The sequence below is a fragment of the Neophocaena asiaeorientalis genome, unplaced genomic scaffold (genome assembly GCF_003031525.2).
Source record: "Neophocaena asiaeorientalis asiaeorientalis breed wild unplaced genomic scaffold, Neophocaena_asiaeorientalis_V1.1 scaffold43, whole genome shotgun sequence".
NCBI classification, from domain to species: domain Eukaryota; kingdom Metazoa; phylum Chordata; class Mammalia; order Artiodactyla; family Phocoenidae; genus Neophocaena; species Neophocaena asiaeorientalis.
The window spans coordinates 10033987-10103178 of NW_020173674.1; the positions used below are offsets into that span (position 1 = coordinate 10033987).

General features: G+C 52.5%; 2 protein-coding genes across 4 annotated transcripts; one reads left to right on the forward strand and one right to left on the reverse strand.

Annotated features, from left to right (window-relative positions):
- The first annotated feature begins 12798 nt into the window (after positions 1 to 12798).
- Positions 12799 to 41595, forward strand: VPS37C (VPS37C subunit of ESCRT-I). Of its 2 annotated transcripts, XM_024749301.1 has the most exons (6): positions 12834 to 12874; positions 14124 to 14217; positions 34144 to 34242; positions 37274 to 37445; positions 38181 to 38263; positions 39069 to 41595. In XM_024749301.1, exons 3-6 carry the CDS (start codon positions 34150 to 34152, stop codon positions 39756 to 39758), a joined length of 1038 nt encoding a protein of 345 aa, XP_024605069.1. In that variant the 5' UTR covers positions 12834 to 12874; positions 14124 to 14217; positions 34144 to 34149; the 3' UTR covers positions 39759 to 41595. The 2 variants fall into 2 exon arrangements, with proteins under 2 accessions (XP_024605068.1, XP_024605069.1); XM_024749300.1 differs by lacking the exon at positions 14124 to 14217 and having other exon boundaries at positions 12799 to 12874.
- A 4372-nt stretch (positions 41596 to 45967) lies between these two features.
- Positions 45968 to 66717, reverse strand: CD5 (CD5 molecule). 2 transcript variants are annotated; one of them, XM_024749189.1, is made up of 11 exons: positions 66568 to 66717; positions 55737 to 55784; positions 53684 to 53995; positions 53146 to 53208; positions 52567 to 52899; positions 50262 to 50555; positions 49498 to 49623; positions 48737 to 48790; positions 47698 to 47817; positions 47071 to 47162; positions 45968 to 46607 (listed from the first exon to the last, which is right to left on the reverse strand). In XM_024749189.1, the coding sequence occupies exons 1-10, from the start codon at positions 66617 to 66619 to the stop codon at positions 47074 to 47076; spliced, it is 1491 nt and encodes a 496-aa protein (XP_024604957.1). In that variant the 5' UTR covers positions 66620 to 66717; the 3' UTR covers positions 45968 to 46607; positions 47071 to 47073. The 2 variants fall into 2 exon arrangements, with proteins under 2 accessions (XP_024604957.1, XP_024604956.1); XM_024749188.1 differs by having other exon boundaries at positions 45969 to 46450.
- Positions 66718 to 69192: the final 2475 nt, after the last annotated feature.

Genomic DNA, 69192 nt, shown 5'->3' on the forward strand with positions numbered 1-69192 from the left:
AAATGTTAAAGTGAAGGTTTAGATAAAAAAAAAAGATTTGTGTAGTTGCTATGGATTGAATTGTGTCCACCCCCAAATTCATAAGTTGAATCCCTAACTCCCAATGTGATGGAATTAGAAGGTAGGGCCTTTGGGAGGTACTTAGGTTGTGATGGGGTATTGAGGGTTCGGTCCTCGTGATGGGATTAGTGCCTTTATAAGAAGAACGTAAGGTAGATAGCTAGTGGGAAGCAGCCACATAGCACAGGGAGATAGCTTCCTCTCTCTCTTTCTCTCTCTCATTCTTCCTCCCCCTCCCCTACCACATGTGAGGACACAGCAAGAAGAGAGCTGTCTGCTAGCCAAGAAGAGGATCCTCACCAGGAACCCAATTGGCTGGCACCTTGATCTGGACTTCTAGCCTCCAGTCTATGACAGTCTGGGCCGACTAAGACAGTAATGTAATTCTTCGTGCCGAGTGATGAAACACAGGGTTCATGATACTAGTCTTTTTAATTTTTGTTATGTTTGAAATCTTTTTGTAATAAGTTTAAAAAACTTCCATTTGGAAGTTTCTGTCTTTAGTGATACCCTGAGGGGCCCAAGAAAAGCAGACTTGGACGGGCTCCCACTGGCTGAGTGGTGGGAGTCCCACCTGCTCATTACTCCAGTTCTTCTTGTGTGATCTGACCATCACCAGCCCCCCACCCCACACTCTGGGTCATCCAGCTGGACACTTTGATGAGCCAGGTCAGGACCTGGAGGTAGAAGGAATGAAGACATTTTTAGAAAAAATGGACTGGTCATCTCCCTCCCTGGGGCGGGGGGTGCCATCTGCAGGTGAAGGATAGAGCTTAGGTAAGGAGGGAGACAAGGAGCGAGGCTGTGGGGATATTTGGAAGGGAAGGAAGGAGGGATTCACAACCAAGTAACCGAGAGGAAGACAGCTTGCTTAGGACCCAGGAAGGAAGAAGCACTGAGAAAAGAATGGTACCTACCAGAGGTCCAGATCCACCTGGGTCTTCCGGTAAAACTTGTTGGAGGTCACGATCTTCCTACTGGAATTCCTGCTGTGGACATGGAGGTGATAGAGCCATACTCCCTGCTGGTGAGCCCCGGAAAGAGGGACAGCCACACCCAGGGGCCCTTTGATTACACTCTAGCTGTTGGCATCATCCCAAGCTGGACAGCAAAACGGAAGCTCATCCAAAGCATTTAAAATAATGTCTAATTTATCTAACCTTCCTGGCATGTCTTGTACCCAGAGTTCCTTTAGGAGAGGCAATTCATCAGCCTGACTTGGGTTTCTACTGAAATCTACAACCTTCTCATCCCACAGAACCTGAGTGGCAGAGTGTTCCAGTGGGCATGGCCCCTAAGGTCCTCCGGCTCACAGCAGCTGTGTGCCAACTGGTCTGCCACTCCCCATTCTGAGTCCAGCATTGCCGGACATCGTCAGGCAATCACGGCACCCTGACTACCAGATGTGGCCTCAGCATCCTCGGCAATGGGCACCTCTCAGCCACTCGTCCACTAATTGGCACTGACCTTCAGCCTGGAACAACTGCTCTGGAGCAAGTCTAGTCTCCCCAATCCCAGAGATGGGGAAACTGAAGCCAGGGGTGTATGACTTACCCAAAGGCTGCAGGCAAGTTAGTGAATCGTTGGGACCCAGGGCCTCTGGTTCTCAGGCTGGGAGAGCTCCGAGCAGGGAAAGATCAGAGAAAACTCAGTTGCAATCCACTGCTGGGAAGCTCTCAGAAGTCTGCAGGTGCCAGAGAGGAAGTCCTCTCCCCTGCTTCCTCAAGTCTGGCTCCGCTTCTATCACCAGACCTGCCATTGTAGCAGGAGGAAAGCAATGCTGGGTGCCAGGCAGAGTGGGGGCACCCCCAGCTGGAGTGGCACCGGCACTCCAGCCCGGGCCCAGAGCTGGCTCTGCTGGGTGCCAGGCAGAGTGGGGGCACCCCCAGCTGGAGTGGCACCGGCAGGCAATCGTACAAAGAACGCCCAACTCACGCCCAGCTCAGCGGTCCTAGGGCTCCCGCTTCTTGTTCACACAACACAGACCCTCGTGAGATTGGATAATATTGAACTGCGTTCACAGTGAGGAACATTTTCTGCTCAGCCCTTTGGCAACTTAGATGCAATGTCTTACTCTTTCTTCAGGGAACACCTGGCTGAGCGAGGCTGGGCGTGCTCAGGCAAGCTTGGATTCAAGGGATTTGTTCCCTCTTTGATGCTCAGAAAGACCTTGGAGCTTCGAAGGCCTTGACAGGGGATGAAACCACTCCTGTTCTATGGGGACTTTGCTATATGGATCTGGTTGGAGAAAAAGGACAGATGCACAGGGCAAGGCTAGGCATCCCTGGGTACCAGCTGGCTGTGAGCTGAGTTCCAGCCCCCAGGCTTCAGGGTCAGGTGCTGGCTCTGGTCGCCGTGGCCACCTCTCAAGAAGGAATGGAGGAAACAGATTTTGCCCAGAGAGCAGTGTGGTCTGGGGACACTGTGATCACACAGGGGAAGGTTAGACAAGAGCGTTTACTTGCCTCTTGGCTCTCTCAGTGCCCTGGGGGTTCCACCAAGGAGGACGAGCAAACGGAGGGGGTCAGAGTCACTGCTGGCACCCCTGGCACCTGATGCCCCTGGTGATAACCGTCTCGTCTACACAGCCCCCGGGCCCAGAGCTGACTCAGCCCCACGACAGCTCTGGGGTTTCCCTTCTGGAGAGGAGGGAGAAGGCTCGCTGCTGGTAACTCACAAGTGAAGTGTGTGATGAGGTCATGGTTGGTGACCTGTGGCCTAGGTCCAACCGTGAAGGAAGATTGAAGGTGGAAAAGTAACCATTAATTAAGCTTGGTTACCTTGGGCCTTTTCAATGGCTATTTCCCCCATCTGGAATGTTCTTCTCCCAGCTCTTTTCATGGCTGGCTCCTTCTCAACATCTAGTGTCATTTCATATGCCCCCCCCCACCCCCTCCCGCAGGGAGGCCTTCCCTGGCCACTCCATTCTCCCAGGCACAGAGCCTGATCCATTCGAGGAGCCCATAGACACTGATTGCATTTCCCGTGTGCTTTATGTGGGCACCTGAGAGCTTGATAGTGACCCCAATTTACAGATGAGGAAACTGAGGTTGAAGGCGGTTAAGCATCTCCCTGGGGCACACAGGGCCTGTGAGTGGTAGAGCCAAGATTTGAATCCAGGTCTGTCTGACTGCAAATTCCAGCCGCTCTTTAGTCCTGGGCTTGGGGGACCAGGAATTGATGCAGAGGAGACGAGAGTGTTGGGGATGGAGGGGGTAACTGGGAAAGGATCTCATCTATTGGGAAATATTCATTCTTTCAGTGAACGCTTCTTCACAGTGCTCTAAGCCAAGTCCAGAAAATCCTTGCTGCGTAGGTGGAGCCTGGAGGGCAGGGACAGCGTGTGGACTGTGCCGAGAACACAGATGCTGGGCCCAGGGAGAAGGTAGCCTGAAGCCTAGGTCGTGGTCTTTTGCCACGAGCCAGTCCCCTTGGGAGCTTGTCCATCTGGAGGGCCAGCTTTTTCTGAATGGGCTAGCAGGGACCTTGTAGTTTAGGAAACAAAACTTCTGAAAAGAAATGTGACCAAGCTGTAATGGAGACATGCTCCTGGCGTCCTGGGAAGCGGATGCCTAATGTTGCCTTGGGTGGAAAGTTAGGAAGGCTTTCTGGTGGAGGTGGCAACTGAGCTGTGTCTCGATGGATAAAGGGACTTTGCTGAGTGGGTGTGGGGAGGAGGGAATGCCCATCAAAGAGGGCGGCACTGGCATTGTACTGGACTCCAGGGATTGTCAGTCACCTGGCAAGCTTAGCCCTAAGGGGTACATTATATTAGTCTGGGCAATATGGGCAGTAACAAGCAATGCCCAATTGAAAAATAATAACTTTTTTCTCTTACTCTCTCTGTCCATCATAAGTTGTCTGGGGCTCTGATTGGAGACATCTTCTCTCAGGGATGCAGACTGATGGAGACGTCACCGTCTGCCATGTCACTGTTTGCTGTGGCAGGAGGAAGGGCGTGTGCCAGTTCATGTGCTGACTATCGTGAATGAAAAGTGTTGCCTGCCATATCAGTAAACAAAGGATGCTGCAGCCATCAAGCCATCACATTACAGCTGCCCCCAGTGGTGAGTCTTGAGGGAACTCAGGATGGAAATAGGTTGCCACCATTGAGCCCTCAGCTACTGCAGCCAGCCCCCAGTGGTGCACCTAGAGGGGACTCAGGAGGTGAAAAAACAGCATACCTGCCCTAGATAGCTAAGATGCAGATCAAAGGAATGATTTCAATGAGTCCAGACTCTTGCATCTTCCCGGACATCAAAAAGCACAAAATTCCTTAACTTGAGATGTTTGGTTTCCTTTCATTAACGGTAATCCTTTGATGTTCCAACTACCTGGCTTTTGTTGCAAAAACTTCTGTATATCCTGGCTCTTCCTGTACCTCTCCGGAGTGGTCCCTCTGAGCCATCTGAGAGGCTGCCTCCTGGGTTTGAAGTCCTCAGAAAGTCTGCCAAATAAAACAGAATTCTCAACTTTTAGGCTGTGCTTTTTTTTTTTTTTTCAGTTGACACAAGCAAAGCATTTGCCAGGAGTGACCTGTGTCACTGCTACCTACATTTCACTGGTGTAAACAAGCCACATGGCCATACTGAATTTTGAGGGAGTATGGAAGTGTAATACAGCATGAGTTTAGGACAAAGACTTGAAAATCTGGACAATGGCACTAATAATGCACTAATAATGCACAGAAAAGGAGAACAAAGAGCAGGTCCCAGGGTCGGGTGGGGGCTTGAATACCATTGTCGAGAGCATGGGATTTATCCTGTGGACGATGGGGATCTTTGAGTAGGTGGGTGAAATGTTAGACTACAGAGAATGGAGGAGAAAAAAGGAAAGAGAGACTAAAACATCAGAGGGATACAAGAGATGAAAGACGTTAAGAGGAAGGAAGTACATTAAAAAAAACCCAGAAGCTGTAGAAATGGGGCAGGGAGAGCATTTGGACACTGAGTGAAGGTCATGGCTGCTAGCTTCCAACCCTCCATTTTGGTGGGAAGAAGGAGCATAGACAGATACTTTGGAGGGTTGTTTGTGCTGGAGAGTCAAGGCTTTGGTGGGGGCATAAGGAACCACCTCAAGACTCTTTAGTTTTTCATGAAAACAAAGGACTAGACTTACTCTATGGTGAACTTTCAGAGTAGAACAAGGACAAAGGTTAAATGGGAAGAAGGCAGATTTAACTTTAATTTGATAACAACTTCCGTCTTTAAGTTACCATTGTTATTCCAACGGTTTGCCAAGCACCTTGCAGAGATAGGGGTGTGTGTGTGATGTTTGGAAATGTTCATTTCCTTCCTGTTCTCACAGGGCAGGAAAGAAGGAATGGAAAGGTAATACTCTAGGCCAGGAGGAGGGTGGTAGTTAAAAGCAGAACATAGCACTTAAGAATGCAGTGCTGGGCTTCCCCGGTGGCGCAGCGGTTGAGAGTCCGCCTGCCGATGCAGGGGACGCGGGTTCGTGCCCCGGTCCGGGAAGATCCCACGTGCCGCGGAGCGGCTGGGCCCGTGAGCCGTGGCCGCTGAGCCTGCGCGTCCGGAGCCTGTGCTCCGCAATGGGAGAGGCCACAGCAGTGAGAGGCCCGTGTACCGAAAAAAAAAAAGAATGCAGTGCTGCAGCCCGATGGCCTGGGTTTAAACCCCAGCTTGGCCATCTACTAGCTGTGTGACCTTGACAAGTTACTTACTCTGTCTGTGCCTTACTTTCCCCATATTTAAATAGGGGATAATAACAGAACCAAATGAGTTAATATGTGTAGGGTGCTTCGATTCATGGTAAGTGCTATATGAGTTTTATATAAAGTTGTTGACTGAAGAAAAAAAGCATGATGTGAGAGTTGTGAGTTAAGTTTTATTGGGGGCAAAGTGAGGGCTACAGCCTGGGAGACAGCCTCTCAGAGAGCTCTGAGGAATTTTGCCGAAGACGCATGTGGGGGGAGGAGGTCAGCATATACGTGATTTTGGTGAAGGGGGTACGTGCAGTCAAGCACACATTTTGGCAGAGACTTGCTGCTTGTCACGAGGAGCAGGTGTCTCCGTGAATGATTTTAGTGCTTTTCTAGACATGGGAAGATGCAAGAAATAGGGCTCATACGATCTTTTCCGAAAAGTATTTATCTGAAGGCTTGTTCTGTCAATTTTCCCAGAGCACAGAGTGCCTCATTCCTGAGCTCCACCCTGAACTCCTTTCAGGGTGTGTTGAAGGTCAACGACTTCAGTGGCTAGTGACGCCATCCTTGTAGTGCCAGATGGCGAGTGACAATTTTTAGTTGGCAAAGGTAAGCATGTATTTTGGACTCAAATTCGTACCTGTTACACCTGCTTTATGTGGGGAGCTCGTCCGGGATTTAGCAGCTGCCTCAGTGTCATGTAATGATTTGAGGGAACATCTGGTTCCAGCTCTGGCTTTGCAGGTGAGGAATCAAGGCCTAGAGAGCAGAAGGAACTTGGCCAAAGTCACTCTAGGCCAAGGAATTTAGTGACAAAACAGGGACTGGAGCTCAGGCAAGTTGGAGTCGTGAGTCAGCCTCTTGCCGGCTGTGGGATCGCTGTGCGGGGCTGTCCAGCTATGGGATGAATGGGCTGCTTTGTGGGCCTCCAGGCCTGAGTGGGAGCCAGCGGAGGCTGTCTAACCTCCAGCTGGTCTGGAGGCTGCTTGGAGGAAAGGCCGTTTTTTCCTTCTGACATCTAGCTGGCCTGAGGGGTTGGGGAGCTTTGTCTGACCTCCTGGAGCCTTATCACAGCTGATGCCAAGGTCAATGGGGATGAAAGTGGGGGGCAGCTGTGGTGTGACACCAAAGGGGACCCAAACTAGAGATGGAGCCTGGCCTGTCTTGACTAAGCGCTTTATCAACAATCACACCAGTTCCTGCATCTTGCTCTTAAAAACCTTGTGCGTGTGTGTGTGTGTTGGGATGGGGTGGGGTGGGCAGGGATTTAAATGCCATGGTGAGATGCTCTCCACTGGGGTGAAATGCACCACTGCTCCAGCTGGTGGCTCACCCTGGTTCATCAGAAACGGTTTCCTCGAAACAGAAACAGATTCACAGTCTTCGAAAACAAATTTACGGTTACCAAAGAGGAAAGGTGGTGGTGGGGGGAGGATAAATAGAGAGTTTGGGATTAACATATACACACTACTATATATAAAATAGATAATCAACAATGACCTACTGTATAGCACAGGGAACTACACTCAATATTCTGTAATAACCTCTACGGGAAAAGAATCTAAAAAAGAATGGGTACATGTATATGTATAACTGAATCACTTTGCTGTACATCTGAAACTAACACAATATTGTAACTCAACTATACTCCAATATAAAATAAAAATTCAATTTAAGAAAAAGAAAAGGCTTCCCTGGTGGCGCAGTGGTTAAGAATCTGCCTGCCAATGCAGGGGACACGGGTTCAAGCCCTGGTCTGGGAAGATCCCACATGCTGCGGAGCAACTAACCCCGTGTGCCACAACTACTGAGCCTGCGCTCTGGAGCCCACGAGCCACAACTACTGAGCCCACGTGCCACAACTACTGAAGCCCGCGCGCCCTAGAGCCTGTGCTCTACAAGAGAAGCCACCGCAATGAGAAGCCCACGCACTGCAACGAAGAGTAGCCCCCGCTCACTGCAACTAGAGAAAGCCTGCGCGCAGCAACGAAGACCAAACGCAGCCAAAACTAAATAAAATTAATTAATTAATTAGAAAAATAAAAAAGTAAAGATTTCCTCTAGAGACCAGAAGGGGCTCTTTCCCCTCGAGGGATTCCTGATGTGATGCTGGAGAGGGCAGAGTGGGTGCAGAACACCTTGACGTTATCTGAGATTGCATTCTCCCCAGCTTTGGTGTGCTTTTGCTTCTAGTGGCCCCTTTGACTGCTCTTTGGGAGGCTGACCTAAGATGGTCCCTTCTTCAGGCAACCCACTGAGACCCCAGCTCATACAGGTTCCCCTCCCAAGTGTTCCTAGAGCATCTTGAAGCTGTCCCTACCGTGTGGCTTTGCCCTTGCTTGATTTTCTGAAACCCACACTGGACCACGTGTTTCAGAGGGCAGGAATCTCACCTGACTCACTTGTAAGTCCATGTAAGTAGATCTTGTCTCTATCCACCAGACTCCAATTGTCAAAACAAGGCTAACACACAGGTTAGTTATTAGGTTATGGGTATTAGGTTATAGGTTCAACTGCTGTAATCAAAGTTTAAATAACACTGTCTTAAATATAATTTCATTTCTCCTTCATGTAATAATAGTACAGGTCGCTCCACAGTGATGGGGACCGGTTCTTTCCTGTTGCTTTGCCATCTTCAACATGTGATGTTCACCTCTGGTCTAATATGGCTGCTCCGGCTCCTGTCATTACATCTGCATTCCAGCTAGCAGGACAGAGAAGGGGAAGCAGGATGTGCCCCTTTCCTTAAACGGCATAACCAGAGGTTATAAAATTACTTCCACTCATTTGTCATTGGCTACAATGAAGTCACAGTGGCACTTTTAGGTGAAAGAGAGGCTAGTAAATGGACTTTTTAGCTGGGTGGCCCTAGACTAGGGGTTTAATTACCAAATGAAGAAGGAGACAATTAGGAGTGCCTGTTATACCCTCCCGTTTCAGTGAAGATAAGCTGAGTTACACTATGAAGACATAAAACCCCCAAATCTCAATGGCTCAACATAACTAAGGTTTATTTCTCACTCACATCTCGGGTGGGTGGGCAGGGAACCCTGCTCATCGCAGTCTCTTGGGGAGGAAAGCAGATGGAGGCTCCCTCTGGATGCAGGGGAAGTGAGTGTGTGGCATATTGGACTCTGGTTCTTAAAGGCTTCCACTTGGAAGTGACGTATCACCTCTACTCACATTCCATTGGCCAAAGTAAATTCCATGGTCATGGTAAAGCTGGGGGTGGTGGGTACATGGAAGGGCAGGGGCAGTGTGATCAGAATATTTATGATAAGTAACAATGGCCACCACCTTTCATTCTTGTGCCTATATTTTGTTCTTCTTTGCTTCTCCCCACCCTGCTCCTCAGCCTCTTTTGGTCTGTAGATACGGATTTGGATGAGATTATATGAGAGGACATATACTAGGCTGTTAATTAGTGGGGAAACCAAGCCAAGAAAGAAAGAAAAAAAAAAGTCCAAAAACTATAAGAAAGCATGTTTGTAATCACAATTCTGCATTTATACAAGATTAGGTATATGTGTGGTTTATGCATAAATTTAATAAAATAATAAAGGAAAGAAAAATTTAAAATATAATTTCATTTATCAAACCCAACAAAATAATAATAATAAAACTGTACCAGAGTAACCACATAGTAGTATCAGGTTTAAGTTTGGATGCACGTTACAAAAAACCTAAAAGAACCATAACTTTAACAAGATAAAACTTGATTTTTTTTTTTCTCCCACTTAAACAAATCTGGAGGTGGGCCATCCAGAACTTGACTGGTTTCCACCTCCAAGGTCACTTCATGGTCCAACACAACTGCAGGGGTTCCAGCCATCGCATCTGAAATCCAGACAGCTGTTTAAGAAGAAGGCGGGGAAGTCAAAGAGACTCATCTCCCAGCTGAATCAGCTCCTTTAAAGCAGCCTTCCAAGAAATCCCTCTTATACATCTGCTAATATCACAAAGTCACTAGTCATGACTAACAGCAAAGGAGATTGGGAAGTGCAGTCTTTAAGCTACTGGACACATTGCTATATAACAAAATACATTAGACTCTTAAGGAAAACCAAAAAATGGCTAAAGACTGAACTGGGGGTTATACATACCACATGGCCAAACTTCTTTCGAAAACTGCTTTTCCAACTCAGTTCCCAAATCTCTCTCAATATCTTAGCTTCTTAAATATCTTGTTTTTGTTACCTCACATTCTGACCTACCTGTCTGCCACCCTTACTTTTGTTCACATCACTTCTCCATCCAGTCCACCAGCATAACAAAATCCAGTACTGAGGAGCTAAACAAACACTTTTTAGAAGTGGGTAGAAACACAATGACCATTTCTACTTTAACAGTTTTTGTTCCTGATCAAGGTCATCTGAAGGACTGAGATGTCTTGGAATAGTGAGATCCCTTGTTTCCTCTAAAATCCCAACCAAGAATGTAACTTCCTTGATGCTGGAGATGGTGTGTTTACTTTTGTATCCACAGGTCTTAGCAGTACAGGTATTCAGTGAATGTATGTGGAATGAATGAACAAGAGAAGAGAGTAAGGAGCTGCCTTCTCTTTCTCTCTCTCGTTTATTGCATGTATGAGGGCCACTCTGAATTATGAATGACATTGGGTATAATCGAGGCATGGTATATGGGGACATAGGTGCGAGTGATAGGGGACCAGGATCAAAGGGGGTGGGGCTAGAGCCATGGGAAGCTGAAAAGAGCCAGAAGTGGAAAATAGGAAGAAACAAGGTAGGAAAAGCAACTTTTTCTAATGCCACCTGCCTCAGATGACTTGAATCTCCTGGCACATTCCCCCCATCCCCCTCCTTTGCCCTAATTCTCTATCTTTAGTTATTCAGAAGGGACAGCATCACCCTCCCCCTGCCCCACCCTAAGATGACTTGGCAGTGACCCAGATGATTCAGAGAGCAGTTTGTCATTTCCTCTCAACACCCTCAGTGGAATCACTTTGTCTATCACATTCACAAGTTATTATTTTCATTGTTTTAGGAGTTTCTAGGATCTGCATAAAGAGGTGTATAAAATAGTCTTTGCCTGTCCTTATAGAAGTTGCTATCTAGAGGGAGTGAATGTTCAATTACAGAAAAATGTAGCAAATACTAAGAAAGGAAAAAAATGTTGGGTGTTTGAAGAACATACAAGGGCGACACTTACCTAGTCTCGGGGGTACAAGAGAGGCTTTCCAAAAGTGGAGTCTAAGACCTAAAGGATGTGAGTGGTTGGAAACCTGAAACAACAGTGGCTTACAAAGGTGGTTTATTTCCCTTTCCTATAAAAATCCAGAGGTGGGCATCCAGCAGTGTCGTGGGGCATGGGGTTCCATGGTGTCAGGACTCAAGCTCCTTCTATTTTGTTGTGTGGTCAGGTATGGCCTCTCGTCTCATGGTTGCCTCATGGTTCAAGATGACTACTCTAGCTCCAGCCATTGCACCCACACTCCATGGTCCAACATAGTACCAGTAATTGCAAGGACTGCTGAATATAAACTCACGCTAATCCATCAGCAGGTCTTCTAATTTTTTACCCACAAAGTAATACAAATACAGGATTAAAAATTATATAGCACAAAAGGGTTTATAACAAAAGGTTAAGGTCATCTGCCCTGGCCCTCCCCATCCTCTAGAAACAGTTTCAGCCCAGCTTTCTGGCAGCTGCTCTCAATGGGAGCCACTCTGACATTATGTTCAAAGTGAAATGACTGTAAAACCAGCCATGGCATCCCTCAAAAGAGTTATTGGTGTCTCAGAAGGGTTAGTACCTTGAGACTGCTTTCCCCACTGATCCCTTCCGTGGTCTAACAGGTGACCTCTCGTTGGAGAAGGGTGATCACCTGACCCAATGGCTGTTAATTCTTAGGAGGCCTGGCAGCCTATGAGGAGGCAAGAAAGAGTAAACTCTGCCCAATAGGGGCAACGGTGATTATCTTAGCCAATCAGATCCACTCTCTCTAGAATTTGAAATAGAAATTTGAGACTACTGAAAGAGTGTTAACACAAAGAATAAAGAACAGAGTCAAATAAGAAGAATGAGACCTAGAATATTGCTGTTCCTGGCACTATCACCACCCGTGGATTTTATTGTTACGTGACCCAATAATTTTCATTTTGCAGAAGCTGTTTGAGTTGGGTTTCTGTTACTAGAGACGATGGTCTTAATTCAACATCCAAATAAGGTTTTGAATTTGGGTGGCACGGTTTCCTTGGTCTAAGAAGCTCTCGTTCTGGGGTCCCATTTTTACAAAGCTGCAATTTATGGACGCTGCTGAGAGGCAAACAGGGAATGGGCTTCATCTCTAGGCCTGGTTGTCCAGTACAAACTGCCTAGAGAAGAGAGCGCTAGCATCAGGGCCTTGCTTCAAGGCGCCACCCTCATGATTCTGCGCGTGAGGATGTTTAAGGCCATCTGTTATTTTTAAAGCACTACCCATACAGAATGGACTAAATGTAACCCAGGGCCTCGGGAAACAGCTTACTTTTCAGGAAGCTACTCAAGTGTTGTTTTGAGGAGCCCGCCAGTCAGTTCCAGACTGACAGCCACTGCTGTTTGCCAGGGGACACTTAGCACTGTGATCACACCAGTCCCGGCGTGGGGGGTTCCGCAGTCTGAGCTCAGACCATGTAGGGAGTCCCTCGGTGCTGAGGTTCCATTTGTTTCCTTTCGGGTCTCCTTTGGGTCACTTTGAGCAGACCCCCCGCAAGGCCGAGCTCTGTTAAGAAAGGAGACCCTCTCCCGCCTACCAGAGAAGCAGCAGACGCTTGCGCAGGCGCACTCGCACTGGAGGCTTGGGTTCCGCCCAATGGGCGGTGTCCCTTCTGGGGGAGGGGCAATGGCCTGCGCGGGGCGGGCTCCACCGTGCGCTAGAGGGATCTCTTGGGCCTTCCCGTGGGTGTGGTCCCGGCTGGCAGCTGGAGTGTGTGTGGGGGGGACGGGAGGACGGTGTCGGGGTGAATCAGAGGCCCCCGGCGCGCACAACGTGCTGCGGGATGAGTGGCGTGGGCCCCAGCTCCTAGCGCCCGGACGTTGGAGGGGGGGGTCACATCCGGCGGGAGGGGGCGGGCCTCGTGGACCCCGGAAGTGTGGGCTCCGGCTCCGATTTAACCCGCGACGGCGGTGGCGGCGACTGCGGCGGTAGGGGTAGGTGAGAGGGGCCCGGGGAGGGGCAAGGACGGGGATGGGGGCGGCGCTGGCAGTTGCTCCCGGCGCGCCTCCGCCTGCTCGCCTCACCTTGGCAGAGGCTGGTGATTGGGCGCGAGGGGCGCGTGACTCCAGCGGAGGGCCGGCGCCCCTGCCGCTCGCAGTGGGAGGGCGGGAAGGAGGGAGGCATTGCCCGAGCTCCCTGCGCAGGTCGCGCCTCCAGCACCCCACCCCCTCACCGCCACCTTTCACCCTCCACCCCCTACTTGAGCGTCCTGCTGGTCACACATTTGGTGACGTTAGAGCCAGTTTGCCCATTGTATAGGCGGGGAAAGAAGCCTAAGAATGGGGTTTGACTTGCCAGAGGGAGTCCAGCGGCAGAATGGGGTCTGAGGGACGCTCTAGTCTTTTAACTCTCAGGGCTATGCCCTTTCTCCAGGGCAGTGAGGTTGTGGCTTTTCAGCCTTGATTCTGTTCTTATCCTTTATTCTGGACCCGGACTTGGGCTGCCCAGCATCACTGACCACTCCTTATTTATGGGCCTGCTGGGTACAAAGGTCATTGGTGTTTGTGAATCTCCAGTGTGTGCCTGTTTCCTCCTGAATTTAGAGAGCAGTGGTGTGTGTGTGTGTGTGTGTGTGTGTTACTGGCAGAGTTGACTACACACCTCAGGGTTTCAGTCCCTGAGACTAGTCAGTGCTTTCTCAGCCACACAATGTCTGGGCTCACTCACCCTTGGGAACGTCCACTCTTAGCTCTGGAAACTTCAAAAACTCACTTCCCTTCACTTCAGCAATATCCCAGTAGTACTGTTGCTGACTCAGGCCTTTTCCATTCTCTTCATTGGCTCCCTGCCTCTTACCCAGGAGTCCCATTTCCTACTGCTGTACCCAAGATGCTGCCACCTGACTGTCAGGCTGTGACTGTCAGCCCTAGAGCTGGAAGTGGTGGTGACCAAGGGATTTGGAAAGGAAAGACTTTCTTTGGCTATTGTCCAAAGCTGCGACCCTGGACAGGCCTGAACTCTGGTTCTGGATGGGAGTGAGGACTTGGAGTGAAATACTGGACCCTAAAGTGAGAGTTCTTGGCAGTCATAATGTCCAGAAAAGCTTTTCTCCTAGATTATCTGAGAAATCTGGCTTGGTGCCTTTGTAGTTTCTGTTAGGTAGAAATTTTTCTTTGTAGATTTCATCTGGGCTGCTTCTGATGGCTGTGTTTTGTTGTTGTTGTTTGTTTGTTTGTTTTTAAGGTAGCAAAATGTCTGATTTCTTGCTTGGCTGCCATGTGCTATTGGCAGTGTTCTGGGGGCTTTGTGAACATACTGGATTCTGGGAGCACTCAAGGTAGGTGATGAGCCCATTTTGCAGATGAAGTAAGTGGATAGTAGAGATGTTAGGTAGGGTGCTACAGCCAGTAAATGGCCAAGTTGGGATTTTTAACCCATCAGTCTTATTTCCAAGCTGATGTATTTGCTGGATGTTAAGAATCATCTGTGATGCTTGTTAGAGATACAGAGCCTCACCTCTGGATGTTCTTGCTTAGATTCTGGAGAGAGACCCAGGAGTTTGTGTGTTTTTTTTTTTTTTTTTTTGCGGTCCGCGGGCCTCTTACCGCTGTGGCCTCTCACGCCGCGGAGCACAGGATCCGCAAGCACAGGCCCAGCGGACACGGCCCACGGGCCCAGCTGCTTCGCGGCATGTGGGATCCTGCCGGACCGGGGCACGAACCCGCGTCCCCTGCATCGGCAGGCGGACTCCCAACCACTGCGCCGCCAGGGAAGCCCAGGAGTTTGTATTTTTAACACTTGCACTGGGTGATTCTTACTGTAAGGCAAGTTCGGGAAGCACTGCCTTAAGGAGTTTGTAGATTTGCTGAGCTTGGAAGTGAAATTATTTCTAAGGCTTCTTGTTATTTTTTTGCTTATTGCTGTATAATTTGCTAATCTGCCGTTAAAAGGGCATTGGGGTAGCTAGCTGTATGAATCATCTCTTGAACACTGTTGGCCGGTCCTAGTAGGGTTTTTCCAGACTGACCTAATCAGGTCAGCAAAGACCTTGTTTTAATCCGATTGGATCTCTGTTCGGAAATTCTTTTAGCTTCTCCTCACAGTCTGGAGTTTTCAGAAGGTTCCAGTTCATTCCTGGATAGTCGCCCCTTGACAGAGAGATCTCTGTAAAGGCAAAGGTCTGTGAGGTTTTGGGAGCTTTAAAGGCATGTTTATTTAGCAGGTGTTTCCTCCACTGCATTTCTCTCCCCTTTCACTGGTTTATGTCAAAGGCTTGAGCAAATACCAAACAGCTTTGTTTATTGTGATTTAGCTGGGGCTGACAAGTGGAGTCCCTGGGGCTTAGGATGGGCCAGACAGGGGAGGAGAGGGGACACTGAACCATGGAAGCCAAACAGATAAACCAGGTCAGTTATGCCTAGCCGTGAAGACATGTTAAGTACTGCTAATTTATCTGCTCCCTCCTGGGCAGAATTAGAAGTAGTGAAAGAGGGAAAGTCAGCATTATGCTGTTACTTTATTCTTCTTCTGTCCAGTGAACATTGATTTCTAATTTAATTTCTTTGTAAACAGAGGATGTACTTTGTATGCTTTGAACCGTTTTAATTTACTGTTCCATATATAAACATTTTGGGGTGTTATGTTCTTTTGATGAATTGACCTCCTTTATCATGAAATGACCCTTTTAATCCCTGATAGTGTTCTTTGCTCTGAAATCTACTTTGTCTTGTTTTAATATAGCCAATCCAACTTAAAAAAAATGTAGTGCTAATGGATTGATATCCAGAATATTTGAAGAATTCCCACAACAGTGAAAATACAAACAACCTGATTAAAGTGGGCAAAGGACTTGAATAGACATTTCTCCAAAGAAGGTATACAGATGGCCAGTAAGCACAAGAAGATACTCAACATCACTAGTCATTAGGGAAATGTGAGCCAAAATGACAATGAAATACCACTTCACACCCATTAGAATAACTCTTGTTAAAAAAAACCAAAGAACACCAGAGGTATTAGCAAAGATGTGGAGAAATTGGAACCCTTATTTGTATTACTGGTGGGAATGTAAAGTGTGCAGCTGCTGTGGAAAACAGTATGGCAATTCCTCAAAAAATTAAAGATAGAATTACCGTATGATCTAGCAATTCCAATTCTGGGTATATACCCTAAAGAAGTATAAGCAGAGACTCAAACATATATTTGTACACCAATGTTTCTGGCAGCATTATTCACAATAACCAAAAGGTAGAAGCAACCCAAGGGTCCACTGACAGATGAATGGATAAACAAAATGTGATACATGCATACAATAGAATATTATTCAGCTTTAAAAAGGAAGGAAATTTTTAACAACAGGGATGAAACTTGAAGAAATAATGCTACGTGAAACAAATCAGTCACAAAAGCATAAATATTGCATGATTCCTCTTATATAAGGTTCCTAGAGTAGTTAAATTTATAGAGACAGGAAGAGTGATGGTTGCCCAAGGCTGGGGGAAGGGAGGAATGGAAGTTAATGTTTAATGGGTACAAAGTTTCAGTCTGGGATAATGAAAAAGTTCTGGAGGTAGATGGTGGTGATGGTTGTACAACAGTGTGAAAGTGTTTAATGTCACAAAACTGTACACTTAAAATGTTTAAAATGGTAAATTTTATGTATGTTTTACCACAATTAAATTGATAGGGATTTAAAAAAATTAGTGCGGTATATCTCTTTACGTCTATTTACTTTTGGACTATTTGGTCTTTATTTTTAAGGTGGGTTTCTTGTAGGCAGCATATAGATGAGTTTTGCATTTTGTGAAATCCAGTCTTCAAAATTCTGCCTTTTAATTGGGATGTTTAGACCATTTACATTTAATGTGATTATTAGTGCAGTTGGGTTTAATTCTCAAGGTCCTTCTACTCCACCGTCTTGCTCCAGGTAATATGTTTTAATTTAACATGAGCGTGTCACTTGGGCTGTTTCCTTTGCAATTCCCTCTGACAGCTGTGCTCTGAGTCCAAGATGTGCTCTGAGTCTACTTGTTGGGTAGACATCCTGTCAGAGGTTCCTCGGTGGGGTGCAGTGCCTGAGGGGCAGGCCTTGAATCTGAGACACATGGGGTGCTGGGCGCTGGGCCCTGGTGGGCTCCATCTCTGCTCTAGAGCGCAGTGTATGGGGGATCTGCTTGCATCCGGGGCCCAGGTTACGTCTCCTACCCAGGTTTGCATCTAAAGGGTTAATGACTCTAGCTGGGTTTAACTTTATCATCTTGCTGCTTGTTTTCAATCTGTTCCATGTTCTTTCTTCCCATGTCCCTTTTTTCCTGACCTCCCTGGGACTGAGCTGTTTTTATGATTCCATTTTATTTCCTTTGTTAGTTTATTAGCTGTAACTGTAACTGCTTTTTTTTTTTTTTAAGTGGTTGCTTGGGAATTCCCTGGCGGTCCAGTGGTTAGGACTCGGCACTTTCACTGCTGTGACTTGGGTTCAATCCCTGGACGGGGAACTAAGATCTGGCAAGCTGTGTGCAGCCAAAAAAATAAATAAAGAAAAAGAAAAGAAAAAGAAAAAGAGTGGTTGCTTTAGGATTTGTAGTGCGCGTCTTTTTTTTTCCTTCACTTTATTGCGCTTCACGTTATTGCACTTTGCAGATACTGTGTTTTTTTTTTTTTAAATAAATTAGAGGTCTATGGCAATCCCACATCAAACAAATCTGTTGGCACCACTTTTCCAACAGCTTTTGCTCACTCACTTCATGTCTCTGTGTCACATTTCAGTAGTTCTCGCGATATTTCAAAGTTTTCCATTTTTATTATATTTGTCATGGTGATCTGTGATCAGTGATTTTTGATGTTACTACTGCAAAAGATTATGACTCACTGAAGGCTCAGATGATGGTTAGCATTTTTTTAGCAATAAAGCATTTTTAATTAAAATTATCTATTTGTTATATAATATCGGCCGCTATTCTTGATCACTTCAGGCAGGAGAGGAATTCTTTTTCTTTTAACGTCTTTATTGGCGTATAATTGCTTTACAATGGTGTGTTAGTTTCTGCTGTATAACAAAGTGAATCTGCTATATGTATATATATATCCCCATATCTCTTCCCTCTTGCATCTCCCTCCCACATAGTATGCATCTTTAACCTGTCACAGTCTATCATCAAGTGATCTTGTACAGCACTTTACACTAACAATAGTATACTCTCATTTCCTCCCTCCTGGCCTTTATGCTGTTGTTGTCACACGTTTCACTTCTATGTGTGTTATAAATCCTGCAATACATTATTACTGTTTTTGCTTTCAACAGTGAATTATTTTGTAAAGAGGTTAAAAAGAAAGGAAAAGCTCTTTTATATTTACTTTTTAATATATATTACAGTTTATCATTTCCAGTGCTCTTTATTCCTCTCTGTAGATCCAGATTTCCACTTCGTTTTACATTCCTTCTGGATTGAGGACTTTTAAAAAACATTTCTTATTCTTCTGGTCTGTTGGTAATGAATTCTTTCAGCTTTTGGATGTCTGAGAAAGTCTTTATTTTGTCTTTGTTTTTGAAAGATATTTTTCCTGAATATAGAATTCTAAGTCAGTTATTTTTCTTTCAGCATTCTAAGATGTGGTTCCAGTGTCTTCTGTCTTACATTGTTCTATGAGTATTCTGCTGTTGTTCTTATTTTTTTTTTTTTCTTCTATTCTTATGTGTCTTTTTTCCTTATGGCTACTTTTCTTTTATTACTGGTTTTAAACAATTTAATTATGATGTGCCCTGGTGTAGTTTTCATATTTCTTGTGCTTGGGTTAATTGAGTTTTTGGATCTGTGGGTTTAAAACTTTCATCAAATTTGAAAACTTTTCAGCTAGTAATTCGTCAGGTATTTTCTCTATTCTCTTCTCTCTCTCTTCTTTGGGGACTCCAGTTACATGTATTTTAGGATGCTTAAAGTTGCTCCACAGCTCTCTGATTCTCAATTTATTTTTTCCCCCATCTCTTTTTTTTTTTTTTTTAAATTTGTGGTTTGTTTTGCATAGTTTCTATTGCTCTGTATTTAAGTTCACTGATCTTTTCTTCTTTAGTGTCTAATCTGGTTATTTCCATCTGGTATACTTTTTATCTCAGACATTTGTAGTTTCCATTTCTAGAAGTTTGATTTGGGTCTTTTTTATATTTTCTATGTCTCAACTTAACATTCTCAATCTTCTTTAGCATCTTGAATATATGGAATATGGTTGTAGTAACCATTTTAGTGTCCTTGTCTGCTAATTTTCTTATCTGTATTTTTGAGTCTGTTTTACTGATTGATTTTTTTCCTCATTATGGATCATATTTTCTTGCTTCTTCGTATGTCTGGTAATTTTTGATTGGATGTCAGATGTTGTGAACTTTACCCTGTTGGGTGCTGAATATTTTTACATTTTTATAAATATTCTTGGCATTGTTTTGGGACACTGTTAAGTTACTTGGAAACAGTTTGATCCTTTGATGCCTCACTGTTAAGCTTTGTTAACTGGGACCAGACCAGCCTTTAGACCAGGGTTAATTTTACCCACTACCAAGGCACTACCCTTTTCAGTGCTCTACTGATGTCCTGTGAGTTAGGAGGTATTTCCACTCTGGTGAGTGGGGACACAGATTAGTCTTGGCTCAGTTTGAGGCCCAAGGATTGTTCCCTGTAATCCTGACCAGTACTGTAAACACTCAGAAGAAAACTGGAGGGGGACTCCCTGCAGATTTCCAGAGTTCACGGTGTAGCTCTCTCCTCTCTTGTATTTGACCCTGTGAACTCTGGCTACCTTGGCCTCCCTAGATTCCCAACTCTCTCTTCCCAACTTGGGGAGACTGTCAGGCTCTGCCTTGGGTACCCCCTCCTTGTGCCATGGCCTGAAAACTCTCTCTAGACAGTAAGTTGGGGCAATTGTAGAGCTCACCTCATTTGCTCCCTGCTCCCGTCCCCCGCTGCCACCCAGGAACCCGTCCTCTGCTGCCAGATATCCAGCGTCTGAAAACTGTTGTTTCGTTTATCTTTTCTCGTTTGTAGTTGTTTGAGGCAGGAGAGTAAATCTGGTCCCTGTTCCTCTAAGTTTGCCAAAAAGTGGAGGTTCCCGTGCAGTCAGCACTTGCTGAGCACCTTGTGTGTGCTAGGCATTGACCTCGGTGCTGGGATGCAGACATGAGTGAGACATGCACTGGGCCCTTGGGGAGCTCCCAGTCTTGCTGGAGAAACATGCTGATTCCTAGGTAGTAATTGCTGTGTGGTACTTACAGGGCACAATGGGAGGGCAGGACGAAGTCTTTGGGAGAAGGAGCAAGGAATGCTTCCCAGAGAGCTGACGGTGAAGGATCAGCAGGCATTTTCAAATTAGAGAAGGTGTAGGAAAGAAATTTTAGGCAGAGGGAACTGTAAGAGCAAAGGCAGGGCAGCAGAGCTGGGAACTCCCAGAGGGCAGGATCCTTGTTGTATTGCTCTTTATAGATGTGGAATACTTGTCAGGTGATTGGAAGCATGTTGTTTGTTCTGGGAATAGGTAGAACAGAGAGTCAGGATGAAGTCTGCAGCCTATGGGGGAGAGGAGAGAGGTCTAGCTGCAAGGAGAGGCTCGGGGTCTGCTGGTGCAGGGCCTTGTAGGCCAGGCCAAGGAGCACAAGATTTTGAACATGATCCTAAACACTGGTTTTTTTTGTTTGTTTGTTTGTTTTTGTTTTTTTGGCTTCACCAGGTCTTAGTTGCAGCACGCGGGATCTTTCGTTGCAGCATGGGCTCTTTGTTGGGGCGCGCGGGCTTCTCTTTAGTTGTGGTGTGTGGGCTCCAGAGCACGTAGGCTCTGTAGTTGAGACATGTGAGCTCAGTTGCGGTGCGTGGGCTTGGTTGCCCGGTGGCATGTGGGATCTTAGTTCCCCGACCAGGAATTGGACCCGTGTCCCCTGCATTGGAAGGTGGATTCTTAACCACTGGACCGCCAATGAAGTCCCAAACACTGGGTTTTTTTAAAAAAAGTTTCCAGCAGGGTGCAAGAGCTCTGATCGACTGCGTTCTCTGGAGATTACTGGGGGATGTGGAAGAGGGCTGGAGAGGGCTGAGTCTGCTAGAACCAGGCAGGCAGCTGCTGGGGAAGTTGGCTTGTGGTGGACGTTCTGCACCAGGATGGAAACGAGTCCAGAGCTGAGTGCGGCTGCTGGTACGGCACTGCCACCTCTAGCCTGTTTCACGATAGCCTTTGTATAGATTCCTGCCTGAGTCCAGAGTAGATCTGAGGAGGCTCAGGCCTGGTTTCTCTTTTTCTGTGGCTACACTGTTGCCCCCAACACACCTGCCTGCCTCTGCTGGAACCAGAAGTTCGTAGGGTCAGGCATCGCTGGCAGGGGTAGGGTCCGGAGCTGCCCCACTTTATACTGGCCTAGGATGGCCCCAGATCAGCTAGAAAGTAGTGTCTCATCATCTCGGACTTTGAACAGACACGCTTGAGTGACCCCGTACAGACTCCTGTTATTTGTCCTGCGTGTGTCTTTGGCTTGACCTTAATCTTGATCCTTCCTTAAGGATGGTTGAACCTATGTGGTCAGCTTGATCTGCGGATTAGAAAGTGTGAGGTGGGGTGGAGGACTGACAGCTGCAGTGTGAGATCCCTTCTGAGTCACCTCGACAGTTGGGACGGAGGAGAAACAGGTGGAAGTTCAGTGGGAAGAAGCTGAGGATGGTTTTCTTTTCAAGTCAGAGCCAGGGACCGGACAACGAGGACGCTTCTCTAAGTGGCTGGGTTGTGCTTTACTGTCAGGAAGTTTCAGGAACGGGCTGCTGGTTAGATGACCTGTTTCTTGGCCATCGTCTTGATTGAAGCTGGATGCTGTTGATCATAGTTATATCCGGCCATGAGTTCCGTCGCTCTGTTGACTGATGTGCTCTCTGGAGGAATCTTAAGTTTTCTCTCCTTAGTGTCCACGTGGGAGGGGCTTGAGTTGCAGAGGTAGGAATGGGCTGAGTGTGTGAGCTTAGCCATGGTGATGAGATTCATGACCCTTTATTGAGCCCAGCCTGAGAGCCGGGCGTTAGACTTCCTGGGCACTAACTCATTTCATCCTTATAAACGTCCTCTGTTACTGACGAGACCAACGTATGGAGAGATGAACCAAGCTGCCTCTGCCCTTTCTTGCTTTGTCTCCCAAAGACTCATCCTGCCCTGTGCTCTGTGAGTACACGTAGCATTTACTACGCAGAGCCCTCCTTCCCTCCCCCTTTGCCCTGCTGGTGAGGCAGGATCCAGCTGCCTTCTGGCAAGTTGCCTCGGGGGCCCCCTTGAGGTCAAGGGGAAGACTGAGGTCAAGGGATAGTAGGGCTCTCCCCCTACCCCTTCGCCCAGAGCATGGCCTCTGTGATCTGTTCCATGCGCTGGGGGTTTGAAAAAGTTTCGGAAAACAACAGGAGTGGGCACACCAGGCAAGTGGGAAAAGAGGATGGCGGCGGCACGTCCTGACAGCATGGCAGGCTGTGCTTGGATGGCTCCCAGCTGGAGGGTCAGTGTGGGGGGAGATAAGCAAAAGAGGGAGGGAGGGAGGGAGGGAAGAGATGGCTAGCTTCAGGGAAGGTTGGAGGGAGTTGGAAGCAGAGTTTTAAAGAAAATGAATCCAGAGGTGCCTGGCATATTAGAGGTGGGAAGACCCATTTGGAGTTTGTGGAAGGGCCGGGATGGATGCACCTAAAAGACATTGGAACAACGACTAGATAAAACCTGGTGGTGGACGTCAGAGGTGAGGAAGATGGCCTGGAGAGTTAGAAGTTAGGGTGAGAAGCTGGAGGATGCTGATGGAAGTGGAGGTTGGGAGGGGAGTCTAGTTTGAGGAGAAAAAAGTCTAGTTTGATGGGAGTGCCCCCTGCACTTGGCCCAGTAAACGGCTCATCATTCCTGGGTCTTCTCACCTGGGGGCCTGCCTCTGGGAAAAGAGGTGTCAGATGGAGTTATTCAGTGAATGCAAGGAGGATTCGCTCGTGTAAATATCAATGTAAAGATGATACTTTCCTTCCAAAAACCTTGTCCTGAGAGATTGTACATCCCTCCTGTAGATGGGCCCCCTTTATATTTGTGGACCTTTGTTCAGATTGGTCTGGAGCCCGTTTCAGAAAGCCACACCCTCTGCTTCCCTCTGGGACCTGCTCTTTCAGAGTCCTCCCCCACAAGCCTAACTGGGTGCCTGGCAGGGTTTTCAGGCAGCGTTTTACCACAGTAAGTTTTATAAAGGTGTGAGAATGTATGAATTGATGCTACCTAGCGCTTGCTTGGTGGTTTTCCTAGCACCTCCAGAAGGTTTCATGTTTATTTCTTGTTAAGTCCTCATAACCAGCCCATGAGGTTGAGGTTGGTAGAGATAGTCCCATTCTACCAATCAGAAGCAGAATTAGGAGGCTGAATAACTTGCCCAAGGTCATGTAGCTAGTAAAAGGTCAAGCTGGGGTTTGAATCCAGAATATTGGACTCCCAAGCCCTGAACTCTTTCCACTGCTTTTCACACTGTCTTAACTGTTCAGCATTGGGGGCTATGGAGGGAGCTCCGACTCCCAACCCCAGAAATTCCTTAGAAAGAATGAAAACTAAAGAAGTCTCCCTTCTGGAGCATACGCACCAACTTTTCAGATTGTTGGGGCAGATTAATTCGACGGTGTTTTGGGCCAGGTGAGAAGGGCATGATGGTTTGCTTTTATCAACTCCTGTGGGAAGTTAGGTGACTGAAGGCCTGGTTACTTGATTGTGTGGCTGGAATCATCCTGGGAAAAGAAAAATAGATCAGGTCAACACGTATTTCCTCATTACAATAGATCAGGTCAACACGTATTTCCTCATTACGCAGCAGGCTTAGAAAGGTTTCTGAGGCACCCACAGGTGTTTCTGACAAGAAGGGTGGGATGGGGCCAGTTCCGTATAACATGTGCAGATTGAACTGTGCAGGTTGCTATGGTAACAGCTTCTTATGCTACCGTAGGGAGACGTGGGAAACTTATAAGAAACCAAAGGCCTTTGCAACTCTCCTTGCAGTGTGATTTCAGGCTTGAAGTAGCTGGCAAGGAAAGGTTGGCTGGTAACTGAGAGGAGGGGAGTGACTGGAGCCAGTGCTTTAGCTCCTGGTGGAGTCAGGAAAATGGAAGCGCCTGGCTCAGTCACAGTTCTGTGTCATGGTTCAGAGGTAGCGGTCATTTTGCTTGACTCAATATTGAGCCCCGGGGGTGTCAGGAGTCGCCTCTAATCATCGGATTGCCCCCCCCCCCCCCAGGAGGCAGAATAATTAATACTTGTTTAGGGCGCAGGAGCTTGCAAAGCTCTCTCAGGGCCGTTTGCTCGTCCCAGGCACACATGCGATCCCCAAGGTGGGATTATCATCATGGTGCCCATTTTCCTGATGAGGAAACTGAAGTTAAGGGACTTGATCAAGGTCACACAGCTAAAAAGCTGAGGAGCCAAAACGCAAACCCAGGGCGTCAGTCCTCAAATTCTGTGCGTTTCTACTCTGCACCCAGCCAGGAGAGCTGGCACTAATTGTTTAGGCAGAAGCAAGGGACAAGGGGCGCTGCAAGGCATCTCTAGGACTGGCACACCTTAACTCTGATCTGAGCACCCTCACACTTAGAAAATGCTGCATTTTGCTTTCAGTCTTTACTTTCTTCTCTTTTTTTCTTTCTGAGTTTATCCTTGCATAGGATCTGATATCAGTTGAAACTATTTGTTCTTGAGCTGAACAGTCCCGGGGTAGATCCCTGTTGAGCAAGAGCCGTTAGTACCTTGCTTTCTTTTCCACCTGTTGAGGTCAGATCTGGGGGGCTGTCCTGAGGTGAGCGCTCGCCAGCATCCTCTCCCCACCGGGACATTCTGCAGCCTCCCCCTCGGGGAGTGGTGAGGAATGGCACGGCTCTGGCCTGGATCCACTAGGGGTAGTATAGTCGCCTCTGGGCCTCACTATCTTCCACTAGATCGTGTTCGCCGTGTCCGAGGTATGTGGAGCTCGATTTCATCAAGATAGGGTAGTGGAAAGAAGTCGAGGCCAAGAGACGCAAGCAGCAGGGGCCGGTGGCTGGAGACTTCGCGTCCCCTCCCAGCGGCGTGTGGCTTCCCAAGGCCCAGGGGCTGCACCTGGAAACTGCCTCCTTGGTTCTGGCTGGCGCTGCTCTAGCTATGTCAGGCCCCGCACAGTGCTCTGTGACAGAATGTGGGCTCCAGGACACCTGAGAAATGTCTGTCACCTCCCCCCTCCCCCCACCCCTCCTGTAGAATCTCTCCTCCTCGCATGTGTCTCTCATGGAGGGTATGGTGTTGATTTCAGGTGACAAACCACAGCCCACCCTGTGTTTGTTACAACTTTGAATTGGTTACTGAAATGTAAAAGTGGGGCGATGTCGCAGGGATCTGGATTTCTAGCCTCTCTTGGAGACCCGGCAGGTCTGGCAACGCTGGACCCCCCCTCCTACCTGCAGGAGGTGCCTGAGCTGGGCTGGAGCCCGTGCTTTCAGGAGACACGGTGTCTGACATGCCTGCCTGGCCTGTGTAGGCATCTGGGTTTGTGACCTCTGTGGAGGTGAAAGCTGCAGAGGAGACAAAAGAAAGGTAGGAAGGAAGGAAGAAAGAAAAGAAAGAAGAAGAGAAAGAAGGAAAGAAAGAAGGAAAGGAAAAGAAAAGGAAATGGGAGGGAAATCTCAAAAAGAGGGGATATGTGTCTACCTATAACTGATTCGCTTTGCTGTACAGCAGAAACTAACAACATTGTAAAGCAACTATACGGCAGTAAAAATTAATAAAAAAAAAAAAAGAAAAGCAAGTTTTTTCCCCAGGGGTTGTTAGTGAGGAAACGGTGATGCATTTTCTCTTCTTGGTGGAGGGAACGCAGATTAACACCTGCTCGTTTCCCACCTCGTCCCGGTCTCATCTCCTTAGAGTGGGAGTTGTCGTCTCTATATCTGTGCATGCCGTGCAGCTGCCTCCCCTTCTCAGCTGTCCTCACCCCGTCTCCGGCCTTGAGCATCTGCAGTAGCTCCCACGACAGCCCGGCTGTCACCTGCCCCCGACCTTCTGATTGCTGTCCCAGCACGAATGGCTCCAGCGATGAGGACCTGTGGGCTTCTCACGCCCCCAGCCCTCAGCGCTGACCCCCTCCCCACTTCTCACTCTACTCTCACCTGGATTCACCATGATTTGTTGTGAAGTGTTTCATTTTTTGAAACCAGACTGAGTTCCTAGAGAGCTAGCATCAGTTTTTACATAAGGCTGTGTCTGGCACATAGTCAGAAGTCAGTAAATACTTATTTCCATCCCTCTGCTCCTATTTATCCTTCCTCCCTTTATCTGGGGCCTTGTCCTGTTCTTGGTATATAGTAATTGCTCATTAAATGTCTATTCAGTGAAGCAGGAAGAAATGAATGAAGGCTGAAACAGTAGAAGCAGCCCCATCCTCATGTCCCTGTGTCTCGCCCACCAGCTGACTGGCTCGTTCTCTGCCTGCCTCTGGCTGTTTTTCTGCAAGCATTACCCTGCGCTATCTGTGTGCCGGCCTCTGCCGGGCCCTGGAAATACAAAGGTGAACGAGAATTCTCCTTGCCTTCAAGGGGCTTGCCTCTCCTCACTTCAACTCTTCTCCCCTGGGGCAGACCTCGGGTACCACCCGAGAAGTACCTGTCATCCTCCTGGGCACTGTGGTAACTGGGAGGAGATCTAGCTCAGGGCCTGAGTGCCCAGGGCTAAGGTCGTTGGACTTGTCAGGCCTCCAGAAACAAAAGTGTATGCACTCTGTGTCCCTAAATAGCTTCACAGTAACCCCCCAGTTCTCTATACTTGGTGGCATCCCTGGGGGTCGTGGCCACTTTTAGAAGCTCTGGTTTGGATTTTTTTCTGCCACCTTGGATGATCCAGAAACAGAACACTGACGGCAACAGATGCCCAGACTTTGGGGGCACCTGCTTTATGGGCCTTGGGCAGAATATTGTCCTGTTCTCACCGCCCCCAGCCCCCCAACCTGTTTTTCAAATTATGAGAAGTGCTTGTTGCTCTCAGCCTCAGGCCTCATCCTTGGGTGACCCAGGATCAGGTGGTGTCTGTGAACTTCTGAAAGAAAGGCACCGGTAACTTCCAGGGGTGGACAGTGCTGTGATAAATCTTGTAAGATGGAACTTGCCAGCTCCTCGGGCCTGAGATGTTGTCAGCGGGCACAGATGTGAGCCTCCTCCACCCGGGAGGCAGGCACCGAGGAGGGCCCAGGTGATCCGTGACTTGCACGGGCTTGTAATCTCTGCATCTTGGATGACCTTATAACTAAACTCTACCCTCATCGCTCCCCTGTGTCGTTTGTGAAATCAAAATACCGGAGATGGGAAGGGACACTGGCCTCCGGTTGTTCGACCCCAACAGTTTGTAGGACCTTGGGCAATACAGCCGTTTATAGGACCTTGGGCAATACCCTTACTGTTTCTCTCTGGCTTTCATTTCATCTCTGAAGTAGGGGTGATTATGCCCTGTGTTCACTTTACTTACTAGGCTGATTATATAAATTAATGGGAGAGTTTGCAAAGAGGGCTTTGAGCTGTGGGACCATCAGGGTCCCATTTGACAAGTAAGGAAAATTGAGTGGGGCACATTTGGGTGTGGGATCCTGAGCACACCTATTCCAGAAGAAATGGACGGGTGGCTCTTCCACATGCCAGCAGCCTCTCGTGGAGCGGTGTGAGTGGAGGCGGCTGGGTGGGCAGAGCCTGGTGGAAGGAGCAGTGGCCAGGTCAGGGCTCCTACCTCTGGTGTCCCCTTTCTTATCTCCATAGGCAAGTTACATGCCACTCTACCTTAATTTCACCAACTGTGAAATGGGCATCATAGAATTGAGAGGGATGTTGAGTTAGAAACCAGAAAAGGTGGAATAAGAAGAAAAGCACTACAGCCCACGTCCCACTATGGCCGAGTACATTTCACCTGAAAACTCGCTATATGGAAAGAGGTCCGCTTCCAGTAGTATCGAGGACTTCGGAATATGCAGGCTGACCTCGAGAGTTCATTCTAATGACCTGCATGAAATGAAGGTATTTCATACCTGAAGTTCTTGAGGCATTTCAAACATGCATGGCCTGCTTTGAAGTCTGCAATGAAAGGGAATTGACACAGGAGAGAGGCTTTTTATGACCACAGGGCTGAGATGGTCTTTCTTCTTTCTGTATTTGAGAGTAGCGCTCTTTCCCAATCAGGGAATGGCAGAGATAGTCATCCCCGAAGGGTGAGGGATGCCAGGTTCAAGGCTTTGGCGCATACCAGCAGAATGGAATCCTCTTCCTTGGCCAGGGAGCCTGATCCAGGGAGATGGTGGTCTAATTGGCGGCGCTGTGGGCTTCATTCCTTGCCCTTTCGGGGTGAGTTCTCGCTGTCTAAAAGACACATGGTTGTCCAGATCACCAGGTTGATAGATGTTTCAGGGATTTTTGCCGCGAGGAGTTTATTTTTTTCTAAGCGACAGTTCGTTTCTTTTCTTCCTTCTTTTTTTTAAAGAAAATATTTATGTATTTATTTATTTTTTGGCTGTGTCGGGTCTTCGTTGCGGCTCGTGGGATCTTTCATTGTGGTGCACGGGCTTAGTTGCCCTGCAGCATGTGGGATCTTAGTTCCCGGACCAGGGATCGAGCTGTCCTCCCCTGCATTGCAAGAGCGATTCTTAATCACTGGACCACCAGGGAAGTCCCAGCACGAGAAGTTTAAAGCCATCAAACAGAGCCAGGTGTGGGGCTTCAGCTGGCAGAGGAACGCTATCATTTGGGCCGGTGGTTGGAGGGGAAGGCATCTCGGGGCCGTGTGTAGTGGTACAGGGGGTCACACGCTTCAGGACACCCTGGAATCACCTGGGGTGCTCCCTTGCTTATTTATTTCTTGATTGGCCACCGTTCTTTATTGAACACAGGAAAACCTCCTTTCTTGCTAAATATCTACAGTGACTTATTACCAGACTTTGATGAGTTACATCCTTGCCTCTGCTCCTGTCCTTGTGGAAGCAGCAGCCTCACACAGGTTTCAGCAACATCAGGGACTTTGTGTGACCTGGGACTCTCAGGCCCAGGGGGAAGGCTTGGCAGCTTTGTCTTCACAGACTCACCTGCGGACACCCACATGCACTGCAAGTCCAAGAAGGATGGACGTGCACACGGGACACACAGAGGCGTCAGTACTACCCTTTGGTCAGCCCCATTAGTACAACAGTTCAGGATGTTGTAAAATACTTGAAAGTTTTATAAAGATTTTTTTTGGTGACTTTAATCAAAACATTTCCCTTTTGCGGGGGCGGGGGGGAAGTGGCTTGTGAAGGCAAGCCCGTCTGGGAAGCCAGGCCCCTCAGAGGGCTGCAGGGTGGGTCCTATATCAGTACCTCCTGTGCAGTCAGATGAGCTCCCTGGGCCTTCTGGGCTGAGAGGCCCAGCGTAGACCCCCTTGGCCTCTCCCTGCCACGGCCGGCATGCAGCGCGGCTCGCCTGGTCTGCTCGAAGCCTGACATGGCGGGTGTGCTCGTCGTATGGATCTCCCTGTGCAGGTGGCAGAGCTTTGGCTGTCCTCTCCAGACTGTAGCCCCCACGTTCTGCTGGTCAGTGTGGACACTGTGGTGGCGCTCAATGTCAGGCCGTAGGCACCTGAAGGGTAGTGAGTGTGGGGTCCTGGCGGAGACTTGGTAGAAACGGCGCAGGGGGATTGAGCCCCCGATTCTCATCCTGCCTCTGCGGGGACTCGTTGACAAATCCCTTCCTCTCCGGGGTCTCTGCTTTTCCTCTGTCAGATGAGGCTACACCCGCCTGAGTGCCCTCAGAGAGGAAGGGGCAAGAGGATGACAGATGCTAAGCTAGCTGGACACAGGTAGCTCAGTAAAAAGGAAAACTGCATTAAAAATTAAATTAGTTAAATTATTATGCGGAGTGAAATAAGTCAGGCAGAGAAAGACAAGTACTGTATGATTTCACTTATATGTGGAATCTAAAAAACAAATGAACAGGCACAGCAAAACGGAAACAGAGACACAGGTACGGAGAACAAACAGGTGGTTACCAGAGGCGGGGTGTGTTGCGGGGAGGAGAGAAATAGGTGAGGGAGACTAAGAGGTACAGACTTGCAGGTGCAAAATGAATGAGTCAGCGAGTATCAGATGTACAGTGTGGGGATAGAGTCAGTAACTAAGTAATGTCTTTGTACGGCGACTGAGTGTAACTAGACTTACCCTGTTGATCTTTCTGAAATGCACGGAAATGAATTACCATGTTGTGTAATAGGACTAACAGCGCTGTAGGTCAGTTATATTCAAAAACAAACAAACATACAAATAAACTCATAGAAAAAGAGATTCGTGGTTACTAGAGGCAGGGGCTGGGGGAGGGGGAATTGAATGAAGGCAGACACAAAGCACAGACTTCCCATTATAAGATAAGTAAGTACTAGGGATGATAAATAGGTCATGATAAATATAATTTATAACAATTTTATAGATTTTTACTTATAAAAGTGTAATTTATAATAGAGGCAACATAAGTATAATTAGCACTGTATGTCACATATGAAAGTTGTTGAGAGAAAATCGTAAGAGTTCTCATCACACAAACATTTTTTTCCTATTTTTAAAATTTTATATCTGTAGGAGGGGATGGATGGTCATCATTTCACGATGTATGTAAGTCAAATCATTACGCTGTACACCTTAAACTTATACAGTGCTGTGTGTCAATTATATCTCAATAAAACTGGAAAGAAAGGAAGGAAGGAAGGAAGGTGAGAAGCTTCCCGGACTAGTTAAGGCACTGCCAATTCCTGGCCTGGTGACCTTGGGCACCTCTCAGGGCCTCGTCTGTGAGGTTGGATAATAGCGAGACTCACTGTGTAACGTGGGTTTGAGGGTCCTGGTAATGGCAAAGACCTACGTAGTGCTCACTGCGTTCCAGGTACTGCCGTTTTACAGGTGGAGAAACTGAGGCACAAACAGATTAAATAACACACCTAGTAAGTGGCAGAACCAGGCTTCAAATCCAGGCAGTCTGGCCCCAGAGTCCATTCTCCTAACAGCCAGGCCAGTGGTTCTCAAAGTGTGTTCCAGGGACCCCTGGGGGGGTATCTCTGAGACCCTGTCTGGCCACCTATGAGGTCAGAACAGTTTCCACAACCAAAGACGTTATTTTCCTTTTTACTCTCTTTCTCAAATGAGTACAAGGGGAGTTTTCAGAGGGTTCACGACACAACATCCTTCTGATGGCTAGTGTGTGTGCTTTCATATTGTGTTTTAAAAATCTCTCACTTTGAATTTCGATACATATATCAATAGCTAAAATCCACAGAAATGAAAACTCTTTGGGGTCCTCCGTAATGTTAGGAGTGACAGGTGTCCTGAGACCAAAAGGTGTGCCATTGGCTCTTGAGGCCGCGCTGCCTTAAAGGTGGTCTCATCGAGCATGGATGTGGTAAATGGTTGGGGAGAGTTGGGGCCCGTTCTGGGGAACTGCGGCTCTACGTGGGGCTCTCCCACTGGGTGTGTGGTGGGCACGTCTGGACCTCCCGGGGCCCTCGCGGATGGCACTGTTGACGGTGCCGTTTGTGTGTGGCCAGCCAGCTGCCCACCCTGGAGCTTCCATCCTCAGTCCAGGGGTGTCTCTGTGCTCAGCCCTGACTGTGGGAAGGAGCAGACACCCTTCTGTGGCAGATCCCGCTCTGGGTGGAGCCAGGATGGGTGCCGTTGAGGCCCAGCAATTTGGGCTGTGTTGGAGGCCTCAGTAACAAATCAGTGACTTCTGTGGTGTTGGAGCCTTTTGCCAGCATTGTTCTAGGCTAGGCCTCTCGCTGGCCAGAGCTTTGCCTGTGTCGACCGTGGCACGAACCCATTTTACAGATGAGGAGGCTGAGGCTCAGGGTGGGTCCACTGTGCAGGGCCCCACAATGGCAAGCGGCAGGGCCCAGGACTCAGATGAGGTGAGTCTGATCGAGTCCAGGCCCCTGATGTTCCAGATCTTCAGGATGTTTCTCCGTTCCTCCTGCGTGTCCAACTCGTGGTGGACTCGCTGGGTTTGCAGTGTTAATAGGGTGGGCCTCCCCATTTCTGCTCCTTCCCCAGGCCCCTGCGGTCTGCTGTGCCTCTGACCCAACCTTTAGCCCAAGGGTTTTGGGAGCAGCAGAGTGAGGTGTAGACAGAGTGCAGAATTTTGACTCTGCCATTTGTAACCTTTCTGATCCCCACCTGCCAGTGGGACGGTGCTGCCCCCTCGCAGAAGTAGGAGAGACAGCGCGTGTAAAACTCATGCTGCCGATGCTCCGTAACCAGTGGCCTCCGTTTCACATGACGAGCAACGAGCTGTCGTCTTTCTCAGAATCTGGCCCCGGATCAGCTGCATCAGCGTCTCTGGGAGAGCTTCTGGATTTCTGGGCCCGACTCTGGCCTACGACACAGGGCTCTGAGGGTGGGGCCGGGGCGCCTGCATTCTCAGCGAGTGTCCCCCCAGGTTTAGGTGCCCATCGAAGCCTGGCATTCCTTGTCTTGGAGGTTGGGGGGCGACATTCAGCCCTCAGTAGGTAACAGAAAGTGGGGGTGGCCCTGTTTGGGTAGCTCTTTATCAGTAGGGTGACCATGGAATTTGTTGTCTAAACCACGACACTTTTTATTTTTTGGCCATGCTGTGTGGTAGGTGGGATCTTAGTTCCCCAACCAGAGATTGAACTCACACCCCCAGCAGTGGAAGCGAGGAGTCTTAACCACTGGACCACCAGGGAAGTCCTGGGACACTTTTGAGCGTGAAAAGGGGCACCTTTTATAGCTACACCGGGACATGAGGGGTAAACCCGGACCTTCCTGACAAATGGGGTCGTGTGGTCTCTGTTTATTGGTTTCTCCTTTATCTTTCTGCCACCCTGGGAGATGCCTTCCCTTACTAGTCCAGATGAGGAAGCAGGCCTGGAGCTCACCTCTGGCTGCACAGTCATAACCCTGGGCCTCGATTCCATGGTGGCCCCTCGGCCCAGTCGTCACTCCCGCTGAGCCCTGGCGCCAGGGGTGGGGGCTCTGGGTTTCTGTAGTGTTGGCATCTTCGGAAGATTGACAGAGCCTCTGTGATGAGAAATGAGGACTATAAGGCGCACATCTAGAAAAGATAAAAACAGATGAAAGGGGAGGATCCTGTCAGCAGAAGGGAAGTGAGTCCTGGTGCTTCCTCTTCTCGCTGGGGCTCCATCCTGGGGCCTGCTTGTGACCCCTGTGTCACACAGACATCAGTTGATGTTCCTCTGGGCAGACCGACAGGGAGAGGACCGCTGAAACCAGGTCTTCTGTCAAAGCAGGCGTCCCATTCAGGTCGGTCGATTTCTTTTCCTTCTGGTGGCTGTAGGGCCAACTTGGTGGTGATTTTTTTGTCCTTCTCTGACAAGGGCACGCATGTGACAGTCTGGTTTTTTAAAAATAAATTTATTTATTTATTTTTGGCTGCATCGGGTCTTCATTGCTGCGCGCGGGCCTTTCTCTAGTTGTGGCGAGCGGGGGCTACTCTTTGTTGCGGTGCACGGGCTTCTCATTGCCGTGGCTTCTCTTGTCGCGGAGCACGGGCTCTAGGTGTCCAGGCTCAGTAGTTGTGGCGCGCAGGCTTAGTTGCTCCGCAGCATGTGGGATCTTCCCGGACCAGGGTTCGAACCCGTGTCCCCTGCGTTGGCAGGTGGATTCTTAACCACTGCGCCACCAGGGAAGTCCTGAGAGTCTGTTTTTGTGGCACGTGGAGTGGATGGCTGTTGCAGAGAATGCTTGAGGGGAACCCAAGGTGGTTGGTGCTAAACATAACTGGCAGGGAGGCTCCTGAGCCTGTGATGTTAAAGCCAGCAAAGCCCCCACGTGGAGGGTGGTGTATTTAGGATTCAGGCAGAAATGGACACCTCCCAGAGTGTGTGCTGGCATCAGGGCTCACAGGCGGCCTTGGGCCAAGTTTAGTCTCTGTCCCTGGCTGTCAGCCTCCCTCCTCCTGCCTCTCCTGTCTGCTCCTTGGGGAGCTTCATCTGGCACTGCCAGGAATCATGGTTTTGCCTCTGACTGCCCAGTGCCTCCATGTAGCCTGCTGTTCATGGTCTGGGTGGAGAAGCAGCTTCTCGGTCTCCCTGGGGACGGGGGTGGTTGGGGGGCTGGACTCTGACCCTCCTTGGTCCTCCCCGTGGACTGGAGGCATCGTTGGGAAACTCCAGTTGGTCCTTTGACAGACGATGAATATGGGCTTGGGGGTCCCTTGCCCCTGAGCAGTCCGTTCCTCACTTCAGTGTCGTTCTGTGTTCCCAGGGAAAGATGGAGACCCTGAAAGACAAGACCCTGGAGGAGCTGGAGGAGATGCAGAATGACCCGGCGGCCATCGAGCGGCTGGCCCAAGACTTCCCTGAGGTAGAGGAGGGCTGTCATGGGGCCAAGGATAGCAGATGGGACTGAGGCCCTTCTTTTTTAATTTAATTTTATTAATTTTTATTGGAGTATAGTTTTTACAATGCTTTACAATGTTGTGTTAGTTTCTGCTATACAGCAAAGTGAATCAGCTATACATAGACATATATCCCATCTTTTTTGGATTTCCTTCCTGTTTAGGTCACCACAAAGCATTGAGTAGAATTCCCTGTGATATACAGTAGGTTCTCATTAGTTATCTTTTTTTTTTTTTTTTGCGGTATGCGGGCCTCTCACTGTTGCGGCCTCTCCCATTGCGGAGCACAGGCTCCGGACATGCAGGCTCAGCGGCCATGGCTCACGGGCCCAGCCGCTCCATGGCATGTGGGATCCTCCCGGACCGGGGCACAAACCCGTGTCCCCTGCATCGGCAGGCGGACTCTCAACCACTGCGCCACCAGGAAAGCCCCTAGTTATCTATTTTATACATAGTGGTGTGTATACGTCAGTCCCAGTCTCCCAATTCGTCCCAGCCCTGAGGCCCTTCTTAAGGACACTGGCTTGTTGGGGGTTTGGGCTGAGTTTATCTGCCTGTTCTGTGGCCTTCACCCTGGCCAGGCAGAGGAGCCCCTGAGGTCTCAGTCTAGTTCCTGGGCCCTCTGGGAGTTCCGGGGGTGCAGTGCCAGGAAGTCCAGGGCCCCCGCGCCAGCTCTGGTGCCTGGTGCCTTCCGGGACCCGCATGCCTCAGGAGCCCCCACACTGTTGCTCCAGCCTGGATTTGGAGGTGGTTTCTAAAAGCACTGGTACCGTTTTGTAACCGCCTGGCCTGGCCCTGCGTCTGCAGGAGGAGCCGTTCTGGGCCTGGGATTAGTCTCATCTCCTGTTTAATCCCTTCCCTATCATAACAGACACGGAACCATCTCAGTTCCTAATCGTGGTCCTCACGGGAATAAAACAACCCTTCTGAACGTGCAGAGCTTTACACTTTATAAAGGGCTCTCCCTGCCCTTTCCGGCGCCTTGACCCCGTGACTCCCCTGCGAGGTCGGAAAGGTCAGGTGACCAGATGTGGCCGCAGAGCTGGACGTGCCTACGATCCAGCCTGTCCGCGGCTCTGCACGCTGCCGCCTCCGCCCCCGATGCTTGGGAGACACGGACACAAATAATGCCAAGCTCGTTGGTTGGCCTTTGGAATGTGTTTCCATTTTTGCTGATGACAAGGGAAAAATGAAGGAGGGCAAGCTCCCTAGACTTTCAAAACCCCTTGGGCTAGGTTCCTAGCACGGGCTATAAGATGGTAATTGAGTCACCATGGGATTGTGAGGGGAGATGGGAGCTCTTTGAGTTTGGGGTGTGGACTTTGCTCAGAGAAAAGAGTAGGGGACCTCTCTCCATGTGGAAGAGTGTGAATATCGGGGTCTTCTGGTGGGGTGCTTGAACTGTCTTATTGACTGATCAGGGGCTTCCTAGTGAACCCCTAATGGAGAAAGATTTGGGGGAGGCTCTGGGGAAAGGGGGCAGAAACGGGTAGGACCAGGTTTAGGGGAAGATGACACTGCATAGATTTACTGGTTAAGATCCAGGGAAAAGGCAGTGGAGGTATACAGAGGACATGTCCACTGAGGATCTGGGGCCCCGTCAGGGGCAGCTGAGCAGAGGGCTTCAGGCCCCCCGCTCTGTGTCAGACACATAAGAAAAGAAAAGCTCTCCCGGCTGATGAAAGTGAGACTGGAACTCCGCAGTGCGGGCGTCCCTGAGTCAGGGTGCTTGCTCAGTGGTTCCAGAGGGTATTGGTGACAGCAAGGCAGACAACCCAGGAGTGGGGGCAGACCTGAGCGGCCGTGGCCAGGCCCCATGACTTCTGGTAGCCGTGGCGTCTCTCTTTCCAGTCTGGAGCGGGGGAGCAGGCTCCAGGCCCACCACAGAGCGCAGCGCTCGAGGCCCTGTGGCTGGGGACCGGCAGGATGGCAGCCCCCGGAAGCCCCCTCCTCCAGGACGCCCATGGCCTTCCTGCATCTGACTGGGGACGAGCCAGTCAGGCTTGGCTCGCCATGTGCCGACCGTGGTGGAGAAGCTGCCCAGTGGCTCCCGCGTGGAAGCTGGTCTTGCCAAGCTGTGCCCTGAGCCCTGCTGTGGGTGCTGGTGCCACTGGTGCTGCTGGCGTCCCCGTTCCCTCAGGGGTGTGGGTCTGACTCTCTGCCCTCCTGTCAGTAAAGAGGACTCCCTGACAAATAGACAGGGCTTCAGGTGAGAGCAGGTCTGGGAAGGGTTCCCGAGGCTGCCGCCTCGCCGGCTGGTGACAATAAAGGACCTGGACGAGGGGAGAGTGCTACTCAGCTTGGGGGCGTGCTTTCAGTGGGGCACATCCAGGTGCAAAGGTTGGCATCAGAGCCTCGGGCGCCATGGGTTGCCTGTGCTGGTGGGAGTCCTCAGCTGGTCCTGGGGACTCCCCTGCAGTTCTTGGGGGCCTCTGTGTTAGCTCATCTGAGCAGCTTCTCTGTAGGACACACCTGTGGAGGAGGCAGGGACAGGTCCCTCTGGAGTCGGTGTCACGGGCTGGCCCTGGCGTTCTCACTCCTCACACTAACTTTATTTGGGGACTTTGTTGCGTGTCTGGCCTGTGGTCAGGTCTGGGCCACATCAGTGCACCTCAGAGGAGGTCTTTTGACTCTGAATCCCGGGGGCAGGTGGTTGGGACTTGGTCCCTTCCCTCCTAGGAAGGCTCTGACTTTCTCTGCCCCCCTCCCTGGAGCTCTGCACAGCCTACGGGGGTGTGGGGGGGGTCTCCTCCCACTCGTCTCGTGGCCCTTCGCATGCATCCACCATGTAGGCTGTGGGGTTAAGGATTCGGTGAGGTGTCTGGTTTGGAGTGCTTTGCTTAGAGTTGGAGCCTGGGTCCGTCTGACTCTAGCTGGGGGCTGAGTGTTGCCCGGCCCCGCCATGGTGAGTGACGGGTCCTGGAAACCCCAGGTCCAGCCCCCTGCGAGCTGAGTGGTGGTGTGGCGGGTCTCATGGTTAAGTGTCCTGCTCTGTAGGTCCAGGACCTGCAGCTGGAGCGGGAAATGGCACTGGCCACCAACCGGAGCCTGGCCGAGCAGAACCTGGAGTTCCAGGGTCCCCTGGAGATCAGCCGCTCGAACCTCTCGGACAAGTACCAGGAGCTCCGGAAGCTGGTGGAGCGGTGCCAGGAGCAGAAGGCAAAGCTGGGTGAGCGACCGGCCCCGGGAGTATGCGCTGGGGGTGCCTCTGTCCACTCAGGGTCCCCATTCCTGGTGGGGCTGGGGGAGCTGCTGGAGTCACGTGGAAGGGCAGATTCCCTCTCCCTCCCCAGGACAGGAAGGAGCCAGCAGTTACTGTGGGTCACCATGTCCCCAGCCCTGGCTCAGTGCTTTAACAGCCATCTAAGGGTAGGTACTGTCGTCATTCTCATGTCATAGATGAGAGGAGTGAGGCTCGGAGATGCAGGAACGTGGCTAGGGCTCCACAGCTACGTAGAGGCGGAGTTGGGATTTGAATCCAGAGAGCATGTGTCCGGGGCTGCTGCTGGCCACTCAGCCAGCCCCGCTCTGGTGATTTGTGGAGCTGGTCCGGGCTCTCTGTGTTCCAACCTGCTGTCTGTGAAGGTGAGGGGCTGTCTTGGTCCTGAAGGTGGGGGACTTCACGCTCAGGCAGATGAAGTAACTCCCTGAGAGGAAGAACAGGATGGGGGGGTAGGCTCCAAAGTCTGAGGTCTCTTGCTTCCTGGGCTGGCGTGGAGGGGCTCAGCTGAGCTCCTTTCTGCTCAGGAAGGGAACCGACCGAAAGGGGCTCTGCCGCGGACCCCAGGGCGTTGGCTGGGCCCCCAGCACACAGGACCCTCAGAGAGCCTTGCAGAAACCTTGGCCGCCACCACGGAATCCAGAGGCACTTTTGAAATGTCAACCTTTCTGCCCTTCCTTGCAGAGAAATTTTCTTCAGCACTGCAGCTAGGGGCCTTGCTGGACCTTCTGCAGGTAGAAAGCATGAAGATTGAAGAAGAGTCTGAGGTGAGATGGCTGTTGACACCCCCTCTTCCTTGAACAGTTGCCCCTGCAGCAGGAGCCCTGGTCCTGAGCACCAGTGTCCGCAGGGCGTGGGGCCAGGGCTTTAGTCACGGCAGCGGTGAATGGCACCTCCACCGGAGTCCCAGTGGAGGCCCTTTGGGGTGCAGAGAACAGGAACCCAACATCACTGGCTGAAGCAGAAATGGGCGACAGACAGCACAGCTGCGGGGCAGCTGGCAGGCCTGGGTGGGAGGGCAGTGCAGTAGGAGCCCTCCAGGGCTGAAGCCAGGCCCCCAGCCCCTCCCCACTCCTGGGGCTGCCGGGTCTCTCTCTTCTGCTTCCCTCTGGGCCTCTCTTCACTCTCTGTGGGCAGACTGGCTCTCTCCACATGTCCATGCTCTGGGTGGAAGATGCTCCCAGGTCCCACAGCCCCTGGGCTGGGCTGGGCTGTGCTAGTGACCAGGGGGCCAGTGTCCATGTGGCCAGTCGACACACCGTGTAGCAGCTGCTGTGAGCCTGGCGCGATGCCGGGGTGGGGACGGCGGTGTCCATGACAGGTGGTCCCCGCCCGCTGGGGGCTGATGTCCTGGTGAGGAAGACAGAATAAATAAACACACGCTTGTATAATATATCAGCAGTGAGAAGGGCCATAGAGAGAAATTCCCAAAGCGGGGGGTGGGCCAGAGAAGACAGGCGGCTCCTGAGCCTGGCTGGGGTGGGAGGGCCGCAGCTGACCTCTGACCCGGGGGTATTCAGGTGGCCTCGATCCCGGCAGACCCCTGTTGCCACTGGAGCTTATGTCTTCCAGGCCATGGCTGAGAAGTTCCTGGAGGGCGAGGTGCCCTTGGACACGTTTCTGGAGGACTTCTCCTCCCTGAGGATGCTGTCCCATCTGCGCCGGGTTCGCGTGGAGAAGCTCCAGGATGTGATGAGGAAGCCCAGGGCCTCCCTGGAGCTGGCTGGGGACGCCCCTCCTCCCCGCCCGCCTCCCCCATCTCTCCCGGGCCCCCAGGCGACGCCCCCTGTCGCCGAAGATCAGCAGGCTCCGGAGGCCCCTCCCTACCCGTTGCCCTACGGCCCCTCTCCAGGCTTGCCCGTGGGCCCCACCGCCCAAGGGGCGCTCCCGCCGGCCCCGTTCCCTGTGGTGTCCCAGCCCTCTTTTGCCTACAGTGGTCCTTTGGGTCCCCCGTACCCGTCAGCCCAGCCAGGACCCAGGGCTGCCGCGGGCTACTCCTGGTCCCCACAGAGGAGCACGCCACCCCGGCCAGCCTATCCCGTGGCCCCCACTTGTGTCTCCGGCCCTGGGTACCCCATGGCGGGGGGCCGGGTCCCCGGTCCTGGTTATCCTCAACAGCCCCCCTACCTCTCAACAGGAGGAAAACCTCCGTACCCCACGCAGCCCCAGCCCTCAGGCCCCCTTCAGTCGCCCTATCCCCCTGGGCCTGCCCCTCCCTATGGGTTTCCACTGCCTCAGGGTCCTGCCTGGCCTGGGTATTAGGCACGGTCCTGGCCCTTGGCCCTTCCCTATTTCCACCTGTACCACAACCTTTGCCCCCCCCCGCCCCCGCCGAGATTCGAGGGTCAACTGGAAGTGGAGTTGGCTCCCCGTGGACTTGTGTCATGCGTGGGGGCCTGGAGGGACCTGGCTGGGAGCACACAGGCCTGGCAAGGCCCCGGGCAGTGTGACTGGCTTGGCTGTGCCGGATGGCCCCAGTGCTTGCTGGCCTCCTGGGGGAAGGGTGCGCCTGCTTTCGGTGACTGTCTTTGGCTTTCCTGGTTCTCACCAGGCAGGGCGTTCGGTCCTCTCTGTGGGCTGCTCACCCGCTCCCTCTCCTCTGGGATTTGGCACGTTCGACCGAGGTACCCACGCTAAGGGGTGCAGCTCTCTGAGCGTCTTGGGTCCATTCAAGGATGGCCTGCCCCACGCACCATGGCAGGGTTGGATCAGGGAGAGAGAACAGAGTTAGGAAAAACACTTAATGATTTTTAAGTCACGTAAAACCATAATTGAACTCCGACAGGCTGATGTCAGTTGAGCCTGTCCTGTGTGCTGGTTTGAACGACAGCAGCCGAGCCAGTGCAGTGAGCGGGCCAGAGATCGTGGAGGCGGACCCCAGCCCTTGCTCGCCCTGGTTGGAGGATCCGGGGGCTGCCTCGGACCGTCTGGCGGAGGAGGCCCAGGAGACTGCGGCCACTTCGGGAGCTCATTTAGGAGTGGAGGGCCGAGTCACCTCCCCGGCCACCTCTCTTGTCTGGCGTCCCCTGCTTCCGGTTGACTTCTGAGGCCCACCCCGTCCGTCTGCTCCCTTAGTGCCTTGAGTCTCGCTCACAGCAGCCCTCACTTCATCCCCTTCCTTTGGCTGCCTGATGTAACTCTTCCCCAGCCCCAAAAGCCCTCCTGAGAGAGACATCAAAAGATACCCTAACAGTTTCTTCCCACGTGGTGCTTTGTAAAACTCCATCACTGCATCAGAGTCGTTTCTTTGCATCTCCCTCGTCTTCAGAACGTACAGGGCAGGGATTGTGACTCTGAGCCACATGCAGCCCCCAGCACGTTGGGGATTTTCAGCACATTCGGTAATAAAAATGACAATAGACCAAAGGGGGGTGTGATGAGCAAAGCATTACCTTGGTTGCTGCAGATGTGAACCGGGTCTCAAGGGCAGACTCTGGAGCTGCTATCTGTTAGGAAGTCATATGTGCCTTGAATTGTCCACTAAAGTACCCAGCATCTGGTGGGCCTGGGGTGCTGGGGGCCAACGAGGAAACTCGACCTTCTGGTGCCTGCCCCCCTCCCCGGCCTGCGTGCCATCAGTGGGTGCGTGCGACGAGATGCTCGATTAGCCCTGTCGGTCCCTGACCAGCTGTGCTTGCTTCTCATAAGTTATTTGTACAGAGAGATCACTAAGGGACTCTGTTGGTTCAAGTGCTTCTGAACTGGATGGGCGATCGCTGGTGTGCTTGTGTCATATAATTAGTTGCCATAATAAACTTCGATGAGTTAAAGGTGTTGTGGTTCCGGTGAACTTGGGAAGTGAAGACGTGGCTGCCAGCGGGGGGCATTGATTTTGTCGACTGAAAGAAAAATGCACAACGTAAGACTCGTGGATTTCAGTTTTATTTGGAGACCTTACTGCAGACTACCGCCTGGGGAACAACCTCTCAGTAGCTCTGAGAAACTGCTCCAAGGAGTTAGGGGGAGAAGCCAGTATAGACACGATTTCGGCTAAGGAATAGGTGCAATCAGGCACCTCTAGGTGTCACCCTAGAGTCGTTTCAGCTCTTCTACGTGTCCCCGTGTCTCCCTCTGGCAGTCTCAAACCACTCTGGGCACACAGAGAGAGCCCTGGATGTGTGGGTCCCTGGATGAGCTAGTTTTTAAAATTAATGCGTGGGTTTCCCTATGGGATTGCTGCACGGTATGAGGATTCGCTTTCATCGCTTCCGTAAATTTCCGAGTTGCCTGAGAAAGTCGTAACTGGCCGGTAAGAGCCGTGTCCGTTTTTGGAGCCGAAAGCTCTCATCTGGTATCTTCGCTTTTGTCCTGACAAACCCTGTCAAATTGCCAATTTGATGAAAGACGTCAGGCTGGCCTCCTACCTAATCACCCAGTCAGAGCCTTCCCGGTGTCTTTCAACCGGATAGTTATTCTGAGTGTCTTTCAACCGAGCACTTTCTCTGTATCTTTCAACTGAGAAGTCAGGTATCTTTTTTATCTACTACCGAATGGAACTCAGGATTGCCAACCAAGATGGGAGCTCTGAGACTCAGGAGAGACTCACCCAGTCGTCTGGACTCACTGAGGAGGCAGAAGGCACGAGGGGCCTCCGTTGGTACCAGGGCTCCAGGTGATTGGAGAGTTCAGGTGGAGAGAAGTCTGCTCTGGGTCCCTCTGTGGTCACCAAAACTGTCAACTGAAAGAAAAACACACAGTGCAAGAGCTGTGGGTTTCAGTTTTATTGAGGGACCTTACTATATATGGACTATTGCCCAGGAAACAGCCACTCAGTAGCTCTGAGAAGCCAGCATAGATACAATTTTGGCTAGGGAGAATATGCAGTCAGGCACGCACCTTGGTTAAAAATGACTCTGCTAGTCGCGAGGATCAGACATCTCAGTTAATGATTTTAGTGCTTTTCTGTGTATGCGTGGGAAGGTGCAAGAGTCTGGGTGCATTAAAGTTTTTTCCGGAGGTATCTCTATCTCAGGGGCTTGTTTTTCCAAAGCACAAGTGCCTTTTTGTTTTTTCATCCCGACTGCATTTCAGGGTGCACTGTCGGTCAGCGACTGCACTGGCTAATGACTTAATCCTTGTAGAACTGGATGGTGGGCAGCGTTCTTTGTTTTGCGATTTCTTCTGTAGCCTTCGGGCCTCTTTGGTTCATGTTCACAAAGCCCCATCTTTCTGAATATTGTTTCTGGAGCTGCTGCCCTCCCCTGCCCCTTCACCCCCGGGGCGTGGCTCTTACAGCATTTCCCTTTCCACTTTTGCCCCGTTTTTTTTTTTTCCATCTGAGGCATTTTCGCACTGGAGCCTGCACATTTGCCCTGTCCTGGGTGGAGAGCTTGGGCGGTGCGAGGCCACAGAGCCCCACTAGCGGGCATGAGAGCCTCAGCGGAGCACAGACAGGGCCCCATTCTTGCCACCTGCTGGGCTGACCGGACTGTCAGCTTGTCCACGAAGGACCCCCAGCTTGGGTTCGAATCTTCGCATCCAGTTTCTAAAGGCCAGATGGAGGGGCGGCAGGCTGCTAAACTGGCTGTGGAGCCAAGCGGTTTTCTGCCTTCCCAGCCTGCCTCCCTCTCCAGCTCCCCCTGAGCTCAGCTGCTCATCGTGAGGCCTGGGAGGGCGTCCTGTTCTTTCAGCAGGAAGGGCAGCTTCAGGGGAGTCAGGAGACCAGGTTTCTAATGGACCCCTGAGTCAGCCCTTCTGTTTCCTTCCCAGCAAGATGACGAGGGCAGGCTGCCTGTGGATGATGCCCAGAGATGCTGAGAATCTCCAGCGTTGAATACTCAGCGGGGCTGCACCTTGTATTAACCTTTGATGTGCATCCTCTCAGCAGCCCTTCAACCCCCAAGTTTAAACAAGTGGAGGAGACTGCAGGCGGGTAGTTCAGTGGGTCACTCAGCCTGGCGGGGGGGGGACAACCCTTGCACCTGCTGTGATCTGGCTGCAGGGGATCCTCTGAGACGCCACTGTGGGACCAGAAATCGTCAGGCTTCAGGAGGCCACGGTCCTGAGAAAAGCTTGGGTGATCTGTGCTGCGAATCCCCCTGGACTCCGGTCAGAGGGTTACTGCCCTTGGCCACCTCCTGAACTCTGACCTTGCCTTGCAAGCGTATCAGGGACTGAGAACGCGGGACACCAGGGAGAGCTAGGAGACCCCTGGGCTTTGTAGGAAGAAGCTGAAAATCTCAGGGCTGGGGGAGGGGGCACAATCAAGTCGGTGCTTTGCGTTGGTCCCAGAGTGGTGGTCGGGGATACCAGGGGCCGAAGAGAGGAAGCAGCACCTTCTAAGCAGCTCGGCGGAGAGCTGCTCTAGCTGGTCACTCAGGGCGTGCCACCCCTGCTGCTCTCGCCTCTCTCTCCCCAGGCCCTCCCCGCCCCTTCCTCCCTGTCCTGCACCCGCCACATGAAATCACTGGGCGTCCTCTGCCAGATCGCAGCGGGCTACTTCTTTTTTATTTTTTTTTGCGGTACGCGGGCCTCTCACTGCCGTGGCCTCTCCCGCCGCGGAGCACAGGCTCTGGACGCGCAGGCTCAGCGGCCATGGCTCACGGGCCCAGCCGCTCCGCGGCACGTGGGATCCTCCCAGGCCGGGGCACGAACCCGCGTCCCCTGCATCGGCAGACGGACTCTCAACCACTGCGCCACCAGGGAAGCCCCCGCGGTGGGCTTCTTGCTGCCGTGGGGGCTGCACGGGGACAGACCCTAAGTGTCAAGTTCAGAGCCTCACAGAGATTCCTAGCGCGGTGAGAAGGACATTTAGCTGCGGCGAGGCTGTTTGAAATGCCCTTTCAGTGCCACTCGGTACTCCCAGACCCTAGCGGCGTGACAGGTTTGAAGCTAGAGCCGGTCCTTGGTAGTGCGCGTGAGCTTTCCTTTTGGGGTCCCCAGTTTCCTTAACATGCGGAGAACGTGCTAGAATCAGGTTGCCCGTGAGGGTCAGGTAGGCAACGATTTAGGGGAGTGGGCCGGGGCAGATGAGTGCTGCCCTCTCTGGCCGAGGTAGAGGGTGTATCCTCTGCTCTGCTCTGGGCTGGGGGTGGAGGGGTTGGGGGCCGCAGGCTGGAACGTGGTCCCCGGGTGGGCCCAGGTCACAGTAGGGCATCCTCTGTGGCTGAGGGAGACCGTGCAGTTGCTTATCAGAGGAGCGGTGCCGACCAGCGGCCTGTGGGCTGTGTCAGCCCACCGAGGCTGGAACTTGACAAAGGTGCTTCCGAGGCTGAGGTAGTTCCTATTCAGTTGCTTAACCAAACATCTCTTTGGAAATGCATCACCCAAGCCCACCACCACTTGCAAAACAGTCTTGTAGAGAGACTTTCTACTCAACGCAGCTCTTTTTGTGGGGTGGTGTGTTTTTAAGTAGGTCATGGTGGCTGTGAGGCCACTGAATGGTGGCCAGACTAGAGATTAAAGAGCTTTTATCCGGAAAGGGGCTGGTGAGAGACATTTGGTGCCTCGGGCCCTTTGCCCCTCCCCGAGAGCCGCCTCCCAGTTCCCTTTTGAGGAGCCCCTTCAGTATAGGAATCTCTGCCACGTGACTCCTGGTACCCAGGAGACTAGGTGTCCCTGTTTCCGGATTCCCTGTGTGGTCAGGGGCAGAGCCACACCCCGGGCTCTCTCGGGACAGAGTCCCGAGCAGGGGGTGGGTGAGAGGTCGGTTGGAGGGTGTCAGTGGGGGCAGAGGGCTGGCCAGGCTCTTCTGGCATGCTTGTGCCACTCCAGCTCCCCGATTCTGTGAGCACCCCGCCTTCATCCCCACCATATCCTTCTAGGAACTTCCTTTTGCTCTTCCAGAGTTGCTTCTGTGGCTTGGACCATTGATATCTCCTGGTGGATATGGGGCCAAATCGAGTGGAGAAAGGCCCCAGCCCCGAGATGTCTTCTCAGGGCCCAGTGAGGCCCGGCCAGTCCTCTCCCTTCACTAGACCCTTAAGTTCCGAGTCAGATGTCCTCCTCTGGCTCGTCGTTAAGGAAACGCAGGCACTGCAGGATTAGGTATGTGTCTAGGCTTGCTGGGGGGTCGAGGGGACTATTCCAGTTAAGGGAGTTACTTAACCCACAGGAATGTTCAGTCCTGGCCTCTTACTCTCACATTAGAAGGTTAACTGATTGGCTGAAACGACTTGAGCTTTGGACTTTTAACAGCTGTGTGAACCCAAATCCCAAATCGGCTAGGATTTACTAGGTACCCACTTTGTGCAGGGCCCTGAGGTGGCACTGGTGCCGTTTGGGCTTGACAGCCAGTGGTCCCTGCTCTCGGTCAAGTGAGGGGCTGCGAGGAGAGGGGGCACAGATCGAGGGCTGGTGATGAGGCTCTGGGTCAGGCAGCCACACGTGCTGGCTGGTGGCTGCTGTGCTGTGCGGTCCTGTGTCAGTGTTGCACCCTCTGACCATGAGGCTGCAGAGCCCTCGCCCCCTGGTAGGTGCCCCTTCCCACTGGCACCCCCAGAGGGATCCACAGGGGTGGACCCTGGATTGAGGAGGCCGGGCACTCTAGTTCTCAGGAAGCAGAAAAATCATTATTTACAAAGAACATATTAAAAATGCACGAGAGAAATCAGCCCTTGCCTCCCACCACCGGCAAGGTGTGAGCATCCTTGTGGATCCTCATGAGTCAGAGTTGGAGAAGAGAGCTGAGTCCCCCAGACGGGGGAGGGAGCTGCCCGGGTCTGGACCCCGTGTGTCTCTGCTTGGGAGGGATGCCTGCTTCCGGGCTCTGCCCTTTCGCAGCTTCCACACCTGGAGGGGGGCCAGCTGAGCTGCGTTGGGGTCTTCGCCTGGGCTGGTGAAGATGTGGAGAGATGTCTGAGCTGGCCTGCCTCTGCGGGGCAGTAGGACATGTTGGAAAGTCACGTCCATGGTCCTGCCAGGCAAGGACCTGGACACTGTTTTCCAAGCAGTGACTGCAGAGTATTCTCAGGACAGAAGGTCTGGCTCTTGGTGTTTGTTCCTGGGTCCCGGTTCTGTGTGGTGAGAAGGAAGCGTGTCGGCGGAGGAAGCCTCATACTCTGGAGATGGTTCAGGGAGGTGGGGGACAGGCCCAAAGCCCCCAGCCCAATGTCAGGGATAGCAGCTTCTCCTTCCTGCTGGTGTAAGTCCATCAGGCTACTCTCAGGGGTGCTTTTTTTAAAAAAAATCGAGGTATAGTGGATTTACAATATTATGTTAGTTTCAGGTGTGCAACATAGGGATTCAGAATGTTTATAGATTAGCCTCCGTTTATAGTTATTATAAAACACTGGCTATATTCCCTGTGCTGTACAATACATCCTCCTAGCTTATTTCTTTTATACATAGTAGTTTGTACCTCTTAAACTTCCCCTACCCTTAGGGGCTCTTTTATGTAGTCTTCAGAGATGGAGATTTTTTTTTTTTTTTTTTTTTTTTGGGACCCCTCTGCTCAAATGGCCAGAGTGGCTCCCGTCACCTAAATCGCTGACGCTTACTCTTTTCCTTTATAAGAGTCTAGGTGCTCGTCCCCCAGCCCCCCACCCAGGTCATGGACGGGCAGGGTGAGCAGAGGTGAGGAACCAGGTGGCTGGTGCCTATTTATCCCCAGGGCTCTGCGGGGGGCCAGGCTCACCTTTTACAGCCTCTGAGCCCCGTGCAGATCATAGTCACTGTCAGAGGAGTTATCCGGCTGGGTGGAGACGCGATGCAGGGCCCCTTCCAGAGCTGTGGAAAAAAAGGAGGCCATTTGAGCAGGGTTATCCCTCCAGGCTACACAGAGAGAGCCCTTCAGAGCCAAGAGCCCTGCGGGGGCTGGAAGATCACAGAGACTTTCTGAGCTGGTGGCTCAACAGCCCTGAAACTTGTTGTGATCAAATCAGCTAGTGTCCTCTAATGATGCTGACCGCCAGGCTCCCTGCGGCTTAATTGTCAGTGCCAGTCAGGGAGCATTCGATACAGGGCTCTGCGGGCCACGGATGGTTGCTCTGTTCTGCCTCCAAGGGATCCGAGGGGCCTCATTTATTGAGAAACAGGTCCCTCAGGTCACAGCGGTGCTGGGGTTAATGACATCCCGGCACACTCTCTCTAGCTGAGTGGCCCGTGAAGGCTGTATCCCTTCCATACCCTGCCGTGACCGGCTGTCAAAGGGGGGCCGTTTGATCCTTCTGCCCCCTGCTCGGCCTCCCTTCTTTCTCCAGGCGATCATGTGACCCTCTGCTCGGCCCTGCCGTCATTCCTAGGAGCGCCAGCTGGTGCTTACCTGGAAAAGCTGAGATTTGGGAGTTCCTGGGAGGCTGACTGTATTCGTTCTCCAGGTGGGAGGCCGTGGGGTTCTCAGCCTGGGACCGGACAGTCACCGTGTGGTTGCGATGGAAAGACACTGAGCGGATGTGGGAGATAGTAACATTAGACATGATGCTCTGTCCTCCTCCCCAACAGGGGCCCAACTCGAATTCCCTGTTCCCACTGTGTAACGTGGGGGTGGTGGTGCAAGGGCCCCCTGAGCTCCTTCAGTGCAACCCTTTTTCCCTTTCTTCCCCGGCAGGCTCATTCTAGCAGCGCTCAGGCTTTTAGAGCAGCTTTGGGTCGGCTGGCAAGCTGACGGGCGGGCAGTCAGTCAGTTATTAAACATTTATCAAGCCTGGAATTGGAACACGAGTGATAGGGCAGATATGGTCCCTGCCCTCCTGGAACGGAGGGGCTTTATATTGTAAGAAAGACTTGACAACACAGCGCCTTCTTGAAGGAATTGGCCCTTGACACACAAAGTGGGGGAGAAGGTGGAGTAGAGGCAGGAGGAGGGCTGTGGCTCTACCCACAAAGGGGGCTCCGGCTGTGGCCAGAAGGAGAGAGGATGGAGACCAGGGGTGGGGACAGGGCCGGCTGCATCCAAATGTCTTAAAACTGGCCTTGTAAAGTTGTTCCACGATGAAGACGTTCCATGATAAATCTAGCTTGGACAACCCTTCTTAACATATGTCCACTTTGGAGATGAACCACGCAAAAATGCCCATGAAGGTTCTGACAAGTCCTGAAGTAAAGAACTGTGTCTAGCTTTGCTTAACTCACTGATTTCCAAGTCTCTTTGATCACGGGGACCTCTTCTCTGAGTACCACCCATTAACACCTGTGGCTACAGTCACACCTTAGATGAGCTCAGTGGAGCTCAGAGGCCTCAAGGAGCCACTGGCTCTGTCCGTGGTCGGCAGTGACCCGTGACCCTGCTTCACGGCCTCCTTCCTGAGTCTCGTGGCTACTGACCTGGGCCGAGGGAGGATCCTGCCTCCGGGGCTACTTACTGTTCTGGTTCAATCCCGTCGGGCCAATCCACTGGCGCTGCTTCTTCTGGCGGACTGGGTGACAGACAGGAAAGGCACATGGTGGGGGGGAGGGGGGTTGAGACAGGCGTGGGCAAGGGGGGCGGGAGCCAGGGAAGGAGGGAGGAGGCGGCAGGTGCATGCTGAGGGGCCGGTTCTCCAGGAGAAACCACCGCGGGGTGCTTAGAACCAGAATTAAGACCTGGGAGGGCACCAGGGACCCAGCCATCACTGCCCACCTCTGGCAGTGGGCAGCCTCTCTAATCTCACACCCTTGTCTCCGAATGATTTCCTCCCGAGTTCTGCAAGGCCAGGATGATACCCCTACCTTCACAAGGTCTGGGGTCACCCATTTGTTGTATGAGGAAACCAGAGCTCAGGGAGGAAGTGGTTCGATTAGCTGCTAAGTGGTGGAGCCGGCCTGGGGCACGTGTCTTCTGGGGTCGGACCGTCTGGACCCACCACAGTCTGAAGAATGCCCATACCCTCCCTTTGGGCTGGAGTGGGTCCCAGCTGGGCCCCTGGATGTGGGCGAATCAGTGATTTTCCTGACTTTCTGTTTGTTACTTGGTGCGGAGAAAGGCCGGTGGGCAGGAGAGGGGTAGGGCTGGGTGGTGAAGCAGAGGTGCTCCCGGCCGGCTTTCTGGAGGCGGGAACCCTCCTCTGTGGGGCTCGTGGGCAACCCGTCCAGTCTCCCCACGCAGGGGCTTGAAAGGGAGGAGGTTCGGGGCACCTACACCTACATTTCTTCACCAGCTTCTTGTAGGCGAGAGGGCCACACACCACCAGCAGCATTACCGCAAGCACGAGGGCCAGGATGACGCTTGCCACTGTGCCTGCTCCCAGGCCCGCTGGGCGTGTGTTCTGGCCTGCAGGAGGCAGAGTTAGGTCAGCCCCAGCCTGGGAGGCATCAAAACTGTCCGTTCAGAGGGAAGCTCCTGGCTGGCTGGCTGGCTTCCCCCCGTAACTCACCAGCATGTGCGGAAGGCAGTTTTCTATCTGCTGTCTCTGCCACCCGTTCATTTATCCACCATTTACTATGTAACAGTTGATCATCGGGCTATCATTTGCCCCTCCTGTGATCAACTCTTTAAGTTTCCACCATTTTCCAGTTACTATGGATGATCACCTTGCCATCATATACGAATAGCCATCCATCCATTCATCGCTCTCTTTCCTGTGTGAGTCAATTACCATTAGTGTAGCAAATATGTACCCCCCCCCCCCTTGCTTTTCTGCTTTCCATCTGGAAGAGCAGAAGACGGAAGGAGAGTTCTATCATTCATTAGCTGCCTGACAATGGCGGCCAGTCTCCTATTGACGGTTCGTGCTCACTGCTGTCTGAGCACTCTTGTCCCCGCTCCCCTCATTTGTCACCCCTCCATTCTTCCCCAGGGCTCTCTATTTAGTTCCTGGGGCCTGTTCTTCAGAAACGTGCTCATCGACTGAGTCTTAGAAGGAAGATCCAGAACCACCCTCCACCCACCGTGGGCCGGGCCCAACTCACAGGTGACGAACACTCTCTTGCAGTGGGATTTTTTCTGCAGAAGCTGGTGGCACTGGGACAGCTTCCCCGGGGGACAGACGAACCCCCCGGAGGTCTTCTCGCCGGTGTCCAGCAGCTGGTAGGAGCTGACGTTGCCACACTGCTGCTCCCGGCACACATCCTCCCACCTCGCCATGCCCTTGGCTGAGGAGCTGTCGCACAGGGCGTCCCACTGCTTGCCCTGGCGCACCTCCACGGAGCCTTCACACGTGCCGCTGCCCCCCACCAGGCGGCTCTGCACCTTGGGCTGGAAATCTGGGGGGAGAGCAATGGGAGGTGAGGTGGTGGGCTCGGCGGGAGCTCCCTGGGCCCCGAGCTTGCATGCCTGGTCACTGGGACCCTGTGACACTAGCAAAGTGGGGGCCCTGGCAGGGCCCGGCGCTCGGGGGTCTGGGTACCACATGGGACTGCCTTCCTTTCTGCCTTTCCCTTCTTCTGGCATCCTCTCTGGCATTTTCCCCATCAAGCCCTGTCCCTGGCGCCTCTGGGCCACTGCAACAGCTTGGGCACGTTCGGTGAAGAGGCTGGCAGTGCCCGTCAGCAGCCACCAGCAGGGAGTCGTCCCCCACCCAGGTGGCAGTAAGAGAAGTGGAGGAATAGGCCCCACCTGGGTCCACTTCCCTCTTTGAAACGTCCTCTCATTCTCTTGCTGCTCCTTGAGAGCTGGGAGGGCTTTTCAGAGAGGGGAAACTGAGGCCCGGGGGTGGGAAATACCTCCTGCTCTGAGTCCTGGAGATTCGCAGGTGGGACTGAATCCAGGAATCCTGCTGCCCAGGCCTCAAGCCTGGAGGGACCAGCTTTCATAACAGGGCCTGGTCCGACAGAAACTGATTCATTTCTGCTTATCAGGGTTGGGCCTGGAGGCCCACATGTGCTCGAGTTAGAGCGAGTTGTGATCTCAGCAGCTTTGGCCAGTTTCTATAGCAACATCCATCTTCAAAGCTCTAGTAAATCTTCTATTTAGAAAAAAAAATCCAAAGGCAAGCTTTCTGGGCATGGTTTTGCAAGTTGTAGCCTACCGGAGGGCTCCTAGCAGAGGGGTGGGTGGGCCTGAGAGCCAGCCAGGTTTTTCTATCAGGCCAAGAGATCCTTGGGGGCTGCTTCTGCCTGGAGGAGGCAGCATCTTACTAATTCACACCATGTGTCCAGTGGTTTGGGGGCATCCCTGCCTGCAGGATAGCCCAGTGGTCCAGAGCAAATGCTTCCCGGATGTGTGCACATGAGTCCCTGAGACTTTGCTGAAAGGCAGGTCCTGATTAGTAGGTGGAGGGTGGGGCCTGGGAATCTGTATTTCTAACCAGCCAGGTGAAGCCAATGTTGCTGGTCCGGGACCACACCTGGAGTAGCCAAGGCTTACACAGCAGGCTCTGGAGTGAGGCTGCTTGAGGGGAAACCCCAGCTAGTGCTCCATGATACTGAGTAAGAAATTTAACCCCTCTGAGCCTCAGCTTCCTCATCTGTAAGGTGGGGATAATAATAGCACCCACCTTCTAAGCTTGTTGTGAAAATGAAGGAATGCCCTGACTAGTCCCCAACGTGATATAAGCACTCAGGAAGTATGACTTCTTAGAGTCTGGACTTCACTAGACCATCTGGTGATAGGAGCCCACTACGTCCCGAGGCATGCTGTGATTATCCTTATTTTGACCTGTGGTCCCTTTCCCCACAGTTTCCCCATTGATCCTTGTTTTGGGATCCCCCAGACCAGTCTCTGGGCTCCTGGCCTCGACCACACCGGCATCGCCAGTCTCTTCTGGTTGGTGGCCTATGACTCGGGAGCCTCCGCAGGAAGTCCTCTGGGGCCCTGCTCTGGCTTTTCTCTACCTACTGTGCCTCAGGGACCTCCTAGGTCTCACCATCGCTCCAACATCAACTGTCCCCGGGATTTATAAACTCCCCTCCTACAAGGCTGGTCCCCTCCAAGCGCTGCATCCTGCTTGGGCCCTTGACACAAGCCACAGTCCACCAAACTCACCAGCGGACCGTGCCTCGTCCTGTAAGTCCTGCCACTTCCCCGTGTGGCAGCCGAACCAGCGGTACATTCGGGCTTGTTCTGCGTTACTTTGCAGAGATGCCCGGGGCGTTGGGTGTGACTGTGGCCTCCCCACCCCACGGCCGCCCTACCTCTTAGAGGCCAGTGATCAGCCCTCCATGTCCCTTGTGTTCTCCGTAGCGCTAGTGCCCTGTGCTGCACGGAGGGCTTTCAGGAACGTGTGGTGACTGACCACATGGGGGCGCCCGTGAGTCTTGGCCCGGTCCCACTCACCAGAACAGATGAGGCCGAGAGCTTGGCCTCCCGCCTGGGGCTGAACTTTTCTGAAGCACTGCTCTAGGGTGGCACATCTTCTGTTCTGGATCCTCCACCGGATTGGCAAGGGACCGCTCTCTCCTGGCTCTAGTTTCCTGGCTGCCTCGGTCTCTGGCAGAGGCCTCAGGAAAGAGCCACACTGGAGGGCTGCACAGATGAGGTTCCCCAGGTCCTGGATCCCGTCCTGGGACTCGACGCCGACGGTGCCACCCAGGCTGCCGCTGTAGAACTCCACCAGGCCTGCACACCGCAGGCCCCCGGGTCGCGCCACCAGCTGCAGCCTGGGAGGAGCTGGGAGGTGGGGAGGGACCTGAGTGCTGACGACCAGCAGCAGGGCCTCTCTTGCTCTGTGGTTCTAACACACAGATGGGTGAATGACTGGCCGACGGCCCCGGGAGGTGGTGAGGTCCCAAATGTTGCATGGAACATGCGCTACAACTTTTCATGCTTATCTGAAATTTAAATGTAACTGAATATCCTGTGTTCTTGTTTGCTAAATCCGACACCCTGCCCCCAGGGCCCCCAGAATCCTTTTACCTGTGGGCTCCGGAGTGGTTACGGGCGGGGGGCTCGTGGGAAGGGGTGTTGTCCTCAGTGGCTCTGAAAACAGACGCTCTGGTTAGGGAGGGGCCGGGACTCTGGGAGGGAGGAGGGAAGAGTAGGGGGTGTGGGGAGAGTTGGGGTCAGCAACCGGCCATGTTGAGAAAGACCTGGGACTCACGATGTAAGTACCATGGGCCCCATTAAGTCCACTTGACCCACACGTTGTGTCTAAGCCTCCTACGAGGCAGGCAGTACCGGCCCATTTTACAGTTGGGAAAACAGAGGTTAAGAGGAGACAATGAAGTTAACTGTTGGCAGCACCAGCTCTCGACCTTTTCCATCCCCAGACAGGTGCCAGCACGCCCTCAGTACTCCCCCTCCAGTTCCCCACCAGTGTATGTTTCTGAGAGGGTAGTTGTAAATCGGGGACCCCTTCCACCTGCCTGCTCAGGCCCCAGATCACAGGCGTGGGCAGCCTCCTCGGGGCTGGTGCCCAGGCCCAGGGAACCCACGGGGCCAGCTAGTTACCCACCTAAGCAGATCAGGGCCAGAGGGTCCCCCTGATTTGCCTTGCTGTCGCTGCAGTTGGAGAAGGACCCCAGTTGTCCGCGGCAGGTGATCTGGCTCTGGGGTCGCTTCCCTTTGAAGTGACGGAAGTGGGAGAGGAGCAAGGGCTCCCTGCATTGCAGCTCCTGGCAGAGCTTCCAGGCCTGACCGGGGTCCTCCCGGTGGAACGGGCGCAGGCCCCAGCTCTGGCTGTGCACCGTGTACCACTTGTCCTTGTAGTTGACCTCCAGATGGCCCTGGCACCGCGAGCCGGAGCCGCTTAGTCTCACTGTGAACCCTAGGGGTCAAAGAGGTGGAGGGGACAGTCGGGCTGGAAAGGGCCCTCCATGGGGGCCCCTCCCTGCACCTTCCCCATCTGGACCCCACCCCTAGCAAGGCTCCCGTTGCCCACGGGCTGATTGGTTTGCTCCTCCCGTGAGCGTCGTCCTCTGGGACCTTGCAGGGACTTTCCAGAAACTCAGGCTGATGCTGCCCCTGATCTGGGCAGCCCCTTGAAACCAGGCCAGGAGGACGGGGCTTGAGACCTCAGAGCCCAGGGAACTCGGGGCAGTGAGCGAGGGGCTCTCAGCACCCACCGTCCTGTAGAATCGCCCCTTCCTGGAAATTCTGTTTCAATAGAACCCAGATAGGGCCCGGAGCCTGATCTTTTTCTCTCTCTCTAACTTTTATTCTATTTTTTTTCTGTTCATTTTTTTAATTGAAGTCTAGTTGACTTACCATTGCTGTGCCAATCTCAGCTGTACAGCAAAGTGACTCAGTTATACACATACAGACATTCTTTATTTAATATTCTTTTCCATGATGGTTTATCCCGGGAGATTGGATACAGTTCCCTGTGCTATACAGTAGGACCTTGTTCTTTATTCATTCTAAATGTAACAGTTTGCATCTACCAACCCTAAACTCCCTGTCCATCCCTCTCCTTCCCCCTTTGCCCCTTGTCTCTAACTTTTAAAATCAGTTTTATCGAGGTACAATTTACATACAGGGACATGCACTCATTTTAAGGGCACTTGTCCAGTGGAATTTGACAAGTGTATGCACACCTATAGCCCCCGCCATGCTCTGGAAGAGAACACGCCCATCACCTGGAAGTTGGCCTCATGCCTCTTCACAGTCGATTTCCCTGAATCCAGCCTGAGACAGCCAGTGATCTGCTTTCTGTCACTAGAGATGTGCTCTGCCTGTTCTCGAACGTTATATAAGTGGGATGGTACAGCAGGAACCATCTTGCTAGAGTTTGGAGCTAGGATGCCATTGCAGGCTTCCAGGTCCCAGCCCAGGGCCTACCAAGCCCTCTGTGGCCCCTTTTGGTTGCCTGGTAGCTTCACGAGATCCTCTCGCCGCATTTGTCACCAAATACATTCAGCATGATGTTATCTCAGGAAATGTGAAAAAGAGAGTCTGTGGTGGAGTGAGTCTGGGAACTGCTGAATCTGCAAATGCTTAACTGAGTTCCTCACTGCAGGACTTCTCAGAGCCTTTACTAGGCCAGTGTCCCCTGTCAGGAGCCTGCAGTGGGTGATGACGTAGTGTTGCCTACCCTTCGTGCAACGAGTTCCGTGGAACTCTGTTTGGGAAACACTAGCCTCTAGGATTAAAGTCCAACCTCTAAGGCAAGACATTTCACACAGTTTACAATCTGGTGCAGCCTCTCTCTGCAGCCCCAGCTGCGAATGTCTCTGGCCAGGGAACATCTGGCAGGACTGGGCAGGAAAAGGACTTTGCAAGGTGCAGTTATGGCCAGTATCTTTTCTGTGCCTGTTGAGTGGGTCATAATAATAACTAGCATGACACCCAGCATTTGTGGGGTGCTTTACAGCCATCTAGGGCATCTATCTGCAAATGGGCCTCTTAAGTGTGCGTGCATGCATGTGTGCGTGTGTAGGGGGTGTGGGCTGCACTCTCTCTCTCTCTCTCTCTGTAAGGTGCGATTCGCTCCGATGGAGGGATGGCAGTTCCCCCTACAGCCTGGTGGAATCGTTCCACGCCCCCCTCTCCACGTGGCTCTTCCTTACCTTGGTCCTCTAAGTTGAGCCCTCTGAGGCCTCTGAGGCAGGAAGTGACTGCAGAAAGGAGAGAAGAGGGTCAGAAAGGGAAGTCTCTCTCCTGCTTCGTCTCACCTCTACTCACAGCCTGATCAACGGCATTTTTTGCCTCCAGCCACTGTCATGGGCTTCAGGGGCAGGGATTTTCATACTACAGATGGCAACCCTTAGGAGGGTCGTGAACCAGGTTAGTGGGTTGCAACCATCAATTTTCCTTCTTGTTTTAAAACTTTACTTTTTAAATGAACATGCAGTAAATTCCCTTTTCTTTTAGTGCACATACACAGATCTGCGTGATCACCGCCACCATCAAGGCATGCGTCACCCGCCAAAATTCCCGCATGCTGTCTCTCTGTAGTAATATGCAGCATTGCAACCAGCAATGTTTAAAAAATCATGTAGTAACACAACCATCGATTTTTAAAAAACTGAAACGGGCTAGAATAGAAATGTCAGAATGCATCGTGTTTTGTGAGGATACGGCTCACTTTGTGTGTGTTGGGTGGCAATATAAAAACATCCTGAGTGTTGCTTTCAGTCAAAAGAAGTTTGAACGTCATAGTTCTAGAGAGCTGAGAACTGAGCCAGAATGTGGGAACCCAGGACATTTGTTACTTTCTAGACTTCCCAAGGCAGGATAAGAATGATAGCAATTTCTCTTTAACAGCTCCCAGTTCTAGAGGAGGAAATCAGAGCTCAGAGAGGCAGAGGGGCTTGCCCAAGATCACATGGTCGGTTGATGGAGGAGCCCAGTGGACTTGGGTCTGGGGGGAACTGGCCTCCCCTCTGTCCTGACTCCTGCCTGGGCCCCTTCAATAGGAATGTGGGCCATTGGGCAGCCCCTCCTCCTCGAGCCTCGTCTGACTGTGGAGCAGGGGTGTCAAAGTGGCTCGTTGTCCGTGGCCATGTGTCCGGCTCATGTGTGGCTGGGGCAGAGGCTTGATCTGGGTGGGGACGGGTCGGGTGGCACGCCTGTACGGCCTCAGAGCCCACCCTCCACCTTGGCTGCCCGGCTTTATCAGTCGTGGAGCAAGTGTTTGGTTTCCATCTGCCCCAGGCTTGCTTCTCAGTTGGGAGCTGGGCACAGCATCAGTCAGGGTGAGTACTTTATATAGTAAAGGGCTGTGTTTAAGTTTCTTTTGAGAAATTGTTGCTGGGTGTAAAAAGTCCCGTTTTTGCCTGAGTGTTCTGAAGCTGGTGGTAGAATTTTAAGGGGAGTCATGCCCCACCAGCCTGCCCTCTCCCTCCAACCAAGGCTCCTTGTAATTAAGTTGTGGCCTATGGTAAGTTTCTTCCATCTTGGCAAGAGCCCGCCATGGTTGCCCCGGGAGTCCTGGGCCTTGGAAGGGGAAGGTATTTCTCACACAGAGGGCATGTCGGGTCTCGAGCAGAGGCCAGAGCTCTGGCCTGGGTTGGGAGGGGGTTGGCCAGCTGTCAATCATCTGATCTATTGCAATGGGCAGGGCAGCCTCAGGAGGACATGGTGGAGATGCCCGGCTAGCTTGGTGAGAGAGGAGGCAGGGGGCCTTTGTCCAGCCCTCACCTCTCACCCCTGACCTTCCACTCCTACCTCCCTCCGTCCCAGTTCCCACCATGAATGGGGCCGTACACCTTTAGGGATTCATTTCTTTGGCTAAACCCTGAGGGCACTTATGGGGATAGGGGACCCAAAGATCCATTCTTTGGTGCTGAATGTTGCAGGATAGGTTTTCTGGTACTGATGCCTTTCTCTGGGTCTGAGTACCAGCTCTGCCACTTCCTTAGCCCCTGTGAGCCTCAGTTTCACGGTCTGAGGCTCAGTATGGGAGCAAGAAAGGGACCAGCTTCATAGCAACGTTGTGAGGATGAGATGAAATAATCTATGCAAAAGACAGCCCAGTGCCTTCCCGGCTGGCGTTCATTGCTTAGAGCTTGTGTTACCGGTTGTGGAGCTGGCTGGGCCCTGGGCAGGGGTGGGTGGGACTGCAGGCCTGCTGGGGAGTTTTCCCAGGGGCAGGGGTCCTTGTCTGGACACTTGGAGAGCCAGATCACAGGGCTCGCCACCTCCCTTTCCCACCTGGGACCTTCGCAGTCCCAAAGTCACCACAGTCAACGTCCGTTAACAGCAGCTACCAATTATTGAACACCTACTGTATACTCAGCCCTGGGCGAGGGGTCCTTACGGATATCGTTCATCTTCCACACGGCCCCACAATTTGAATTGAATATGTTCACAATATAGCTGTCGGGAGAGGCAAGTGCCCTGTCCCGGGTAACACTGCCAGCAACAGGCAGGGCCTGGATTTGAACCACGAGTATGCCTTCCAAACCCATCTCTCTGCTTTCTGCCATCCAGCTGGGCCTCCAAAGTGTCAAGTTCAGGGAATGAACAAATGAGCAGAAATTAACATGACCTTGACCCTGACCCTGGTGCTGGAGTCCCCAGACCCTGAAGCCCCTGGGGACAGGGACTGGGCCTGACCATCCCTGCGGATCTCACACAGAACAGCCAGAGAACATTCTCAGGAAAGACTGAACAACCTGAGAACCAAGAAAAATTCTAAAAAAGAAAATGCTCTGTGGAGAAAAGGCATCTATGCGTCCCAGGGCTTCGCCTCCCTCTGGGACCCTGGCTGGCCTCAGGTGAGCAGCATTTCTTGTCTTGTCCCTCCATCACCGTCACTGTCACCACCACCATCACCACCATCACCATCACAACCATCAACACAGTCACCGTCACCATCGCCACCACCACCACCACTACCATCCTCAACACTTTTTTTTTTTTTTTTTGCGGTACGCGGGCCTCTCACTGTTGTGGCCTCTCCCCTTGCGGAGCACAGGCTCCGGACGCGCAGGCTCAGCGGCCATGGCTCACGGGCCCAGCCGCTCCGCGGCATGCGGGATCCTCCCGGACCGGGGCACGAACCCGCGTCCCCTGCATCGGCAGGCGGACTCTCAACCACTGCGCCACCAGGGAAGCCCTCAACACAACAAAGTACTAGTTGTACTTTCTCCTAGGCATTTTTATACATTAACTCTCTCAAACCTCACCACAGCTCTGTGAAGTTGGCACTATTATTTTGATCTCCATTTTATAGATGAGGGAACAGAGAGATTAACTAACTTGCTAAGCAACTGATGAAGAGTGGGCCCAGGACTCCAAGCCAGGCCATCTGGCACAGTCTGTGCTTTTGACCGCTGGGCCTAGCTGCCTCCCTTCCCTTCAGAGGGAAGGCTGCCACGGCCTGCTCTGTGTTTCACTAATTCCTGCATGTTCCCGGCGTGCAAACCTGATGAAAGAGAGTGAACTTGTGATTCCCTTCAGTTAGTGAAACATACTGTGGGAAGACTTTCCATGAACTTGCTGTGTGATTTTGGCAAGTCACTCAACCTCTCTGGGCTTGGTCTCCTCGTCTGTAAAGTCAGGAAGTTAGGGTCCACCCTCCCTCACCTTCCTTTCGGTTCAAACTTCCATGATCTATAATCTTCAGCTCCTGATGTAGCTCAGCGGCAGGCAGGCAGGCAGGCGTGGGCAGGCGAGATGTGTGACTGACTGGGAGCCTTCCTGGGTGCTGCTTCTTCCTGTCTGTCCAGGGATCCGTTCAGGTTTTGATTGTCCACAACTTATTTTCGTTCTTTCAGCTGCTTCTCACAGGGATCAGACCAACATCCTCCTTCCCCTGAACCCTGCTGACTGTGCTCGGGGTCCCTTTGACCCCCTCCCTGGCTACAGCTTAGCCCAGCCCCTGCGTGCAGCCCGAGGCCGAAGGCTTTGCTGCTGCAGAACCTGCAAACAGAAACCTGGGGACCCATGATACCAAGAGGGACAGGAGGCACAGAAACATCCTGCCATTCCCCAGTCTCTCATCCAACACCACACCCCGAGCAGCTGGGGCCAGGCCCCTTCCCTCCCCTGCCAACCTTTCCTTGGAGGCCCCACTATTTAGGGCTTAGACTGGCCAAGCCAGGGAACGATCAGGGCCAAAAATCCAGAGAGACAGTAGGAGGGCTTTTTCACTCTCCCCTCCCCACTCTCATGTCTGCCTTTGCAGAGATTTTACCATTTTGACTCTGCCTGCCCTGATGAGGTCTCAGTGAGGAGTAAATGAATCCCTGAAAGAGGCTCTGAGACACTTACGAGCTCACCCCCTCCCTCCCCTGTCCTCTTGCATCCCCCCACATTCCGGATGGTTCTCTCTCTGGTTCCCTGTACAGCAATACTCTGGGCCACGTCAGGCCACGGATGAGTTTTATTTACTCAGTACAGTGTTATAATTTTTTTTCTGGAGCCCATTGTTTTGAAAGATTTCTTTCTGTTTTGTTTCTCTTGTTCTTTTTCGGGCCGTACCGGTGCTGCATGGGCGATCTTAGTTCCCTGACCAGGGATTAAACCTGAGCCCCCCCTGCAGTAGAAGCACAGAGTCTTAACCACGGGACCTCCAGGGAAGTCCCTTACTTTTCTTTTTTGTAAAAGAAATCCCAAGATCCAGATGTTTTTGAAAAACAATATGCTTTGGCCACGTGGGGCTGCATCCCCATGAGCCCCCGGGGCAGCCTGTTCTCTCCTGGTTTGCCAGCACCCCTCGGGGCACCCTACTGTCACCCTGCATCTGGAGAGCCTCAGCTTCAAACACATGATGGCTTCTGCAGCGAAACATGAATTTTCACAGTAAGTGGGATGTGTCAAGATTATAAATAGTCTCCTATTCATTCAGGTCAGGATTTGCACTGTAAACGTTTGCCAGACATTTGCAAATTTGGGGGGGTTTGGAATTGCAAACGAACGTTGGTGGACCTGTATTATCGGTCCCATTTTACAGCAGAGCCAGAACTTGGCCCAGGCTGCTGGCTTCAGAGCTTGTACCCTTGATGCCACCTCTGACCCACTCATGGGCCTGCCTGGACCCGTGAGCACCTGTGCTTGCAGCCCTACGCACTGGGAAATGGAGACAAGAGTGTGGCCTGCCGAGGGTCCCGGGGGCACCGGGATCCCAGGGAGGAGCTGGGACTTGACTGATGATAATAATAGTGACGGCGACCTCTGACCCCGTGCAGACCCCAAGGGTTTTCACGGGAGACCCCATTTCTTCCTGACTGCCTCAATCAGGGGGACTGTCATCGCTCTGTTTTCCGGATAAGGAAACTGACAGACTGACTTAGTGCGGTTTGGAAGTCTGATGTTCCATTTTTTCCGTTAACAGTGATTCCCTTTAATAGTCCATAACATTCTCATCAATTTACAGCAAACACAATATGTCAACTGCCTTTTGGGGGCATTCCGGATTTTCCTTCCCTCCTCCTCTGCTGAGAGGCTGGCTCGGAAGGCCAGGAACTCAGCTTTTCTGAAACGGCTCTCATCAGTGGGGCTGTGTTAACCTGAGCCTGTATCAGGGCTTCAGGGAAACAAAGATCACAAAGGGCCGAAATTCTGTCTCTCGGGTTGAGCACCAGACGAAGTGGTTGGTTTTTGATCAGGAGCCTTTTTATGTGCAAAACTTGTAGAAAATCACACTGGGCTTGTGCCAGGAGGAGCCTGGGGGCTGGAGCCTGCAGAAGGAACAGCGGATCCAGGTCTCTAATCTCGCTCACCCAGGGTCTGCGCCGATGAGCGACAGTGCGCAGCTTGTGGGCAGAGTGGCCTTCGTATCTGAATTGCAATTCCACGCTCTCCCTGCTGGCCTCGTGTGTGTGATTGAATTTGCATGAGTTTCACGCCACCGTATGTGACTCCAGTGTCACAAGGACACGGCCTCCTTTCTGTTCAGAGCTTCACATATCCCAAAGCCTGCACAGGGGCACGTCCTTTCCATGCACAGCCCTGTGAAGAAGGGACCGAGCTCACCCCTGTTTTCAGATCAAGAAACCGAGGTTCAGAGAGGCTCAGTGACTTGCCCAAGGTCACACAGCTCGCTGGTGGTAGGGTCGGTGCAGAAACTCCATCACCATCACTTGACAGGGCCCCATGGGACTCTACCACTGGAGACCTCAGAGCCCGCTCGCCCGTGGTACAGAAGGGGGAAACTGAGGCCGGGGAGAGGGAGGGGTTCACTCCGGAAGGGAGTCTGTGGCAGTACAGGGGACCCGTGCTGCCTCTGCCAGTTGCCACCAATCTCCTATCCTGTTTCTACCACATCTCTCCCAGCTGTGCCCCAGGGTGAAGGGAGTATCAGGGTCCCTGTGGGAGCCGTATGGGTCAAGCCCCCCCAGGGGTACATAACAATGATGAGGGCAGGGGTGGTGACAGTAGTAGTTATAGAGGAAGTGATACAGGGCCACGATTCCCTATCTGCAATTCAAAGTCTAAAACCAAAAGTCTTTTCTGATGCATATGGCAGGAAGGCATTTGTGCCTTCAGTGTGCGAATTCGGTTTCACTGCAGAAATGGGAATGTGTTTGATTATGGCATGTTGCCCAGTCTGGAAAATTCTGGGTTCCCAAATGCATCTGGCCGGAGGCTCCAGGTAACGGCTTGTGGACCTGGAGAGGCGAGAGTTCCAGTTTCTCTCCAGGGTACTCTGCCCCCTTTCTCCTCTGCTTGGCTCCTGGTTGCCTTGAGTTCATTGGAGAAAACGCTCTGTGCTCATGGAGGCCTCCACAGCTGCCTCGCCGCCAGCCTGTGTGTGACGGCCCGTCTGCCTGCAGCCGTCGTCCCCGGGTCCACATAGCATGGTGCAATAACTCATTTCCTACATGTATTTACTCAAATATTATCTTCTCGTGAGACCCACTGCAACTTCCTTGGATACAGCATGGCCCCCGAGCTCCCAATCCCCAACCTCACGTCACTTCGTGACCTCCTAACATCCATATGATCATTGATTTAGCTTCTCTCTGTCTGTCTCCCCATCACACCCCAACTACGATGTTGGATGCTGGACAGGAATTTTGATTGTTCATTGCTGTGTACCCAGCACTCAGAACAGTATCTGGCGCATAGTAGGTGCTCAATAAATACTTGCTGTCTGAATGAATGAACCAGATTTAATGACAGCAATTATCCTTTGAGATGGGCACAGTGGTTATCCCCATTTTATAGATGAGAAGGCTGAGTCTCAGAGGGGTGTTCTTGTCATTTGTGAGTGGCCAAGCAGAAATCGAACCCAGATCTGCGTTGCTCCAAAGCCCCACAGGCCTTCACACATGTCTGCACGCAACACAGACACACATATAGCAGGTACACACACAGCACACACACACATGCTCACCAGGCACCCACATGCATGCACACAGAACAGGTGTTCAATCAATTTTGTTGGGTGGAGTTGAAGTCCCTCCCTGGTCCCCTGGTCACTGCAGGGAAACCCCTCTGAACTGTAGGTGCTGGTCAGAGTGACCAGAGGGGATAGTGCCAGCCCCTGAGCCCCGAGGTCCCTCTGCTACCCGCTGGGGGTGGGTAGCTCGGGGTTGCTGGGGGCCTGATTCTTTGCACCCAGAGCCAGCAAGAGCCTCAGCTCTGCAGCTGGGGCTGCGGGCCAGATGGTGGGCTCACACTGGGTGTCCCCTCTCCTCTCCTCTCCTGTGGATGCCCAGCCCCCCTCAGCCAGTCCTACCCGTTGCCTTCACCCTTGATGTCCCCTCTGCCTGGGACACTCCTCCCACTTTTCTCTGCCTGGCTGGTTCCTTCCATCATTCGGGTCTCAGGCGAGACATCACCTCCTCAGAGAGGAGCCCCTCAGACTGGGAGCCCCTTCGAGCGTGAACTTGGTTAATGAGTCTCAGCCATTGCAGTTTCCTTTGTTGCACTGATCACGATATTTAGAAATTTGTAAATATTTCGGGTGCTCCCTCCACGAGGGTGGACCCCTGTGTGGATCACGGCTGTATCCCCAGAGTTTTACACAGAGCTGGACACCTAGTAGATGCTCAATAAATGTATGTGGATGAATAAATGAATGAATAACTAGCCTGTGCAGGAGGACTGGGGGAGAGAAAGACTGATGGCTAGGCTCGAGGCCTCCCCACCAGGTCCTGACTCACCTTGTTTCTTGCTGACTCTGATAATAATACATTTATGTAATAAATAAATTTATATGATAAATTACATAATAAATAAATTTATATAATGAATGGATTTATTATTATTATTAATGCTTACTGAGCACTTACACAAACCGCCATTCCTATTAAAGCTCTGTATTCATTGATTCACTTAATCCTTATAAATCGCTATGAGGCAGGTCCTATTATTATTCCAATTTTGCAGAAGAGGAAACTGAAGCTTACAGAACGGGTCCATGGTCACCCAGCTGGCAAGGGGGGACCAGAATTCAAACTACCAAGTCTGTGACTTTCTGAAGCCTTAGTGCCAGCTTCTGGAGTCCCGGTGGCTGGGCCTGAGCCTCTGGGCAGTGATCAGGGCTGCCTCCATGCCCCACCTTCAGCAGGTGAGCCCTGGGCAGGTTGGAGCTCAGGGCAGCCGCAGAGGGAAGCAGGCTGTGAGCATCTTCATGTACCAAAGGTCCCCAAGCCACGGGCACAAACTTGATGGCCAGCCAAGAGGCCGCAGTATTCCCAGGGCTCTGGCGGTGAAGCATATCTACTTGGAATGTCTTGAAGGGTGCCTGTGCTGTTTGCCCCCAGCCATAGCCCTGACCCTAGGTGTCCCCAGCCCTTGGTGGCTGCCTGTCTGCTAGTGGTGGTTGTGTCCTGCAGCCATTTTCCTACTCGTGGGAGTGGCTTTGGTGTGTCTTTGCTCTTGGCTAGGGGTACAGAGGAGCCTCCACGAGAGCAGAAGCACTGCGCTGGGGTGGGTTCTGCAGCTCACTAGCTGCTGCCCCTGGACCTCAGTTTTCCACACTGTAAAATGGGGACAATGGGCCCACCTGCTTCCTAGGTTGTTGTGAAGCTTTCAGAAGAAAATGGCTTTGAAAGTATTTCTTGGGCTTCCCTGGTGGCGCAGTGGTTGACAGTCCGCCTGCCGATGCAGGGGACACGGGTTCATGCCCCGGTCTAGGAGGATCCCACATGCCGCGGAGTGGCTGGGCCCGTGAGCCATGGCCGCTGAGCCTGCGGGTCCGGAGCCTGTGCTCCGCAACGGGAGAGGCCACAACGGTGAGAGGCCCGTGTACCGCAAAAAAAAAAAAAATATTTCTTAAGCTGTGACCCGCTGAACAATGGGAATGTTTGTTATCCACCAGTTACACACACACACACACACACACACACACACTGGGAATCCTGTGCTCCTGGGCTTCCAGATGGTTCCCACACTCTGGTGAAGGCACTGCCTCCATGGCTTCCTGACTCTGGGCTCCATTAGGCCTAGTCCTACCAGGAGCCTCGCCCCTGATGGGGTTCGGGGGAGGCCAGCAGAGCAGGACTCCACCCCCACTCCCAGGGGGCTTGGCTAGAGTCCTGCCCTGCTGGGGTCAGAGGCCACAGGTGAGGGGTCAGTGGGGAGCTTAGGGGCCTGGTCCTTGGAGTCTCCAGGGCCAAGGAGGGTCCCGTAAGCAGCGGGGTCCATCCGTCAGCCTCTGCCCTGGGGACAGAAGGTACTTTGTACCTCCTGCAGCTCCATGGAAGAGTAGCCATGAGAACATGTGTGCACATGTGCCATTGCCACATGCATGGGAGAAGGCAAGTCTACATTTGGAGGCCATGTTTTACCCATGAAAACACACACACGTATACACACACACACACACACACACACCTCTCACACACACATACTCACACCTACATACCCATTTTCTAGGAGGGACTGAGGCCCCCCACTAGGCAGGCAATGTCCCCAAGTCCTTTCCCTCCAAACTGGGAAGCCGCAAACTGCCACCTGTTCTCACCTGTTCCCGTCCCGAGTCAGTCACCTCTCTCACCCTGCCACACCTTCCAAACCCTTGAGAAGTGGCCAGATCTTACCCAGTTCACCACCCCCCCTGCATTTTATAAATAAGGAGATGGAGGCCCCAAGAGGCTCGGACCTATCTGAGGTCATACACGGCCAGGCTTGGACCCCAGGGCTCAGGTCATGAAGTACCCTCCCCTCCCCTGCCCCTCCCGCTTGCTCAGGACCCTCCCCACTGGCCAGTGTCGGTGACACCCCAGCAGCAGGGCTCCAGTCCTGAACTAGCGTCCCAAGGCCTCAGGGATGGAGGACTGCCCTTTCCACCGTCTCCCCTCCGGCAAACAGTAGGCCCCAGACTCACCCACCCCTAACCTTATCCCCAGACAGCTTCTCCAGAGGCCCCAAGTCAATTCTACAGTGGCCCCCGGGGAAGTGTTCAGAAGCCCCTCCTCTGGGTCTGGAGTGACAGTAGACCCACACCTGGCTGGTAGGCCTGGCTGAGACCCCCTCTGGGATGAAACCAGTAACTAAGGACTAAGGTGTACGTCTTTGACATCTGCTCGACGGTGATCCGCTCCCCACCCTGCCCTGGCCCGCTCTGCCCAGAGCATCATCAGAACTGCCCAGGAGATGGCAGTTTCCTGTCCCTGGAGGCATCCAAGTAACGGCTGGACACTCATGGGGTGGGGTGTGGGGTAGCAGCAGAGGGAAGCCGGCATTGAATGAGGGCTGGACAACTTGATTTCTAGGCTGAGGGTCTGATCTTGGCATGGATTCCACCTCGAAGGGGACAGTAAGGTCCCCAACAGTGCAAGAGAGAAGCAGAGGTGGGGCCCCGGGGGTGGGACAGGCAGGGCCAAGAGCCGAGCTGGGGCTGGGGGAGAAGACAGGGATCCTGGTGGCCCCAGTCCTCCGTGCTGCTCCAGAGAGGTGACATGCGGGCCTGAGTCAGACTGAGGGGATCTGACTCTGGCATCTTCTTCTCTGTACCCTGAGCCCAGGTACCCCAGAAGACACCCCAGAAGGGGTACTCACCCAGCAGCCCTAGCAGGTACAGGGCGGCCAGCGGCGGATGTTGAGACCCCATGGGCGCGGCCTCCTCTGCCTCAACCTCAGCAAGCTCGGCCCCGGTAGGTGAGGGTGTCTGGCCCTGTGTCTGCCTCTCTGGGAGAAGGGGGAGGGGCGGGCAGGCGCATGCAGGGGTGGGACAGGGGAGCAGGCAGTGTGGCGCCTGTGACATCGTGTTTGAAGTTGAAACTGTCAACTTCCTCCTGGGTAAAACCATCTGCCCCAGTTCGAATGGCAGCCCTGATCTCTGCCAGCTTCCTGTCCGGGGTGCCTAGGCCTGGGCCAGTGCCCTGACCCTGCCATGCTGGGACAGGGCTGCGGCCTGGGGGAGCCCTGAGCCGGGCCAAGGGGAGGGAGGCCTGGGGGAGAGGGTTGGGAGAGACGGGGGACACGTCCCACCGAGAAGTCTCTGAGCTGTGCTGAGGTGATGAGTGAGAGGTGGGAGGTGGTGGGCACCGCCCCAGTCCTTGCAGCAGAGACTCAGTGATGAAAAACCAAACCAAACCCTCCATCTCTGCTACCGGGATGAAGTAGGAGTTGGAGGTGAATCCCCGCAGGTGGCATTTTACGAGCAAACACAGGAGAGGGCTCCTCCATGGACCCTGGGCTTGCATCAGGGTGTGTATGTGAGAGCTCAGTGTGGACGGCGTGATCTCTGTGTCGATGTTGCTGAAATAAACCCCGGGCTGCTGAGGAAGAGGAGGGGTGCTGGGCATTTTGCAAAGCAGATGGGGGAGGCCAGTGACTGACCAGGGAAAGGCTCAGCCTCTCTGGGGCCTGGGCTCAGGTCCCTCACTCCAGAGTAGACGGAGCCCAGACCCAGGCTCCTTGGGGCTTCTCGCAATCCGGGCCATGCCAGGGGTGAAGTGGCTCAGGGACATGACAGTAGCCGAATATGAAGAGTTGGAGGGTAAGGGTCTGAGCCAGGCCTCCCAGCTGCACGCCCCCCATCTCCACATCCCCTCCGCCAGCAGCTGGAGGCCCTCTAGGGCTGGGGGTGGGGGTCTCCCTCCCTGGGCCCATGAAGTTGTCTCAGCAACTACCCAATAGCATCCACTCAGCTCCCAGTATCCAACACTCCCCAGTCTCCCCTAATACGGGGCTGGGAGGGTGTTGGGGTGCTTGAATCCATTCCCTAAGGAAAGGATCAAGGCCTGGGGTCAAGCCCTGTTATAGGTGTGATTGGGGAGGCACACCCACCACCTCATACAGGATTCGGAGGCACTTCCTCCCCTCCCCAGAGGTGACATGGAGCCCTCGGCCAGCCCTTCCTGGCCCCGCGCCTTCCCACTCCCCCCACTCCCCTTACCCTCCCAACCCACCCACTCTCACATCCACCCTTCCCATCCTGTGACTGGAAATCCCAGACTTTTCATTCCTTCCTTCAGTTGTTCATCCAGCAAACCTTTGCCCCATGCTAAGCACCAGAGATGCAGAGATGGAGACACGTGGTCCCCACTCTGCTTACACTCCGAGGATCCTCTGGATAATTTTTCTCTTAAAGACTCGGTGTTGGGAATTCCCTGGCCGTCCAGTGGTTAGGACTCTGTGCTTTCACTGTTCGATACCTGGTCAGGGAACTAAGATCCCGCACACCGCGTGGCATAGCCAAAAAAAAAAAAAAAAAAAGGACCCTGTGTTTAGGAAGCTTTATTGGTCACACTAGTGGTGTGTATTAAGTGGCCCTTCATGACCCTGTTACCACATTCAGTTTACATAACTGCAGCCGGGAAGGGAGAAGGGGTTTTTATTGAGCACCTACCCTAGCTGGGGGGCGTGGCCTCTTCCCAACGACCATGGGAAGTGGGTGGAATTTTCCATTTCACAGACGAGGAAACTGAGGCTCAGAAAGTAAGGTACTTGGCCTCAGGAGGTTAAAACTAAGATTTGAACCCACATGTCTCTCACTCCATGACGCTTGCCGCTACCCTCCAACCTCACTTACTAAAAGCAAAGAAAGCAAACAAAAAATTTGGCTTTTTATTTGATCTCAGAGTCTTCGTTACAGACAAGGGTATGGTTTTTACCCTTTTCTGTTAGTTTTTGGAAAATTGAAAGCAGCTCAGGACCTCGGGTGGCTGCCTGCCCCCGTCCCAGTGGAAGGGATCCCGACACTCCTAAAGCATCCATTCCCTCTCCAGCCGCTGTCCTGTTGGCGCCCCACTCTGCCTCCTCAAGACCCGCCCCCCTGCCGCCCCCACCACCACCACCGGTGAGCCTTCCTTCCCCCCCTCCCAGGCCTCCAGGCCCACTGTTCCCACTCAGACCCCAGATCCCTGGCGGGAGTTTCCTGTCCCCAGCGCCTGTACTTTCCATGACACAAGAGGAAGTCGGCTGAGCGGGGGTTGGGTTTTCCAGGCCGCCTGGCCGGGGTGGAGGCCAAGGGTGGGGGTGGGGAGGGGGTTAGCACCCCACCCAGGGCCGTGTCAGTACCTCGTCGGCCTCCGCGGGAGAGGCGCCTGCCTGTGCTGCCCAGGCCCACACCAGGTAACCACGGGGGTTGCGTGTGTCTGCCACTCAGTCGTCCAGCGCTGCCTCGGCCCCTCTGGGCTCCCTGACTCCCCAGCGCCCACAGGATTTGCCCTCTCTGCC

Bases quoted from the DNA above. Each gene is read 5' to 3' on its own strand.
- VPS37C (XM_024749300.1), top strand. From the start codon at position 34,150: ATGGAGACCCTGAAAGACAAGACCCTGGAGGAGCTGGAGGAGATGCAG. The intron at 34,243-37,273 runs GTAGAGGAGGGC...CCTGCTCTGTAG, and splicing joins TGGCCCAAGACTTCCCTGAG to GTCCAGGACCTGCAGCTGGA. The intron at 37,446-38,180 runs GTGAGCGACCGG...CCTTCCTTGCAG, and splicing joins GGAGCAGAAGGCAAAGCTGG to AGAAATTTTCTTCAGCACTG.
- CD5 (XM_024749189.1), bottom strand. From the start codon at position 66,619: ATGGGGTCTCAACATCCGCCGCTGGCCGCCCTGTACCTGCTAGGGCTG. The intron at 50,556-52,566 runs GTGAGTGGGACC...CTCTCCCCCCAG, and splicing joins TCTCGGCCTCATCTGTTCTG to ATTTCCAGCCCAAGGTGCAG. The intron at 47,163-47,697 runs GTAAGCACCAGC...TTTTTTCCACAG, and splicing joins CCAAATCTCAGCTTTTCCAG to CTCTGGAAGGGGCCCTGCAT.